The 72089-nt window shown below is 31.3% G+C and overlaps 1 protein-coding gene and 1 long non-coding RNA gene across 2 annotated transcripts; both read left to right on the top strand.

The window, feature by feature from the left end:
- Window positions 1–7945: 7945 nt before the first annotated feature.
- Window positions 7946–8329, top strand: LOC129975479 (pupal cuticle protein 36-like). Its single transcript, XM_056088541.1, has one exon. The coding sequence runs from the start codon at window positions 7946–7948 to the stop codon at window positions 8327–8329; it is 384 nt and encodes a 127-aa protein (XP_055944516.1).
- A 30846-nt stretch (window positions 8330–39175) lies between these two features.
- LOC129976261 (uncharacterized) lies at window positions 39176–56297 on the top strand. The gene is made up of 4 exons (XR_008785110.1): window positions 39176–39302; window positions 43989–44220; window positions 52784–53120; window positions 54275–56297. It is a non-coding gene; the product is annotated as an uncharacterized LOC129976261 (long non-coding RNA).
- Window positions 56298–72089: the final 15792 nt, after the last annotated feature.

Here is a 72089-nt window from a genome sequence, read left to right as displayed (position 1 = left end):
TGTGGTCATATCTACATATATCATCATGGAAATTGTGCATTCTGCAATGGATGAAAAAAATCAATTTTTTCTTCGAACGATATATAATCCATCAAAGCTTAAAAATATTTTAGAAATGAAAGAAATGGAAACCGGAATTCAAGGTATAAAATAATAGGAGGATAGCATTTATAGATTGGACCAACAATTCTCGTGTTAGCACAAAAGAAAAGTGGTAAAAGTTCTATAATAAAATATTCTTCGATATTCTCCGTGGCATTTAAATTTAGTTGCAAAGCAAGATGAGAAGAGTATCTTTAGAAATTCAGAGTGGACATGGTCCAGCCTTAAAATTTCTAAAATATGCTCAAATCAGATTTTAGTGATTGAGCTCTTCAAATATTTTTCGTACATACCACCCATTATGGATTATTTTTGATTATTGTGAAGAGAGTAATGCATCAATGACCAGGAATTTGTTCGAATTTTCTTGTCATTTCCCTGTGATTGCTCAATATTTCATTTCCCCATTATTTTGGCGAAGAAATCGTATTATTTATATTTAGTATTATTTTTCGTATTTGAAGTATTAATTTCTTATTAATTCGTTTTGGCTATCATGTTTATTATTATGATACTTAACTCTTAATTTTTTAAACAAATGTGTAATTTTAAATAATTATAACTTTTTCTAATACTTGTAATTATTGTAAAAATGATCAGTTTTCCACATCGAGTAACAAAAAATGCCTAATACAGAAAACGAAAGTGTCAATGCTGGTGCTCCGATAGAATCGCAGTTGTCCCATCTTTCGGTGAAAATACCGCTGCTGTGGAGGAAGAATATAACATTGTGGTTCATCCAAGTAGAAAGCAATTTCGCTCTAGCAAAAATAACTAATGACCTTACAAAATACAATCATTTGATTGCGTCTGTTGATCCGGAAACTTTATCTGCGGTACCTGATATTTTACTCACACCCTCCGACACCAATAAATATGATGCGTTAAAGGCTGGACTTATAACCGAATTTTCCGCTTTGGAAAATGAACAGATCCGTCCGCTGCTTTCTGAACCACATTTAGGCGCCGATAAACCATCGCAGTAACTCCGAAAGATGCTCCAACTCGGTGATGGCACAGGCATAAAAGAAGATTTCCTCAAAACGTTATGGCTGCAAAGACTGCAGTCAGATATGCAGGCAATTTTATCCATAAGTTCAGAATCCCTGAACAATTTGGCCAACATGGCCGACAAAATTGGCGAGGTCCGTATTTCCTCAACAGTTAACAGCGTCTTTGCCGTTAGCCGAGGAGCGCAAAGCGTCCACTGTGGATGAGTTTACTGCACTCCCAAGCGAAATCGCCGATTTAAGAAAGCAGGTACAACGGCTTTCCCGAGACAGAAGCAAAAGTCCATTCCATCGGAAAAACAGACAGCGCAGTTTTTCTCTCTGGGTTTCCAGTGATGATGGGATAAAATTCTTTTATTATCATTCACTTTTCGGAGAGAAAGCACTGAAGTGCGTATCTCCAAGTTCGTACTCTATTAACTCGCAATAGCGGCTGTCGATCAACCTACATGGGCGGCAGCCGCGCAATCGTATCGTTTGCATGTTTTTCATAAGAGATCCCACTTCAAATTTTTGATAGATTCTGGATCTGATGTTTCGTGCATACTGCTCAACAATAAACCAAAACAAATCTAAAGCCTGATTCTCTGCAACTTTTGCAGCTAATAACTCCAAAATTTATACTTATGCATCAAAATTATTAAGGAAAAATTGAATTATTTGGAGAATGTGATATTTCAATTATGAAAAAAATATATACATTATGATATATTTCATGCAAGAGTCTTCTCCGAAATGACATACAATATTTCGGATGCACCACAGTTGTACAAGAATAAATTAGGAGGCTATTTAATTTTATATAAAAAGAAGTCACTTTTTACTCGAGAAGAACGTGAGCAGGAGGCAGAGTTGCAACCTTTTTAATCAAAGTCCTTTCAAAATTTGCGTAGCAAGAGTGCGCTTAATAGTGGCACTTTTTTTTTTTTGTTAGAGATACAGCAAACAATAAAGACAGTTCAATTAAATGATTGAACTGGGACGCAATCTTAAATTTGGAGTTGCGCCACTTAAGAACAAATTGAATTATTTGGAAGATGTGATATTTCCTATATGAAAAAAATATATGTTTTGATTAAATTTCATGCAAGAGTCTTCTCCGAAATGACAAAATCTTTCGGATGCACCACAGTTGTACACGAATAAATTAGGAGGCTATTTTATTTTATATAAAAAGAAGGCCCTTTTTACTAAAAAATGCATTTGCATTTGAGCAGAACGTGAGCAGGAGGCAGAGTTGCAACCTTTTTAACCAAATTCCTTTCAAAATTTACGTAGCAAGAATGCGCTTAACAGTGGCACTTTTTTTTTGAGAGAGAGATACCGCAAACCATAAAGACAGTTCAATTAAAGGATTGAACTGGGACGCAATCTTAAATTTGGAGTTGCGCCACTTAAGGACAAATTGAATTATTTGGAGGATGTGATATTTCCTATATGAAAAAAATATATGTTTTGATTAAATTTCATGCAAGAGTCTTCTCCGAAATGACACAATCTTTCGGATGCACCTCAGTTGTACAAGAATAAATTAGGAGGCTATTTAATTTTATATAAAAAGAAGTCCCTTTTTACTCGAGCAGAACGTGAGCAGGCGGCAGAGTTGCAACATTTTTAACCGAAGTCCTTTCAAAATTTGCGTAGCAAGAGTGCGCTTAATAGTGGCACTTTTTTGAGAGAGAGAGAGATACAGCAAACAATAAAGACAGTTCAATTAAACGATTGAACTGGGACGCAATCTTAAATTTGGAGTTGCGCCACTTAAGGAAAAATTGAATTATTTGGAGGATGTGATATTTCCAATATGAAAAAAATATATGTTTTGATTAAATTTCATGCAAGAGTCTTCTCCGAAAGGACACACAATTTTTCGGATGCACCACAGTTGTACAAGAATAAATGAGGAGGCTATTTAATTTTATATAAAAAGAAGTCACTTTTTACTCGAGCAGAACGTGAGCAGGAGGCAGAGTTGCAACCTTTTTAATCAAAGTCCTTTCAAAATTTGCGTAGCAAGAGTGCGTTTAATAGTGGCACTTTTTTTTTGAGAGAGAGAGATACAGCAAACAATAAAGACAGTTCAATTAAACGATTGAACTGGGACGCAATCTTAAATTTGGAGTTGCGCCACTTAAGGAAAAATTGAATTATTTGGAGGATGCGATATTTCCAATATGAAAATAATATATGTTTTGATTCAATTTCATGCAAGAGTCTTCGCCGAAATGACACACAATCTTTTGGATGCACCACAGTTGTACAAGAATAAATTAGGAGGCTATTTAATTTTATATAAGAAGAAGTCCCTTTTTACTCGAGCAGAACGTGAGCAGGAGGCAGAGTTGCCACATTTTTATCCAAAGTCCTTTCAAAATTTGCGTAGCAAGAGTGCGCTTAATAGTGGCCTATTTTTTTTTGAGAGAGAGAGAGATACCGCAAACAATAAAGACAGTTCAATTAAACGATTGAACTGGGACGCAATCTTAAATTTGGAGTTGCGCCACTTAAGGAAAAATTGAATTATTTGGAGGATGCGATATTTCAAATATGAAAAAAATATATGTTTTGATTAAATTTCATGCAAGAGTCTTTGCCGAAATGACACACAATCTTTTGGATGCACCACAGTTGTACAAGAATAAATTAGGAGGCTATTTAATTTTATATAAAAAGAAGTCCCTTTTTAATAAAGAATGCATATACATTCGAGCAGAACGGGAGCAGGAGGCAGAGTTGTAACCTTTTTAACCAAAGTCCTTTCAAAATTTGCGTAGCAAGAGTGCGCTTAATAGTGGCACTTTTTTTTTTTTTTTGTTAGAGATACAGCAAACAATAAAGACAGTTCAATTAAATGATTGAACTGGGACGCAATCTTAAATTTGGAGTTGCGCCACTTAAGGACAAATTGAATTATTTGGAAGATGTGATATTTCCTATATGAAAAAAATATATGTTTTGATTAAATTTCATGCAAGAGTCTTCTCCGAAATGACAAAATCTTTCGGATGCACCACAGTTGTACACGAATAAATTAGGAGGCTATTTTATTTTATATAAAAAGAAGGCCCTTTTTACTAAAAAATGCATTTGCATTTGAGCAGAACGTGAGCAGGAGGCAGAGTTGCAACCTTTTTAACCAAATTCCTTTCAAAATTTACGTAGCAAGAATGCGCTTAACAGTGGCACTTTTTTTTTGAGAGAGAGATACCGCAAACCATAAAGATAGTTCAATTAAAGGATTGAACTGGGACGCAATCTTAAATTTGGAGTTGCGCCACTTAAGGACAAATTGAATTATTTGGAGGATGTGATATTTCCTATATGAAAAAAATATATGTTTTGATTAAATTTCATGCAAGAGTCTTCGCCGAAATGACACACAATCTTTTGGATGCACCACAGTTGTACAAGAATAAATTAGGAGGCTTTTTAATTTTATATAAGAAGAAGTCCCTTTTTACTCGAGCAGAACGTGAGCAGGAGGCAGAGTTGCCACATTTTTATCCAAAGTCCTTTCAAAATTTGCGTAGCAAGAGTGCGCTTAATAGTGGCCTATTTTTTTTTGAGAGAGAGAGAGATACCGCAAACAATAAAGACAGTTCAATTAAACGATTGAACTGGGACGCAATCTTAAATTTGGAGTTGCGCCACTTAAGGAAAAATTGAATTATTTGGAGGATGCGATATTTCCAATATGAAAAAAATATATGTTTTGATTAAATTTCATGCAAGAGTCTTTGCCGAAATGACACACAATCTTTCGGATGCACCACAGTTGTACAAGAATAAATTAGGAGGCTATTTAATTTTATATAAAAAGAAGTCCCTTTTTAATAAAGAATGCATATACATTCGAGCAGAACGGGAGCAGGAGGCAGAGTTGTAACCTTTTTAACCAAAGTCCTTTCAAAATTTGCGTAGCAAGAGTGCGTTTAATAGTGGCCCTTTTTTTTTGAGAGAGAGATACCGCAAACCATAAAGACAGTTCAATTAAACGATTGAACTGGGACGCAATCTTAAATTTGGAGTTGCGCCACTTAAGAAAAAAATGAATTTTTTTAGGATGTGATATTTCTAATATAAAAAAAAATATATGTTTTGATTAAATTTCATGCAAGAGTCTTCGCCGAAATGACACACAATCTTTCGGATGCACCACAGTTGTACAAGAATAAATGAGGAGGCTATTTAATTTTATATAAAAAGAAGTCAATTTTTACTCGAGCAGAACGTGAGCAGGAGGCAGAGTTACAACCTTTTTAATCAAAGTCCTTTCAAAATTTGCGTAGCAAGAGTGCGTTTAATAGTGACACTTTTTTTTTTGTTAGTTATACAGCAAACAATAAAGACAGTTCAATTAAACGATTGAACTGGGACGCAATCTTAAATTTGGAGTTGCGCCACTTAAGGACAAATTGAATTATTTGGAGGATGTGATATTTCCAATATGAAAAAAATATATGTTTTGATTAAATTTCATGCAAGAGTCTTTGCCGAAATGACACACAATCTTTCGGATGCACCACAGTTGTACAAGAATAAATTAGGAGGCTATTTAATTTTATATAAAAAGAAGTCCCTTTTTAATAAAGAATGCATATACATTCGAGCAGAACGGGAGCAGGAGGCAGAGTTGCAACCTTTTTAATCAAAGTCCTTTCAAAATTTGCGTAGCAAGAGTGCGCTTAATAGTGGCACTTTTTTTTTTTGTTAGAAATACAGCAAACAATAAAGATAGTTCAATTAAATAATTTAACTGGGACGCAAACTTAAATTTGGAGTTGCGTCACTTAAGGACAAATTGAATTATTTGGAGGATGTGATATTTCCAATCTGAAAAAAATATACGTTTTGATTAAATTTCATGCAAGAGTCTTCTCCGAAATGACACAATCTTTCGGATGCACCACAGTTGTACAAGAATAAATTAGGAGGCTATTTAATTTTATATAAAAAGAAGTCCCTTTTTACTAAAGAATGCATTTACATTCGAACAGAACGTGAGCAGGAGGCAGAGTTGCAACCTTTTTAACCAAAGTCCTTTCAAAATTTGCGGAGCAAGAGTGCGCTTAAAGGCACTATTTTTTTTTTTGAGGGAGAGATACAGCAAACAATAAAGACAGTTCAATTAATAGATTGAACTTTGACGCAATCTTAAAATTGGAGTTGCGTCACATAAGGAAAAATTGAATTATTTGGAGGAGGTGGAAGGATGGATTCTTCCAATATGGAAGAATAAATTTTTCGGCAAATTTTCTCGAAAATGAGTTCTTTGAAATGAAAATATATTTCAGATGCACCACATTTGTACAAGAATTAATTTGGAGCGTATTTAATTTTATGTAAAAAGTAGCATCTTTACATGAGAAGGCATTTGAATTATTCTTTTGAATCTTACTAGAATATGAGCCGGTTGTCCAGTTGCAACTATTATACAAAAGTCTTCAAGATTTGCGTATCAAGAGTTCTTTTAAATAAGGCATTTTTAAAGAAAAAATTCATTGAGGATATTTTTTGTTCTGAATATAGGAATAGGAAAATACAGACTTGAGTCTCTGTCAAAAGATGAATATGCAAATATCTCCTCCTTTAAATGCATGATTTCAGTTCGGTTTGAAAGACCACTGCTAATGTCTAGGCAAGATATTCATGTACAGTGCAGGAAGAGTGTTGGTAAGAATGCCTAATTTTTTTTTTAATAAAAACATTGGACCTTAAATGTTTCTTCAGTTTTCTTCGTGAGTATGTTGAGGACAAATCGACAAATGCGAAAAACCTTTAGAGGTGATAACAAAAGATGCGATGGTTGGTTGATTTTAATTTAATGGCGTAAGTGCCATAAGTATGTTATACTGCGCCAATTACAAACAAAAGAGGCGAATAATATACAATATTTTTTATGTATTTGCTTTCTACGTCACAGAAGATAAACTGCATTTTCCAGTGTGATATTTTTATATTTTCGCACCCATATTTCTCGATTGCGCTCATCTTACAGCATTCTAAGGGAGACCACAGGACGAAAAAATATTCATTGAACTGGCATGAAAAAAATCATAGAAGTTCTAAAGATAGATTTCATATTGCTTTATTTTGTAAAGAAAATGAGGACTTTTCACTTCACTGTAAAATATAATAAATGAATATTTAACATCGCAGAATGTTTTTTTTTCTGTAACTTCGACATAAGAAATGAGATGAAAATTTTTTTTTATTACTTTTGAAAATGTTTCTTTCCAGTTCAACGGAATTATAGCTCTCTTCGAATGTCTATAATTTTGGAATAGCATTTTGAAGTAGCACCAATTTTGCCAGAGCTCTTGAGGCCCGATTTTTTTATTTGATTAAATAGTATGAATATCTTCTAAATTTATCTTCTAAATATTTTAAATATAATATATTCTAAATTTAAAAACATATTTCGAGATTCATTTCGAATTGCTCCAATTCCGTGATTTGTGTGTCGAAATTTTTTAGCAGCAGATATCAATACAATTCTCAAAACTTAGGAGAGAGCACCACATTCATTTCAATTGTTTCCTTAATTTATTAACATTTGCACCATGAACTCGATATCTTTATCCATAACAGTTTTACGTCGTTCGAATGCCGCCAGTTCTTGAGCCTGTCTGAAAATGTTCCGTATTAATATTCTATTATCGTTACTGAGCTCTGGCCAATCAAATATATCTAAGTTTCTCTCGATCTCAAAGCGCGGATAATCTCTCTCTCCTAAAAACTGCCCCACAACGCGTTTGTATAAAGCCTCCGATATTCGTGGTGCCACCCGATTTCTGCTGCTAACGTCAAGCCACAGAGTATTGAGATCGCTAATGATATCGTTAAAAATATTCATATCCAGTTCTTCGAGTGGCAGTGGCCAATTTCGTCGCCTCCGGTTTTTGAAATGTTTGATTGGCCCGGGAACCTGTGGTCTCCTTACGAGTGGGTTTACAAATTGTGCTGGTGGCTGGGCCTGTGGTGCTTGGGCCGGTGGTGCTGGGGCCTGTGGTGCTGGGGCCGGTGGTGCTGGGGCCTGTGGTGCTGGGGCCGGTGGTGCTGGGGCCGGTGGTGCTGGGGCCGGTGGTGCTGGGGCCGGTGGTGCTGGGGCCGGTGGTGCTGGGGCCGGTGGTGCTGGGGCCGGTGGTGCTGGGGCCGGTGGTGCTGGGGCCTGTGGTGCTGGGGCCTGTGGTGCTGGGGCCTGTGGGGCTGGCTGATCCTGTGGCACATCAGCTATGTCGACAATATCGGCGGGCCCCTGATTATCAATTTGTTCCTCTTGTATTTCGGCGTCATTTCTAATATCACACTGGAGAGATTTGTCCTCCTAAAAATAAACGTATTTTAAATTACAGCATTCGAATAATACGCAATTACATTGTATATCTATCGATGGTACAAACTGCAAAAAATTAGAAATTATTAAAAGAATTTTCATTTAAGCCAAGTTATTACTACGTTTTCTTTAACTTTTACATTTAAAATAAGTTATTAGGAATTTCCAAGGGATTCATGTAATGTATAAGATTGATATGAGGCGTGATGGTCAATGAATCGAACTTTAATCTCTGTTATACCAGTTTTTTTATTTTCTGCTTATCCCAACCTCATGTGCAGCCAAACGCTTTGGTATTACAACCTAACATGAAAGAAAACATTAATGCTCTAACATCCAAGCATTAGTATTTCTTCCTTTGAAGAGAAATATTACTTCATTATCAACCATTTTTCAGATCTCGGTCGTCAGCACACAAATCATGGAATTGGTGCCATTTCAAATGAATCTCGAACTGTGCATTTAAATTTTATAGCATAAATTCCAGTTTCTACGGTTTGTTTATTGAATTGACGCCAGAAAAGAAAATATATTTTTATAAACTAAGCATTATTTGTTGTTCAACATGCATGTCAAATTTTATAAGATCGCCACTGCTGTTTGCTATTTATCATTTCTATTGAATTTTAGAAAATATTGACAATGTTCTGTTATTTTGTTACTAACTGTCAGAATTCTGCTTTCTTCGAGGAACGAGAAGTTACAATAGCATGAATAATGCTGATTTATTATGACTGGTTGACTATTGCGGTTTATTGGCGCAAGTGACATTTGTTTATGCTTCGAAAAGCAAATGGTTAAACAAATCCGTTATGTAAAATTTGCATTAATTTGAAAACTATTGTATATTACCACACTTTCCCACCTATAAATTCTTCAAGGAAATGAAAATGACTAAACTAAAAAGGAGCCACAAAACCTACTGGTAGCGAGCAATACTAGCATTTAATAAGCAAAATTTCAATAAACAATATGACAATCTGAAGTCCTTTGTCTATTAGTCGATTTGAAAAGGGTTTCTTTTTGATCAATTGTTGGAATGTTACGTTTTTTTTATGCTTAAATCAATTAATCTGTTAATTTTAATAATCCTCGTTTTTGTCGCTGCAAAAATTTATTCTTTCAGTGAGGCATGAAAAATAAAAATATTAAATCTCAGCAAAGATGTATTTTACAAATTTTATTTTCTAACGACAATTTCCTTTAATTTGTTGTTTCTTTAAATTAGATTTAGCGAAACAAAGTGCGCTTTTCAGTAGTATAAGCACGAACCGAGAGAAAATAATAGTTTGACCAAGAATAATAACTTGTGGAACCTTAAACATGACCTTTATTCAGCCATAACAGAAATGCCGGATTTTTGAATAATATTCTCGACTATAAAAATGGCATTCACTATTCAGTGATTCATCAAAGCCAATATGAAAGAAATGATATTCGTATCCTGTACTTAAATTTATAGGTTACTCATTCTTTAAAATTTATTATGGTATCTTAAAAACAATATTGAAAGAAAATGTATAATTTAAAAATAAATACCTTTGGCGCCTCCTTTTCCCGCAGAGTTCTCAATAAAGTTTCTTTTTCCTATTAAATATAAAGAAAATAAAATATTTAAAAAATGTTCTATAAATATAATTTGACGAATTTAAGAGAAAGGCATTTTTAAATATTGATCAATTGACAAATAGTTTGAATTATATGCAACAGATAATTAAAACCGAATTAATGTAAAAATAATCACATTTAGGAATATAATTTACCCATTTTTTTGAAAAATTGGATTATGCACGACGAGATGCTTTTGTCACAGAACCGCCAACGACTTGCTACACGTTGTCAGGTAATTATCAGAGAAGCAAAATTGATAACGAAATTTTGTGAATTTATTGTTAACTAAAATTTTGTTTAGAATATAATATCTACGTAAATTTCACAAGAAATTCGGCATATTATATGAAACATTTTTACAGACATCTTATATTGCTGTTAAGTTTTCGAGAGACTTTGCGTGTTTCGAACTTATGTCCACAGTTCACTCCTTACATTTTCCATTGGAAGAACAGAAGCAGCACCAGAACCTGCATCTCGGAATTTAATCGACACAACACTGGTAGTTAGCTTACTTAGTTGTCACTTTAATTTATAGAAATACTTCAATGATAAATGAAAAGTTAGCTACAATAAACGAATATTTGAAACAATTCTTTCCCATTTTGAAACAACTACACCTTCAGAATGTTGAAAGGAGATTGGAACTTCTAAGCTGAGACAACTTAGTTTGCTGTTTTGTGTTTGATTCATTCGCCAATATTTTATATTTAAAACTAGCATTTGCAGTCGCAACTCGTCCAAAACTCGCCATTTGCATTTGTTTTTTCAGCAGGTGTGAAAAAGCAAAATGTAGTTTCACATCTTGAAATTTTCAAATCCTTGCATTTAACATCAAGAGATAAAGACAATAAAAAAATTCGTTAGGGTAGATCCTATTTTGATTAATTTTAATTCTAAATCTTTCATATAAACAGAATTCTTGGTCTCGCTACTTGTTTAGACTTCTATAAACAGGTTTCCGCTTGCACCTGACAACGTATTTTGTCGTGCGAGAAATAAGAAGTTTCAGTTTACAAGATATTAAATGTTAACCCATTAGCAATTTTAAAAGAAGAAATCTTAAAAATAAGTTTATTTAGTCCGAAGAACCTACTTAACATTTATTCGATTAAATTCTTAATCAACAGTACACATAGTCGCGTGAATATCATTTTTTTATTAAAGAAAATTGAAATACAACAGATGCCGCTTAATGTGATCGTTTCGGGACTTACAAATTTTGACTCACCAATAGATAACGGAATTGGTTAAAAATCAGCTACACTTATGATCCATGAATTTTTTTTTTCGAAAAAAGGGAATAAAAATAGTCAGACCTCGTTTAATGAGCACTTCTCATAAGGAGCAAGTGAAAATGTGACTAGCTTCATGATTGAGTCATTAAGCGAGATTTTCGCAGATTGAGAGGCACTGTGACGTCACATGTTTGCTTGTTATTAATCTGTGTTGAGCACTTGCTTGTAATGAACATTACATTTATATGGCCATATAAATAAAGTTGTTAAATATAACTCCGGCAGCTTCGTGGTGCCTTCATGGACGATATGGTTTTTAACCAAGAATACAGTGTTAGAGGTGGATAGCAAAGACATAGACAAGCTGGAAGAATATAGCCAGAACTACCTAAGAACTTACTCATGGAGTTGCAGTCTATGTCACAGCACAAACGTGCGAAGAAGATTTGGTAAGGAGAGGGAGGAATAATGAACTCATCAGCGCAACAACCTATACCAGTGAATCAAGAAAAATGCTGAAAGCATTGAGATTTATTGTATCTAATCTTGAGATGCTTCGCTCTCATAAGGCAGCAGTTATGCGGGCTGCGAATTACATTTTAATATACTATTTTCGTCAAATTTTGAAGCATGATAGAAAAAAAAGTCTTTAGGCAAATTTTTTAAAAAGCCTTTATTATAAATAATGAATTACATTATTATTAATTTCAGTATTTTTTGGGATTTAAAGCACTCTACTATTTTATAGAGATTCCTGTAGAAAAAATTATTTTTCTAACCGAGTGTTTCGCATTTCTAGCAAGATTTAGCAACAAATTATGTTCGGTACGCAAGGTTCCTCCCTATTCTATAATTGGTTTTTATCGATAATTATTCCCTAACAATTCATTCATTTATTTATTATTCCTTCTCATTACATAAAAACCGTTGAACGATGCGGCATGACAACTTTCGAAACATCAAGTGTTTCAGTCACTCCACTGTTCCTTGGAGTGTTTGATTCAATATATCCTCCTCTTTCGGAATCTAAATTTATTTGATTTTACGCATAAAGATTCACGATTTTTCTAAAATTTGAAATGAACCGATAAAATTTTCAATAGACTCCACCGTTGTTTTGACACATTTTTAGTAAACTTTTACTCTTGTTAGAAACTTACATTTTCTCTAAAAATTTTAATCACTTCATTTTTTCATCACTTGGGTTGTAATTCAGTGGCAGGTGAAAATGATTCATAGTTATACAAAAGATGTCAAAACGCCTCTCTGGTTCAGAGAACAGAATGAACTGTATCGCATGGAAAAGAATTAGATGTTCCTTGATTAGATGTTCCCTTGTAAGGGAAAGAAGAAATTCTATGATGGATTCCGCTGACTGAAAATGAAGGATCATGTAACTATTTAAAAACTCATGTTAAACGATATAGTAATTGGACTAAATGAATACTTAGGGACCAGAGGATTATGATAATATAAAGCAAATGATATCCACAATCACATTAAAGGGCTTCCACAGTAGTGACAAAATTTGCACAAGGCTCATGAAAATCTCCATGTAGCAAATTGCAATGAGCACTCAATATAAATTACATAAATTTAATATATCCAAAAATATTAGTATTATATTTTTTCCAGTAGTTTTTTAAAATCCTTATTGACATTCATAATATTTTATAAGCCGTCATATTCACAATTTCTAGACAATAAAATGTAAAACTTCAAAATCTGACATTTATATTTTGAGTCCCCCGTTGAAAAAAAGGACTGAATTCAAAATAATGCAGAGTTAAAAATTCAAAAAACTTCAAACTTCAAACTGTTATGAAATGCAAAGTTTGAAACAAAGCATCCGCTGATAGGCCATTAAAAGTACGACTATGAGACTGGGAAGGTAAAGTAAACAAGAATTGAATAATCAGAGTGAGTGGTCTTCCTACAAACTTTACCCACTCATAAAGATGTTATACCATAGAAGCCTTGTATAACATTTGCGAAGTTAGAAATGCTAACCTTTGGCGTTCATTTAGCATTTTTACTGAATCTATCGTATGACGCTTGTTGACTTTTTTTTGAGATTAACCCTTGACATGCGGTTAATAGAAGATGAAAACTGAATTTTTGTTCCAGAAGAGTCATTCTCACCCGATTGAAGCAAAATTTCACGCGCGGAGTTATATTGCGTTTTTGAGTTACTGCGTTTATATATTTCTGAAAGTACAGACAGACGGATGATGAACCTTTTTTCCCATATGGCTCCAACTGGCTGACTACAACATAGATATTAAATCGGTGTGCTGAATTTTATTCATATAACTCTTTTCACTTTGCAGTTATCGTATTAGCTTATATTCGAACAGCCGAATAGACTTCCACAGAACAGATTTTGTTCAAAATTTTAAAGGAATTTACAAGTTTGGTGTAAAGACTATATTAACTTTCAACCGTCTAGCTCAAAGCATTTGAGTTATCTTTGCCAGACAGACAGACAAACTTTTTCGAAAAATGTGTTTTTTGAACGCCGGAAGGTAAAAAATAAAAATTCGCCAAAATCTTGATTTTGAATTTTTTTGACGATAACTATGCTGTCTCTTTGCTTCATATACGAGAAAGTAAAAACTGATAAACCGATCGCCAAAATAAAATCTTCAATGAGCCCAAATTAAAAAGAAAATTATTGAAGAGATAATTGCTAATTATTACAAAATTTAAAGCATTTATATGACAGATAAAATGAAACCAAATGAAACCACAATTATTCTTTAAGAAGTGAAAGATTTTGTAGGCATGTTAAAAAGGCCTAATGCCATGAAATAAAAGCGAAACCGAAAATGATTGAACAATATAACACTGACGAGATTTGTTGAGTAACAGATGTAGTTAAACAGTAAAACTGGTTTATTACTGCAACATAAGCAGGATTTCTTTAAATTTTGTTTAATTTTTTGAAACTCCGGTTAAAATTAGTTTTAAGGCAATGGAATTAGGCGCAATGTAATACTGATTTTTGATATTTAATAAGAGGCAAGAATAAGGTTTCCAAGATTAACATATTCCGATTTTTTAGCGGGAAAAATGATATCCTTTTACTTCCTTTCATCACCTTTAATGGGACGTGGCAGCACTTTAAAAGAGCAGTTAATCATTCTAGTTTCCACAAAAGATACGCTTCAATTGTCACTTGAACTCAGGAAGACACCCATTGAAAAAAAAGTCTTAAAATAAATGATAAAACAAAAAATCATATCCTCGGAAGTTATAAGAAGTGACGGACCATTACATCAGCAGCCGCTTCGAAAATTGCGCTACGACACTTGTCGAATTTTCATGCTAAAACACGCCGGTCGAGGAAAAATAAGGGCATGCCAGTTTCGAAGATCAAATTTCGATCAATTGCGTCAGAACAATCATCATCGTCTAGTTTCTATACTCGCAACCGGAGGTATTTTAAAATACCTACTTGCGTATCACCGTTTTATTGGAGCAAAAAAATCCACTCCCAAGATCCCGAAGTGAATAACCGTTCATTTAAGTGCCGAATTATGTGTTTCATGTTCATTGCAGCAATTGCCGATTACGTCGACGACAGTAACAAAATTTAACAAATTTCATATTGCTAATAAAACAAAAAATTAATTTCTAACGACAATTTAAAATTTATATTTTATTCATCTTATTTTAAACTGCACATTTAAACTGGGATACAAAAGAAAATGATTTGAAAATATCTTTAGAATCGAAATCTTTTATAACAAATCCATAATTCAATTTTTATTCGAATGTAAAATTTTAAAAGGAGCTCCTATCGAAGTTTAGATTCCTCAGATCAGGATAAATGACTGACGCTCTAAAACAGAACCTGAATCACTACGCTAAATTTCAGAAGAAAATAAAACTGATGATTTGAAAGATAAAGAATGAAAGTTGCAGTGTAGCTGAAAAATAACCTAAGCTTCTAATTTTGACTTGCTAATGTATTTGTTCTCAATAACACCTTTTGATTCAGAAAATAGGAAGATGAAGTTAGGGTTGGAATACTGTAACATTAATAATACTGCCTATCGAAAAATTAAAAATAATTGGTATCCTTTAGGAAATTCGGTAACAAACCATTACATAAATTGCTGTTTGAACGTTACTAATTTTGATGATTTCTGCTCTGTACTAAATGAACATTCTATTCTGGCCAATATAGTAAATTTTGCTTCCTTTCCCGACATTAATTCAAATGATAACTTAGTTGATTATTTTCATAAAAGAATAAATTTTGGCAGGCATTTCGTTTTTAATAAATGACTTATACTTTAGGATGGGTTGCCAACTCGTAAGGCAATTAATAGCCATAAACCGCCCTTCTAGTCCTGTAGAATAGCTCATAAAGATCCAAAAACCTTTTGAACCAGTCCTGGTCAAAACTACTGAAGTGTAACGAGGACAAGACCGCTATCATTTTTTTTTGGAAAAATAATAGATTGCAAACTCCTTTTGTGCTTCCAGCAGAAAATTATTTCAAATAATTTATCTTATCCTCATCCAAACAATTTTGGTATTTCAAGTTTTAACAAACAGCATAACCTGAGTATCTCAGCAGGAATTAACACCTTCATGTAGAATTTGTACACAACAAGCATTCTAAATGCCTATCATACGGAACAAATCTGTCTTTTACAACCATCTTGGACCAATTTCCTCATAAAAGTTAATTCTATTTCATGGTGCACTGAGTTTTTTTCCCTCTGCACAAAATAAAAAATAAGTCAAAATCCTTCTTCTTAATTCCATGGACCATTACATACATTTTTCAAGTCTAGCTAAGTTCAACTATGCATCTAATACATATACATTACTTCATAATGCTAACATTGTTACTGACACCAGATCCACTATCATATCAGCAAATACTGGGGAAAATTTAATTTACCAAGAAAAATATAAACCCGAGGCAAAGAAGCTTATGGAACCTCTAAATTAACTCAAATTTGTGACATTTTTTTTAAAAAATTGAATTAAAAAAACAAAGGTATATCAATATAAATTCTTTATATAATCTTAGTTCTACCAGAATAGTTATATAAATTGGTAAAATATTAAAAGTCACTTGATTTTTTTTAAACTGAAAGGATGTAACACTTAACGGAGTTTGTGCCTCATAATATCCTGTACTAAAGATTTCATTAAACATTTTATTCCAAAAATACAGTTATATATACGAGTCCATTTGATATCAAAGGCACTTATCCATGCACATATATTGTAGGGCAATAATCGGATATTTTCAAACTAATCTTTACCAAACACTGGAAGTTTAAAAAATGAATAGTTACAGAAATCACATAGAACAAATGTTTCGAATATATAAAGCTTTCACCCATTGATAATTCTCTATATCCTTAATTACAATATGATCATTAACTTGAATTACCTCCTGATACTGCTCCAACAGAGCATCTTTTTCAGCAATTGTGCTCCTAAGGGATCGTATCTCCCTCTCCATCTCCTCCATTCTGCGGACCAAACGCAGGTGTTCCTTAAAGAAAAAAGTAAATACTATATCAACATCTCTTGATTTAATACTAAGCACAGATTAAAATATTTTTTTCAAAACTTTCTAAAATGGTAGGTTATTTCTTCTGTTTAAAAAAAATTAAAATGAGTTTTAAATCTCCAATTCTTCAAAAAAAATTGAACTTTGATGAGGGTATATTTTAATCAGTAATACAGCTGCCTCAAAATCGATTTCATTTAGTTATTTTTTTAGCCTAAAATTACATGTTGACTAATCCGGATATATTGATATCAATATTTATTAAACGCATGATTTAAATACTTCCGAAACATTTGTCAAATAGTATCAGTGGCAATTTTGAGTCATCAAAGAGACTTTAATGACTAAGTATTTTTTTACTTTTTCTCTGTAAATCTATAATAGTCCCAACTAAAATATCCCAGAATATATAGTAAACGGTAAAGACATGAAACGAGGAAGAGCAATAATTTTCAGTTTATCCAAATTAAAATAATGAAGAAATCATCTAGTATTATTTAAAGTCGCATTTTAGATTTTAAATTCCATTTAAATGACTTATTTTGACAAACTAAAAATGACTGAGAAACTAAAAGAACAAACTTTCACATGAAAAATATGAAACGAATTGGAGTCTCTCTAGTGTGTGTGTTAATTTAAATGATAATTCAATGCATCACGTAACCTCAGTTTTAAAATTTAATTCATAAAATTATTTTAGTGTTTTATTTAATGATTTTTCGTCCGTAGTTTCATTACTAGTGCCTGTTGAAGTACAAATGCACTATCAAATGGAGCATATTGTCATCTAAAAGAAATTTGTTTTGCTTCTGACTTTGTTTAATGGAGGTTCAAAAATTTAAATATTGGTCTTTTTCCAAGAAAAATTTCGAAAATGCAAAATTCTTGGTTCGGTCTTTCTAATATAATCCATCCATGTATTTCAAGCTTTTTCAGGTCATTATTTAAACAAATAGATCAAATTTAGAACAAACGTGCTAAAAATTCCTGAAGTTATTTATAAATGCAGTTCAAATTGGCTCAAAGATTTTTCGCTGATTCAGTCATTTAAGCTATAAAACATCACCCAGAAGAAATTTTGTTCACTGATTTCGCAGAAGTCAAATTAGAAAACTAAGAATCGTGAAAACTTTTACAGATAAAACAGTTAAGTGGAAACAAAAATATGCCGAATTTATTGATCATCATTTTAAATCTCACAATTGTTTACAGATCTTAAAGGGTGGAATGTTTGCGATGGAAAATTACTTTTATTTTACGTACTTTGAGAAAAATGATTTTAAAATGCAGAATTTAATTAATTTAAAATGCACACTAAACTAGCTTTAAAACAGAGGAACATTACTGCGAAATTTAGCTCGATCAAAGTACCTGTGCAATGGTGTAAATAGCAATCGAATTACAACATATCGTTATACAGTGAAACCACTTTTCGTCTGCCAATTACGACATTTTATGCCATGAATATGCTATGCTCTAAAACAACATGCAGTGTAAACTTAAATATAGTAGCAAAGCAGAAAGTATTTTTAGTCGGCCTATAATTATACAATAAAATACAGAAATAAGCGTAAATTAAAATTGTTTCTCACTTTTATAATGCACGATTCACACCAGTAAGATATTTTGGCTGACAATGGTAGCTTTTAAAGTAGTGAAATAATTAGTTGAATATAATAATATCCAATTGAAGTAAGTAATCAATTTTTAGACATTTCAAAACAGTATGTTAGTTTTCCATTTCTTACTAAAACATATCTGATAAAAATACACATCTGAACTAAGCATCACTTTTCAATCATTGATTAAAAATTAATAACAGTTCACACAATTTCATATCATTTAAATTTACTTTCGTAATTAATATATTTGAGATTTTCTTTTTCTTACTAGAAATACATAGGCGTTGAATCGTGAACGGTACGAGCTGTAATTTCTTATCAATCTTAAAAGAATCAAACGAGATTTTTGGGGGTTGGTGAATGAATGTAGCGATATTTTTAATTTTAATGGCACAAACGCCAGTCTGACATCTGAACGCAATAGAAGGTATTCTGACCAGGCTTTTACATAATCAAAAATTACAGATAATAAAAAAGAGAACTACGAAAGAATTTGAAGGGAAAGAAGAATGAATCAAATTAGTCTGATTGAACCGATTTCAATTAGAAAAATTAAATACCGAGGATTGCGCAATAAATATTTCAAGTTGAGATATTAATTGTTAAAATACTTCATTGAGTTAAAATTATTCCAATATGCTAAAATAGGTCTAACGGATAATAAATACTGTCGCCTGACAAGCTCATGGGTGGTAGTTTGCCTTTTAATAAATGATTATATGCAAAATCTCTGTGGAAAAATCTTTGTATTTTCAGTTTTACAAATAAATGTCAATAAGGAAAGGCCGCAACTGCCCTTGCAACGAAGCTGCAGAAACTGCTCAAGTAACCTAGATACCATAGACATATTTTCCTCTTTATTTACGAGTGATTGAATACTCGTGGTGTAAGCTATATTCATTCGAGATGCTCCCCTAAATGAGTTTGCCGAAAAAAGGAGGGGCAGGGTTCTAAGAACATTCAAAGGGTGTACGAGCGCAGGCAGTAGTTATCAGTTAAATGGCGACCTCTTGTATATCAGTCCCTTAAGAAGCTGTGCTGTCATTACGGTTTTTGATTGGTGGTATTTTTTTAAATCTATGAAAAAGAAACTCCGATATTCCGACATTCAGATACTTTGGGAATGACAGTGTATGCTTGTTGGAAACCTGCGATACATGGCTGAATAATGTGTTATTTATTATAAATCTGATCGTCTCGAATTACATTTTCTTCTGGATACTGAAATATAGAATACTTTTAGTATCCAGAAGAGTTAAATATAGTAGATTTTCTATATGTCATATAGGAATGGAGCCATTTTCAACAGACAGTACTGATCCTTTGTTTCCGAAAAATATTGTTCACCGTTGTGTTTTAAAGAATGAAATTTCATTCCAACATTTCAGAACTCATGAATTGCTGTATCTAGATATGCATAAAAAGGATGCATATCTAGATATGCATACTCTACAGAGTTTTCGAATCTGTATAAATAATTCATTTTTTATAAAGCTTAGAAAAAGCGAAATATTTTAATGAAAGGTATCTACCGACTGTAAGAGTGAGCAATATCTATTCAATGATTAAAAACCGCAGCAAAGCCAACACGATTTCCGTTTTAAAGTCATCCGTAAACGATTAATTCGTAAGTACCATATGCTTTGTATGGCAAGAAAATAGCTTAAAATAAATCAAATCGGATGTTAATTTAGAAATATTATTAAAAATAATCGATATCCTTTTCTCAGCAAATAGCCTCTTTCTTTTTGTAAAGTATTCACATTTTCCATCACAAGTTGTTGTATTATACTTATTGCATTCTATGTCCAATAATGGATTCATTCGAGTGTACTCGAAATGTTCCGGATAAAGGAATTAGAACTCTACCATGGATAAGATGCTCGTACTTGCTTTTTATTACAAAATATTTCAGAGAAAATTTCTGTCATGTAAATTCTAAAATGGTATTTTGCAAATGATATTTAAATTATTTATTTTTTACTTTCGCGATGGAAATCCGAGTCGTTAAATGACGTATAGGATCCAATATATGCAAGTGATTTAAAAGGGAATCCTATATATTCAGTATATGTAGATTTAGATACTGAAACTATAGTCGATTTGATAAAATAAGACTCGTAGGAAAGACTATTGAAAAGCTGCACTCCAAGCAGCATTAGCAATTATTTTCAGATGATTCGATGTTTTGGCACATTTTCATTTCTGATTTAAAGATGGATTTAAATATCAATCGTTCTTCAAAACAAAGATAATACCAAAAAATTCATTCTGACACCATTGGTACATTAGCATCTCTATAATTAATTTCAAGTTGCGAATGGGACCCACGTATTTTTCGGAAATGCCGAAGCTGTTTTTGTTTAACAAGGTAAATTCGTTGCAATCATTCAATTGGTAATATTTTTAGCTTCTGTATGCAGCAAGCGTTCGATAAAATTCATTGATTCCAATTCATAGTCTATATGAAAGTAACGTATGTATATAATAAACCGTCAGCATATTGCTGTAGTTGCAGAATAATGCCTTTTAATTTGATTACGTTACACATCAAATGCTTCCCTGAAACTCCTCCATACTGTGGAAAGCACGATAAAAAAATCTAAGCGTAATTTAAATTCTCTTATCTGGAGAAAGTCGTACATTCATAAAATTTGGCAAGTTTCCCAGAAAACCAATGTTACAAACTCTAAAAGGCTGCATCGTCCTGCCCTGTCTTAAACGTTTTCCTTGTTGAAAAAATTGGAAAGGTTATTTTGCCAAAAAAGAGTGCTTGAAGCTGTTTCTAGCATTAAAGCTTTATCATTGGTACCTCTTCCATATCGAAATCCATTTTGAAAATTTGATAAGAAGCCAGATTTTTCCATGCAATGTATAAAATGGAAGTTGGCCTTTGTCATCATTAGTTCACACAAACAACTTGTGAAGGCAAACAGTCTATAAGCAAGCGTGTACGGTGTCCTTTCCATGATTGGGAAGTCGAATTACACTGCTCTGCGCCATACAACTCGTAAATATTTTTCAGTCAAATTATATAGAACTTAAAAAGAAGGCATTTAGAATCTTGAACAAATTATAATTTTTTTTTTTTTTTTTATCGGGGAACTGGAGATGATAGGTGGAGTTTGTTCATAGATATTTTAAATTCATGTAAAACGAAGAAGCCGTTATTTATTTCCGAGTTTGAAGACCGAAAATCCAGCAATTCTTTGCACACTTCTTTTGCACATTATAAATTTTTGGGAAAGTATTCTATATTTCACATTCTTTTAAAAAGGATTCATCTATGCGTTTCTACAGTGCGCTTTGTTTTGAACATAATTTTTTTCATTTAATAGGAGAATCGATACTAAATGACGTATTTTATATTTTCCGAATATCTTGTGAACATTTCCCTCATACTACTTTAGATACTCTTATTTTGAATTGTATTAACGCAATTTTCAAAAACGCTGAATTAATTTGACGTTTTATTCTATTTACTGCTTAATATTGCTTTAAGGTCTGTACAATCAGTTACTGGATAATGATTCTAAGTTTTAACTTGCTAGCTTTCACTTAAACGTCGACCCATCATGGTTTCCGAAATTTAGGGAGTTTACCCAATGTTTTGGGAATGGAATTTTCAGCAGTTGTTAGAGTGTGACAATTTTAGTAGCTATGTCAATTTTATTTTTCCAAAATCATGCCTAGAATCAATTCTGAATTAATTCTCTTGACGTAAGTTGGAAATTCAGAAGTTGCCCAACAATCCAGCACCATTACCTTATTTCCAATAAAATACACCACCTGCCAACAGAGGTTAAAAAAACGGCCTCGCCCTTACCAACCGATTTAAGGAGCAGCAAGGGCAAAAGGAACAAATAAACCGGGATCCTACTTTGCCTGTAAAGCTTCGCCATCGACACTCATATTAGAAAGAAGTTAAACAACAACAAAAAAGCATATGTATGATATGCCAACTTAATTTATAAAGTAAGAAAACGTTTAAGATAGAAAAGGTGAATCACTAGGGCAACCCTAGGACTTGGCACCAGTGCTTGCCAAAGAACAACAAACCTCTCGTGATGTAAGGAAATGTATCCGAGAATAGCAATGTGTTATATACAAATTAAATTTTAATATCTTAGAGAAATTTCATTCTCCCCTGTCCCCACCCGTAACGTCTTCATTTTTGTTCATTTTTTCCTTCAATTTTTATAGTCGAAGCCCTGTAGTGATACCATTATCAAGAAGGAAAGAGTAAAATCCTTTTTTATTTCTCTTTTATAGCTTTATTATAATTTTTTCTGAATTTGATTTCGGTAAAATTGAAGCCGTTCGAGTTGGTTTTCTCTAAAATAACCGAAAAAGGGAACTATGATTTTTTTAGATTCCATTAAATAGATTAGCTAAATATTGCTTTCGAGGAGAATAAATACATAACCGAACTCTAAACTGAAGACTTGATTCTGGAATAAACAAGAAAAGCAGACAGTTCACGATTTATTAGTGGAAATAGCAACAGGCTTACTTTATAGAAAGGGCAGAAAAGTCTTTCCGTAATTCTGCTGATGAAAAACTAACCTGATATCTACACCTACATTCTCCACCGTTTGGGTAAAAAATGAATAAAACCTGGTGTTTAAAAACACCAAGCTTATGAAACTTTTAGGATTTTTAGAGATTGCTTAACAAAGCTACACCATCTTGGATTAGTAATAACCACTAGAGTGTATTCTAGATTTCCCTTTTGTTTACATGAAAAATTTTAAAATTATTCCATTCTTTGGTATCCAGTTGCTCTAAAGTGAAGAGAGGAAATGTAATACCAATTTGTACATGTTTGTGTCGAAGACTAATTTAGCTTTCCTTTAGAGCTTATACCATCTACATCAGTTTAACAGAAGATAAAACATTGGGAAAGCAAACTGTCTTGTCTAAATGTCTGCGTAAACAATGCAATAGACAATATTAAGAATTAAGGAAAGAGCCAATAAAATTATCAATTTTGATACAAATGATGTTATGCCAATTAATCTCCAAATAAAAATTCTTATATGGTGTAAGTCGTGATGTTGACAAAACTATCCTTCTGCCGTAGGTCGAACGTAAAAGCTCAGAATTGTTTTATGTTTACTTCCTATAAAAATTTAAATCGATTCTAAACTCAATCTTTTCTAAAAGTTAGATTACTGAAGCCTTAGATCTAATAAAATGAACAAAAATCATTTGCAATAGATTCTGTATTACAACATTTGAGATTCAGCAAGCTCTAAACATTTCAAAAGGTGTTGCCAATTAATGTGATAATCTAGAATAAAAATACTCACAAAGATCTTGTAACAATACGACAATTCACACTAATTATTTTTCTAAGAAATGGGCCAGGAAATTAATATATCGTAAATGAGCAGATGTCCAAAAAAACACATCTATTTATATATATAAAAGAAAAAGAAAGTTCTCATATACCGAAGTTTAACTATTCTTAAAATTTTAACGTTCATTTATCATCCTCGACAGTGCCAAAAATTTCTAATGCACACACAGAAGATTTCGTCTAGAATCTTATTATGAAATGAATGTGTACCTTAATCATAGCCATTGATGTTAAACCATTCGCTCGAAACGCAAACAATTATTGACTTAACGCATCAATTAACCTTTCTAGAAAAAAAATCTTAAAAACGCGAGAAACTGCTGACATTTATTAATGTGAGATTCCAATTTAATGATTCAAACCATCCTCTATATTTCTATCTCAAATAAAAGACTTCTGTGATTGATGAAAACATCTTTGCTACAACCGAATTTCTAAAAGTTCTTCAAGCGATTAAAATAACGTTTGAGTAGGGTTCTATAAAGTTTCTCCAAATTAGAATTGAATCTTTCAACCTTTGTATTCACACAGTTCAATTTCTGCAATTCCTCTAGAAGTAAAAAATGTTTACCGCATCTCAATAATAAATATGAAAAGAATGCCATAGAAGGCAAATCAGAATGCTGACCAGACTTCCAAAGATCCTTAAAGCGAAATCAAATTCCCAGCTTTTGCATTCCACCTGAAAACAGAATGGACTGCAAAATGGTAGTTCCATCCCCCCACTTGAGCAATCTTGCTATGCTTCCTTTTGTAAATATTCCGAATTCGTTTAAATTAAAACCCTTTTTCATGTTTTTTTTTTACACCTTTCAGTTTGCTTCTTTCAAAATGATTCTTTTCAATTGCATATATTAGTGATCCATTGTATATTTGAAGGTCCCCAATCATTTGCATATGCTTCTAGGGAAAACCCGTTTGAGCAAAATATTGATGATCAGATAAAAGATGGTCGCTAATTGTTGTCGCGAAAGTTTCCCATATGAGATTCGATTTCATTATTCGTAAAATTCTAATTTTTCACAAGCTGCAACATTTTAAAATTTCTATTCTTCAAAAGAAGTTTTTCGGAAATTTGCCATACTATTTTTTCAGAAGTTTAAAACTAATTTCAGAAAAATCATCCAGATTGTCTCCCTTTGATAAGTGGGTTATCCTTCCATAAGCAAGGAGATTTGACGCTCATTATTCCAAAGAAAGTGAAAAATTCATGAAAAGCTTTGATTGCATGAGATTTCAAGTAGACCCTTCCAAGACAATTACTCTAACAAATCAACGATATGATGTTTAGAAATTCATCGTTTCGTGATTTATAGGGTAGATGGAAGTGGAGAATAAGCATAATTAGAAAATAATCGAGTATTGAAACTATCACAACGTAATTTTTCATCTCGTTTTAATTAAGAATAGCAGATGCGAGAGTTCCAACCGTAGCTTTTACTTTCCCATATGAACCTACATCATTGCGATTATCTTACATCTGATTGAGTCAACCCTTTCACTTCTAACCCGGCCGTGAAGTTCATATTAATGAGCTAGTTACTTTTTCAAAAAAGGGGTGCATGATGTAAAGCACGTTATCGGTAAAGATAACTTCGCTTTACATTCCGAATTCCTCATTCGAAAAAGAAACCAGGAAACGATGCATTAGCATAAAGCTTGCACTGCTGGGTAAATGAGTGTTAAAGCATTATTTATGTGCTTCTACTACTAATTATATGAAATGAGCTCCAACACTTTTATTGTCATTACATTTGTACAGCATTAAAAATGGTTTTAATGTTGTACAAATTACGTGCATGCAAAAATAATGCGCATACTAAAAAGAATGAAGTATTCCCGTTTTTGAGTCGACATGGTTTATTTTTAGTTATAATTTTATTTAATGCAACGAATTAAAACCCGCTGGTTATATTCAAATTACCTGCAAATATAATTAAGTTAATTCACAAATGTAATATTTTAATATAATGCGTCCAATGATTTTTTAAAAAGAACAAGGTAAAGTAATCTAGTGGGTAAGCTTGTAAAAATATCAATCGTCAGAAGCGACAGTTTGGTTTGGTTATATTAATGTCCAGTTTGAAGCAACACTAGGACTATTTTGGGACGGAACTCGTAATTTTGAACGACGGTCAGATGACGAGGACAGCACCTGAGCTGGCACACCCCTCTCCACACCACACTACACTACACTACACCAGCGGTAGGACGTTTGGTCATGATGGATTTAACGTTCAACAGAACCCCTTAAACGACGGTTCTTTGGTGGAATCGGATCACGAACCTGAAACCCTCCAGTTCCGAAGCCGAGACCTTATCACCAGGCCACCGCGGCCCACAGAAGTGGCAGTAGTGTAACTTAAAAAGGAAATTATTCTAGATAAATTCAACACAAGTTTCATTCAGCATTATCAAATATTCTGAAGCTGCAGAAGGTTTAGCTAATTTTTGAAGGTTTAAAACTGTTCAGTTGAATAAATATAAGCCACTTCAATTCAAAGTAATTAAAATTCAGTCCGCCCTTTCAATATATTGAACACATTTACAGAGATAAAAATCAAAATATATTTAATAAAAGTAGACTAAATAAAGTTCAAGATTTGTTTAAATATTGAAGGATCTTTGTTTCAGTTTAAATTTACATTTATACATAAGAATTTTAAGATGCATTACTAATTACAGAAACAAAAGTTCGTAGTATATAGCCTACACAATCTTACGGCAAAATTGTGTTTTTATTCTCAAGATGAACAAAGAGAAAACAATTACATCCAGACCATTTCTTTATTGTTTTATGATATTTTTTACAAGTGTACGAAGAAAAAAATTGCATCAAACATTTATATTTCTAAACAAAAAGTTCACGAAAATTTTATGGCAAACTAATATAATGACGAACAATTCACACATACCGGTCCATGAATAGACTCATCTGCGAAGTGAATTCTCTTCCCTCCTGCCCCATCTAAAAAGAAAATAAAAGCAAAATTTTATTTCTCAGCTTGGAATATTAGAATAAAATAAATACAAGCATATTGCCAAGCGTGTTCTAATATGAAACCGATCAAAACTGCATATACAAATATACATATACTCTTATTCGTATATTACGTTACTTACTTCATAAGCAAAACATTCATAAACAAATCTTTTTTAGTTTGAATTTCGTCAATATTATATATCGATACCAGAATTTTTAACAATATTAAAACATTCGGAGTTCGGGATGAACTATATAATCTTTTGCTTCAAACCTTGTTGTGTCTTCAATATAATGAGTATGAGGACTCATGAAAATGAACTCGGTTAATAATGAATATTTTCCTTTCGCACAACACGATTGATATCGCTTGTGTAAAGAGCATATGCAAATATAACCCATTTTATGAGATCCCTAAATTGAAGCTAAAACCATTTAAATGAGAGTGTTTTAAAAGCACCTCTTTGAACTAACTCTCTAAAGGAACTAAAACGTTCTCCATTTAAAAAAAAAAAAAAATGAGAAATTCGACTTTCCTACAAAGAGATTTCTTACAAGTAAAAATTTTAAGTTGTAAAATCAAATATTAATCTACTGTTCGATGTTCAATATTAGAATGCATTAAAAAGAATATTTCTTCAGGTAATCATTTTTAATTTCAAATAGAAAGTTATTGTGCAACTGCATATCATAAACACAAATATATGTATATGTACCAAGTTAATAAATCTCTAATTAGAACAAAAGTGAGTAAAGGTACAATGAAGATGAATTCTTTTTAAGTATTACTGGAACAAACAAAAAAAAAAAAAAATGGTACGAAAAAATCTGAATGAAACATTCGGAAGAAAATTCATTCCGTTATTTTTTTTATTATGTTTTCATTTCATCCACTTTTAATTGCAACGCCAATTATTCGCGTACAAAAGGCATTTAATGTCTTTACAAAAATAAGGTTATATATGTGCTTCAGAATATGTTAATTCATCTATTTATAGGATAGGATTGTGTATGAAAATAAATTCTTTTAATAAAGAACATTAATCTTGCATTCAAAATGAATAGAAGTGTTCATATAAAAAGCATTTGCAAATATATATCCCATCTTAAGCAGTTTCACAGCATAATGAAAACCAATTGAGGAGATATATTTATAAAGCACTTCTTTCAATTCAAGATACTGGAACATTTTCCATGTTGTAAATCTCCGAAATTAAAATTGTAAAGAAATAGACTTTCTTGATATACAGTGGGAGGTTTTACTGGAATTGGGCAAGAGGCTCATTATACGTGGTAAAAATTGGAAAATCATTTTATTGTTGGTACAAAATATACTATAATCCTATATTAATAAAATTCCATCCTTAAGACAAGAATCAAATGCAAATTAGATCCATTTTTTGGATTCTTTGCTAAATTTCGCTTGTTTGATACAAACTAATGGACAATTGATTTAACTTGCCAAAATAATTTTTCGGACTCGCAAAGTTAATCGTGTAAAAAAATTCTTCGAAATATTCAATTCTGATTCTTTCGGCGATTAGAGTATTTACTTAATTACAAAGTGTAAGTAAATATAAAGTAGCAATGAATGAGGTTTAGAAATAGATTAAGAAGTCGAATTAAGACTTGTTTTCATCCGCAAGACACTAAGAGCATAATTATTTGGTTTCATATTTGATGATTCTACTATACTTAGTTTAGCTTATATCGCCTTTACAAAGCTATTAGAGTTACTTTAGAACAAATACTATTAAACAGAAACAAGACCTTTTAATCTAGAATGCATTCACAATCCTTACAGCCGGATTCGAATTTGGGGCCTTTTTCCCCAAACTGAGACATTAGCATCAGAATTATTATCTCAGCCTCTATAGGAACGCAGGCTGGTCAAATGCTATCTTTAAGTGCAGCAACATGCTGCACTAAGTTTTTGAGTCCAAAGAGATTGCACTTAACTACTCCCAACTTATTTTACTCCTCTGTGAACCTCTGCTCTTTTCAGAGTCGGTGAAAGGGCAACAAATGCTCTAGAAGTTATCGTTATTCATAGTCGATATATCTGCGAAATTCCAGCAGTTTCCGAAAATTTTATTTTCGTCGCCAAATCACCAAGTGACCACCAGAGGAATAACTTGGTATCCATTCAGCACCCATTACTATCTAACACTAACTACTTCATTTATCAGAAGACTTGCAAAGCACTGAAGCAGTATTAAAAAATGATAATATCATTGTCTGTTTTGGTAAAAATATTAACATTAAAATAAAAATTTAGATAAGCCGTTCACTGCAGCGTAAAAGGTTTGATCCGTTCCGCGCAGTAAAAATATACAAATTTTAATTCCGATTTTTTAAGAATAAAACCGAAACTTCCGAAATTGTTACGTCTTAAATGGATCCTTTTAGATAAGCCACTAGAGTTCGTTTATTACGTATTAGAAAATATAACTAAATCTTACCTTCATGCTCTCCACCTGGTCTCTTACTCATCTAGAAAAGAAAAAAAAAAAATAAAGACATCAGTTTCAATAAATTATATATGAATATATTGCTTGCTATCCACTTAATAAACAACAACCGAAATAGAAATGTTACCAGTGAAGATTACCATTCGGATATTTTATAGAAAATTATGTAATGAAGTAACAAAATTGGTGAGGTCAATAGATACAGTATTTTTTTTTTTTTTTTGATTTATTGGGATATTTTAATTTCCAAGGGCGTGCAATTGAAAGATTGTTCTTAATGTTGACACAAAATTTGCATCCCTTTTCCAAAACTTTTCAATTTTATTACGTAAAAAGAATTCGTAAAATAATATTGCTAATCGCTTCTAAATGTTAAGCAGAGTATAAAGTTCCGAAAATCCCGAGTAATATGAAATATGCAGATTCTTCTAAAATAACTTCGTTGTGAAAGTTTCAGCTTTCAAATGTTTAACACCAGTTTGTATTTGAATAAGGAGATGCTTCGTTTCTTTATTATTTGGTTTAATTTCGCTATCTTTGTACACACAGGACCTATTCAGTCATGGAAATAAAATTATATAATTAAACAAAAGAATCTAGAATAACGTTTCTGTCTGAAAGCAATACGAGCTGTATTTTGTAAAGGATAGTCTTACTTTTGAATCTTGGACATATGACAAGGACGATACCCTGGCCGGAATTCCCCTTCACCAAACTTTGTCTTCAGATTAAAATATTATATAGATTAGATCCTCAAGACATTCGAAAGCTGATAAAAACACTAGTTATCAATTGTTCTTATTAATATGGAAATACGGGCCTGTTATTTAGACACGTAAAAAGATCTGGTAAAATTTCTTTTTGAAGCAGTAAGGAAAAATTATATTGGATTTTATTATTCTGCAGGTAGTTCAGATGTCGTCTGAACTATCCTCTTTAGATTTCCAAATCCCCGAAACTAAGGACCACCACTCTCGCGCAAATGCAGATGTATTTTGCCATATGATATCCATCCCAGATACTTCTAGTTCCGATGCAAATGATTACATTTAAAGGCATTATCCTTATATACAAGGAAATTAATTTTACACAATTATTTATAATTATTTTACAATTAAAGATTCTTTCTAGTTTTTTTAAACTTGTTTTTACGTCGGTTCAAAATTTTACTTAAATATTTCAAATGGCTTTAATTCACACCGATATAAAAATTAGACATCTTCACTTCTAAAATCTTGTAACAAATGATTTAGAAAGTTAAAAATTTCTAATGATGTAAAAGTGTTTTGCAGAGCGGCGAACTAATCTATTTGAATTTCTGGACCATAAATTTTGTTAAAAGTATCCCCGGGGAAAATTTTACATGTAGCGTCCTACAAAATGTCTTGTAATCACTTGAAATGGAAAGACGTACCATGCACGTCGAGGTGCTTTTGCCACAGAATCACTAAAGTCGTGCTAGTAGCAATTGTCTCAGAAGGAAAAATGTTTGCGGCCTGTAGACTAACACTATTTCCCGGAACTGAGTTTATAAGAGCACAATTTTAGGTAGAAACAATTCATCTAGCAGATTTAAATCTTTCGATTTCTGTAAGGAATCTGATACTTTGTCGGACATCGCTTCGATCTTTAGTGGACCGTTTCAACAAATGCCTGAATTTCTTGCCATCACAAGTGGTTAAAATAACGTAACATTAAAATATCAGTTTTATTAATTTTATAATCGGTGTACAATCTATGGATTTTAAAGTTAATTACAATACCTTATTTTAATAAATTTTTAATATTGAAAATCCTCAGCATCAGAATTAAAGAAAATACGAATTATATTCTCTTAGTAGAATTGATTTGGGTATCACCTCGTAATAAATTGATATAACATACAGTGAATCAAAATTATGAAGCTAGTTACTTTAACTCTGACAAAAATTATAAATTGAGAAGGAAAAAATACATTTGATATTCAACATTGAAAATTATAACTGTTTAGTTTCATTTTTAAAGACTGGGTTTAACCGCTTTGGGACGAATGTGCGCTGAAAAAATGCAGATACAAGACTGGATCAGGCAAATGACGACAGTCCGCATAGGCTGGCGCATTTTCACCAGCTAAGTAACGAGCACTTTGTGAAAATGTACATAATAGTAAGTAAAAATTACTCTTTGCATGGAAATAAAACAATTTTTAAATATGTAATGTGTTTTCAATCATGATTCAATACTAAACACTTATTTTTTTTAATTTAAAAAAATATATTGAATTTTAATATAATCAATACACAATATACCAGGTAATGATATAAAATATGAAAGTAGAAAATAAATTCTTCACAATCATACCAATAATACTTCAAAGCCATATAAAAAAGTCTTAAAAATCAGATCTGTGCAGACATTGACGTTCACAATTTATATTTATATGCAATGTCTCTTATTTTAATCCCGCTTCTTGCTAACTGTGCATCGTATTTTGCTGGTCTATTTTACCATAAATAATTGTCCATGGGGGCACCTCGCAATTGAGGATGAAAAGCTTCCGACATGGCAGCTAGTTCTCACCATCCTTGAGGGCATACCTCCCATCGATGACGGGTTGTACTTTTTAAGGACAGAGTTGTACCCTGACTGGTGATGGCCTTTAGGACTGAACAATTCCCGACAGGGTTGTTTTCGCGGCGGTCAAGTCATTCAAATTTTTCCGTGTTATTTTGGGTGGGTCTGAGTAGACAGTATGATTACTAAAAATACATTACATATTTTCTGACTGACATCGGGAAACTCCCGATAGATTTTTAAAAAATTTCATACACCTCTCACAGAAAAAAAATAATCAGACTTATAGCCAAAGCTGCACAAGTGAAATTGAGAAGAATAAAATGCTTGCTAAAATCCGATACGTAATGGTAGTATAAATTACAACTATCACTTTGAAATAAGCTCGTATTCCTCTTTACATAAGTGTTACTCCCAGACATTTGCTCAGCCTCAATCTGACCTAAAAGAAATGTCAATGTATGGGATCAGTCTTGTAAAATCACGAATTAGAAACGCTGTCTAATAGAAATCATTTCGTTCCAAAGGCCGGACGAAAGGATGTGGATTTCATCCATCCCTTTAAAGACCCCGTTTCTCAATATATGTCATTTTTAGTCCCGATTCTATTATTAACAATACTTAAGATGTGAAATGTGCGATTAGAAAAATTCGGTTAATATTTCCGCAGCATATTCGACACCAAATTTATTTATACCAAATCGAACTCATTCCGTTACATTTGCAATCAAACAAAAACCAGAAGCTATGTAATAAAAGATTTTTTAACAAGTTTAAATTACATTTTCCATACATTTAAAATGTATTGATCTTTCATTGAGTCGGAATGATTTGAATAGATTATGAAAACGATTTCATTAAAAAGCGCTTAAATTACAAAACATATGTGCATGAACTGAATATATATTTATTATTTTGGGTAATTTTGAGGATAAAAAGAGGATAAGTAATTTTTGGATCAATTAAGACTAAATTAATAGCCGATTTTTAGCTTCGATATAGTTTAATTATGAGATGAAGACACAAAGGCTGAGAAGAAATTTCTCACCGATTTATTTGAATTCCATAGATTTCTAAACAAAATTCTCACTAATCACACAACAGTTCTTTAGTATAGTACCAGAACATAAATGAATATTCTTATCAAGTTGAGAATAACTGGCACATGCTGTCACGGCAATGTTTCAAAGGTGTTTAATATTCTTCAATTACCCGATTTTTACAGAAATCTGAAAAATTCTTAATAAAGAATCGAAATCTTTACAAAGTTAAAAAATATGAATCGAATATGTGTTAAAACATTTTTCTTAAATATAAATTTTTGAAAAATTAAATGAATACAGAAATAGGTGAAAATGCTCCATTCTATTTTTAAGAAAAATCAAAGTTATAACGATATATTTCAATTTATAAAAACTTGAAATACTTCGATATTTATGTGCAAGATTTTTATATATAATAACCTTGCAAGTATTTATCAAAATATTGAGTATTCTCAAAACACCTTAAGTGAAACTCTCCTAGTTGATTGCAAAAATCACAAAATGAATTCCTTTGTTAAACAGATTGGCATCCATTTCATCAAAAAATGTGAAAGTGGTCTCACAGAAACTTCCACGGATAAGATCTTATCCATTTCTTATAATTAATATTGTGGACTTAGTTTCAGATCTCAATGAAGGTCGCTATTGGCAAACAATTACGAAATATAGATCTTTGACATGAATTAAGCATTTTTACTGAAAATATCGTGAGAATCATTTTTGGAACATATTGAAACCGAAATTTAATAAGCAGCTAAAATTGCAGTCATATCACAATTGCGTTTACATGCAAACGAAACGAAAAAGAACCATTTCCATCAATGTTGAACAGCATTTAAAAAGAACCTCAATTTAGATACAAAATCGGTAAAAATTCTCATCTAGCCTTTCACGCGTTGTGGTTATGGAATTCAATTGTACTCCATTCGCGAGACAGACACATTTTCTGCCATGTATTTCGTCTAAACTTTTATAAAGAATCTACAAAATTGATCCAAGGTCAGTATGCACACTTTCATCCATCTAGCTCAAAGCATTTTATTTATCGTCTTCACATAGTGTCAAAATATTTTTCGATCTCAAAGTGGTTTAAAAATTAGATATTCGTTAAAATCTCGAATAAATATTTTTGTTCCTTACAACATTTTCTCTCTACTGGAGTAAAAATGAATGCGTTTTCAAATAATTATGTAAATTGCAACTTTGTTTCCTCAATGTTTGAAAAAATTTAATTTCTGTGGAGGCTTATTAATTCATCTCCATCCGACTTGCATTTGTGTACAGTACGGTAACCAATATTAACGGGAAGGTATGAATCGTTTATCAATATTCTTTAGACATTGGATTATTTTAATTAAAACGCTGCATACGGATTTTACGCCTTAAATCGATTATTTACTCTTGAAACAAAGATTCTACAAATTAATTCTGATATACTCAAAACAGGCATTAAGCTGGCTTCTGAACAGAATAAGCATTTTAGAATTAAATTTGAAACAATTCAAAAAATTTAAATTATCTTGAATCGTCGAAATTGTCAATCGTAATTAAATAGTGAGAGTGAAATCCACGGATGAAATACTGTTTGAGAGAAAAGTGAATTGGTACCAATCATTAGAGCATTTTCATAATTATAATACAAAAACATTTACAAGAAGATTTCAGTAAAATGCTTTTGGAAACATTTAGACAAGCACGACGTCAGAAGTTTAAATGATATTCCTACAGAAAAACATATATACATAAGCCTCAGAATTTGATATTTAATGATTTTTTAAGAATTGATTTTTTAAGAATTTTGTACAAAAGTCATAATTTCAATGCAAAATTCTATTTCCAAATATTAAGGAAAAGTACGATCTCCACATTTAAAATAATACAAGGAAGATTTGAATATATAAAAATTATCTCAGACACATCTTGGTCTCGTTTATATAATATTAATAACAATTTCTATGCAATAAAAAACATAAAAAAATTGAAATACAAAGCAGTGGTAAATATCACATTTCGAATATTCTATTGTTGTATGTTGAAAGAATGAACACACACGCATTATGTATTCGATTATAATAAACATTTACCAATTGAAAAAGTTGAGATTCTTATAAATAAAAAAAAAATATCTGTCTGAAATTCAATCTATGTTGAATCTTAATGATCCACCATATATTAAGTTTTATACTAAATAAACAGTAAATTCGATGCACTGTTAAGTGATTGATTGCAGGGAACGATCAGACAATGTATAATAAAGTGCAATGTTTCATTCTGTTGTATAACAGCTCTTTCACAGACTTAATACAATAATAGAGCATTTATAAATTTAAAAATAGTTATTAGCCAAAAAAGGAAAGAGTATCTTAGAAAAAAAATGCAGTAAAAAAATTTTAAGCCTGCTATATAACATTCAAAATTCTTTTTTATTTGGTTAATTCGACTGTCAAACATATTCTTTCAAGTTTTATATTCGCAATGTTATCACTTTCAACAACTTTGATATATGCATTATCTATATATATATATACACGTATAATATTAAAAGATTTTGAAATTCATTTACTTACATTTAATGGTAAACTTTTTTTGAAAGATCTCAAATAATTATACAAATAGAAACTTTTTAATACTAGATTTCTAACGCTTTAATAATTAATTACTTATAAGCAAATCACAAGATAAGGTTATAAGTCAGAAACGAAAAATTGAAGAAATTTCTTTTATATACTAGAATGTCACGTGATTCAAAAAAGAGTTTGACAGCAAATACCAGTAAATGGAAGTAAAAGTTCCAGTTTTCAGATGGTAAAATAATAAAAATGTTCCTGTAATTGAATAAGAAAATGTTTGCCTCAGATTTAGATGAATCAGAATAACTAGCAAAAATACCACCAAAATAAACATTTATTTGCCACCTATAAAAATTACTTCAAATATCCCTTCAAAGTAGAACTATTTCCACTTGTATGTTTTTGATCTTGGTATCTGATAATAAAGTCTACGATTCGCGATAAAAATAACCCATTTAGCAATATAGAAAGATGACGGATTAAAATTAAACATTTGAAAGGAAAAATAATTCTTCTGTTTGTGAGGCATAGAAAATGCCGTGAAAAATGCATCTCCAACAACTCTAACAAGGTTCAAATTTACTGATGCTCAATCCACTCTGACAAGTAAAATTTGATTTTGAGAGAGCCGAATCTAATATCCAAAACAATGAAATCTGACCATACATTTTAAGTCAAAATATTTTTTTAAAACATTTTGTTATTCGGTACTCTTAAGAAAAAACTTAAGAGTGATAATCTGTTCGATATTTTGTAAATAGAACAAATTATGTACATTAAATGTAACTAAATTTCCCGTTGGAAATTGGAATCATATATGGATAGTTAATGCATAATAACTAACATTTAAAATGATAAAATTTCATCTTCGCTGAAGTAGAATTACAGGTGCGATTCAGTTTATGATCCTAATAAAGCTTGTCCTTCCTGAGTTAAGCGTCTTCAGCTTGTTTTGGATTCAGTTTCGGCTAAAAGAATGCGTGGAGTCCGTTCCCGGCCACTGAACAGTATTCATGAGTATGAGGTCGAAACAAAAATGTTCACGTCTTCAAACTGGAACCTACATTCATTTCTATCAAGTCTGGTATCAACTTAAGAGTAAGTATTTTTCTTGTGTATTGAAATTTTGAAATAATTTTAATAAATGTAAATTCTCAAGAATAAAAAAAAAATATTTGAAGCAGAATACATTTTCAACACATTTTTTTTTAAATTTATAATAATCACTGAGGCGGGGATGTTAGATATTAATTGTATTGATACCTATCAATATTTATAAGAACCCATTTCAGATAGTTAAATTTATAGTCTAATTATTATCTATTATAGTTTATCGTTCAAGCAAAGTTGTCAATTAATGTTAATTACTGTCTTATTTTGTATGTAATATTGAGTTTAGTTTAGTTTGTTTATATTAATTCCCCGTTTTAAAGCAACACTAGGGACACTTTGAAACTGTATTCGTAATTTTGAACCGTCAGATGACGAGGATGACGCCTGAACTGTCACATCCCTCTCCAAACTTCCCCACCACACAAGCTATGCATACAATATTTAATTCACGGTGAAATCATTATTTATCTTGAAATAATAGAAGATCACTCTAAAAAAGAGAAAACTCCTTAATAAATAAACGTTTCTTTAAAAAGTGCGTGCAAATAAAATTTAAAATTTAGTTTCAGGAACCTAATGATTTATATTGAAATTAGACATAATTATAGAAAATTAAATCACTGAAATATTTACGTGTATTCAGCTATAATTGAAGAGTGATTTTATTATTAGCATTATATGTATTAAATTTCTTACAGTTTACACTTGCATGTATTTTACAATCTACTTTATGGAATATATTTCACTACAGAATTGTACTTTAAAGCTAATGAATGCTAATGCGCAAAATAAGTACCGATAATACTATTAGCAAACATATATATTTTAAAGGGCAATTTCATAATCCTAAAGAAGTTAACAGATTCGTTGGATTTATATATCAGATTAAAGTTAAGAAAAATTAGCATATATCAGAACAATTAATAATAATGTGACATTGTCCATATTTGTCCTTCTGGCTTTAAGAAGTATATTCCAGACCTTATTAGAAGGATACAATTTCGTTAAAGCATAGACAATGTATCGAAAACGGGGAATTTTTATGATTCAAAAGAAATTTTGCAATTGCCAGAAACTTGTATGTATGACGAATTCATGACTCGCATTAACAGATTTGATGTTTTAAGTCAATATTCATAACAATGTTACAGCAGCAACAACATCATTTATATTAAATGAAATGGAAGCAATTCAGTACTGATTGCTAAATACTTCACGAATCTTAATATAACCAAGGCATAAAAGAAATACGAAGATTGTAAATGGGCCATAACATCGTACTGAGTTCGTTCAAACCAAGATATTCCCCCTAGAATCGTCCTTTGGAGATTCAGAGATGCAGACAAACATTTTTTGAGCCCAGCAAGTGTTATACTTTGAACTGTTTTGTCTGTATGTATAATGATAGTTTCTACAAAACGGATAAGAAAAAATATAGAATAAATAGTAAATTACTTTATTGGATATTGTATTGTAACATAGAAATTGCATGAGAATCCTGATAATATATTCCAGAGTTTTCAGGATTATAAGTGATATTCAAAATTATTTTCTAATTGATAAATTCGTATCATATGGATGAGCATATCTCATCTATTAGAAAATTTGTGAACAATTTATTCTCTATTAGATCTATAAAAATTCTAAATGTAATTTTGGACAAATAATTTTATTAACATTATGTGAAAAATGGTTTTTGCACAATCTAAGGAAAATAACACGCACACCTCATTCTTCGAGATCATTTGAAAAGGGGGTTAAGAGTTTACATCTTTAATTTACCTTTTAACATATCTACCAAGCTTTACATTTTTTTGAATAAATATTCAATTTACAATCCTTTGATCTTGAAAAACGGATTTCATTCCTGGATATCCATTTTGAATACGTGAAAAAGAAGACGAAAAAAATCTAAGCTAAGAGGAAGACATACATAGAATTGGAGCATCTAAAACATTGTGCAAAAATATTTCAGAGAGGATGAATTAGGATTTGGAGCCAAAAAATATCATGGTATACTTTCATTGACTTCAATGCCACAAGGCTGTCACTTTGATGTTCTTTGCTTGAAAAATCCATTTATAGCATATAAAATAATGACCTATGCTTGCTGATAAATTGGCAGATCACCTTTGTTTCACCTTTCCCTAATTTTCTATGAAAACGGACAAATTTCTTTTTAAAATTTATTGCAATTGTTGTTGCTTATTTAATAACATTTATATTTACCACGTATGCTTCTTTCGGGTTCGAATTTGAATAACTATTTTTGTAAAGTCGATATTAAAATATGGACTTGCTGAATAGCCACCCAGTATTAATCTTTAGCATGGAAAGATTTAAAAGAAATTTCTAGATTCTTATAAATTGATAACACTCAGAAGTTTTATTGGCTTTCATTTTGTTTCTCTATGTATAATTTGGAAGATTTTTTTTTCAAATTACATAAAAGTCTGAATAATATTTTATATCTCTATAAATCCTTAATACCATATCGCTTGCGGTTTGCAAAAAACTTAAAATTGAAAAATCGGACATCTCATTCGCCTTACTTCTGTCTGAAACTCTCTCAAACACGATTTATCCTTTTTTATTCAAGTCCTCGAATATGATATAACTGTAACCTCTCAGCAGCCAGGGGATAACAGTCTTCGTCGCTATACCCCACACAGTTTATGTTCAAGTAAAGATAACATATTGTGTTTTCAAAAACTGCTCAGGATTCATAATGAAATGAGTAATATGGGTAAGTTGCTTTGCTCTTTCGTATTCACATAAATATAGTAATGAATTGTGAGTAGTTATTTTTTCTTATCTATCGAAGATTAGGAGACTTTCCTCATTAATTTATCCGTTACAATTAATTTTTATGTTCATAAAAATTTTATAAATGTTAATGTTTTTAACCGATATTCTCTTTTAAAGTCGAATGTATAGCACAATTTAAACAGTTATTATCAAGCCATTACTATATAAATGCCACTGTCTTTTACTAGACGAATGAATGAACGAATATGAAATGTGAAAGTCTTTCACCATACTTTTGAAATCGCTTGTTATAATACATACTATTAATATTATATCATTTAAATTTTGTAAAATTAGTTTCTGGAAGCAGGCATGTCAACTGAAAATTCGACACTACTATTCTGCTATGGTAAAATCACTGTTTTAATTCTTCTAAGCAATATTTCATTCAAAATGTCTCCAAAAATGAATGTTCTCGATACATTTTATGAATGCACTTAATTAAGCTAAATAGAATAGAAATATTTAGAACTTTCTTTCTATAAAAAAAAAAATCTGATTTCTTAGTTTTCATAAAAATGAAGAAATCTTGGGGAAAGTAAATAAAATATAAAAATATATTCGAGTCATGCATATAATTTCTATTAAAATTATTACAGTTCTCTAATTTTTTCCAAATGCCCGTTTTCTATTAAAAAATGATTTATTTTCATGACTTCGAATACTTCTAGATCGGAAATGCGCTTAGTTCTGTTCATTTCAATAAGGTCCTAGTAATTGCACTACTTACTTAATTTGTGAATATTTCTTATTCATTTAAAAATTAAAAGGGGAAAAACTGTAGTGTCATACATAGCGATAGTTTGATTTCTCTTCTAAATTTATTTGCTTTACCTAATCATTTGTATGCATGCACCTACACATCTCTCAATTTAAGTGTAAAACGGTGCATTGTAAAATCCTCTGGAATTTCGGTAAAGAGCATTTTTCAGTCTTTTGAGCTTCGAATGCATCAGTTTTTTGAGCAAAATAAAAAAGAAATTGTCTTCCGCATTATAATACCAGCACTAATGACGGATTCTTGTATGAGGGATTTGATAACCACCAACATCCAAATGAATTTGCTTGTGGCAGTCTAGAATCAAAATAATAAGAAATTAGCAAGGTAACGTTTCTCTTGTATGAATATAAATTTGGAGGCAGTTATCTGCATTTCTTCATATAATAATAGAGATGTGTGTGTGTGTATTGGTACCCCACAAAATGGTTCATTTGACCTACAGCTACCTAATTCGGCACATATATACTTTAGAGGATAGAAAGGTGCATCTCAGAAAGGTTTTTAGGAGTTTTAATTAGAATCTTTAATAAGCAGAATTTGGGGACTATCCAAATTACTATTGCATAAAAATGTATTATAAAGTTTCAAAATTTAAAAAAAAAATCCAATGATTCTTTCTTTTTTTTTTTTTTTTTTTTTTTTTGCTCAACAGAATTTTGCCAAAGTTGTTTTAATTTTTAAATAATATTTGTTTTACCACCCAACAATAGATTACAATGCAGCCTAGGAATTTAAATCGCTCTCATTGCTTTACCAAGTACTTAATCATGTTAATTTCTTGCAATGCTGAAAACTAAAGAATTCTCGTTTAATATCTAGATAGTCAACTACAAAAAATAAAGGTAAAGTTACAGTTACATCAAAAGTCAGGAGATTATCCGGGCATCTCCAATCTATTAAGACGCTATATAGATTACAATGACCAAATAAATTTAAGATTATTATAATTACACGACTGCTATATTTGTCACAATTTGATGGCGAGAAATAAGTTCTTGTAGGATTCCAGCACATTAAGTTATTTGTAACAAATTTGAAGTAAACACAACCAATATGACCTGGAAATTAGCTGATCACCAAAGGCGGGTATTATTTTAAGAAACTGGGCTTAACTATAACAGTATACCCAATAATAATCGAATGTTCTGTGGAAATGTTCTGTGGAAAAAATGTAATTGGGGCATGTATCGAAAAGGAAACTGCTATAAAAAGTTCTGAAATAATTAATCAGTATTGTTAAATTACTTATTAAAATTAACGTGCATATAAGTATATACTGTTGAAAAATATTTAAGTCTTTATATGGCACAGTTAAAGATTTAGTTTTTGTATAATTTATTATTTACTGCAATGGTTATGGTTGCTTCTTTATTTAAACTAAAATTTTTTAAAGCTGTTGGAAGATGTGAAAGGGTTACACTGAATGTTTTCAGTAATTATAAAATGATTTTAAATCGCACTTTTTCGTCTTTTAGGTGTTTGTGTCAGATTCATGTACCTCTAAATTGGATTTGTTTTTCAAATATTCTCGTTCACATGGAAACACAAAAAGAATCGTACCAAATGCTTTAAAATTAAAATTTAAGAAATTTCAGAAATGTTCTTTGGTATTACATTTACAAACCAAAATAACATCTGTTCAAATAAAATTAGTCATCAGTCAGATTTGAACGCATCTAATATTCAAAACAATATACAATGTTCAGTGAATGAGCAAAAACACATTTCTTGAGTGCTTTATTTATCATACTCAAAGTAATTGCTATGTAAACAGAAAACTTCTGAAATTTTCCAACTCAGGAATCTAATACTGTCGATTCATTGTTGTTAGAAAGTAAAATGTAATAATCCATGGAAATTTATTTTCTCTCGAAATTTATTTTCGTAATATTAAAGTCTTTTATTGTTTAAAAATTCTATTTAGATTTCACAATTTAATGTTATATTCGAATAAATATTGTTTTCAAATATTTATAGAATTATTTTAATGCTTTTTCTATTTGCATTGGAAATGTTCTTGTCTTTTAACTGAAATTTACAATATAGGTTATAATCTTCGAAATTCAATAGTTTAAAAGTGATTAAACCTTTTAATTTGCTACTACCAACATTAAATTTAGAAAAAAATATCCTCGTTTAATTTCGAATTTCCATTTCTTAGCAGCATGCTATTTTATGTTTCAATCAACTTCATTTATTTTATTTACTTTGTTAATGTGTTCTATACGAAGCAGTTTTACAATAATTTGATTTACATGAAAAAATAATTGTTTAAAATGTCTAAATCCTTATTGTTAGAAATGAAAGTTGCACTTCAGGATTAATTCATAAATTTGCTTTCATAAATTATTGCTTTAGCATTGTTTTAAACACGTGATTGAAATACGTAACTAAATTTTTAAAAAGACACACGAAATTATAGAATCGAAACATTGTTACTAATTTTTTTTTATTAAATTTAAAAAAATAAATATACGGAAAAAAATTAGTATCGCAGAAAAGATCTTTAAATTAGTATAGAAAATAAGTTTTTGTCATATGCTATGTTCCAGAATGGTTGAAAAAATTTCTTACTAGAAATAAATTTTAGAATGAATCTATTTCTTAGTTAAAAATTTTTTCGGGTAAATTAATCTTTCTCTATGAATGCCTTTTCTCAAGAAGTCACTATTGGAAAATTTGATATTTTTAGGTCAAAATGTCTGCCCGAAGAGCGTAATATTCTGTTCGTGATGAGCGTCTTTAAAACTCGCAATTTACGGAAATTTGTCTAGTTTAATTGGTAAATTTCTTACTGGAACAACGTAGATATAATTTCCGATAGTCCATGCTTGTAATTACTCGGAACTAATAACCACGTTGAATGTCGTGGAGGATACACCTGATAGATGCTCGACTTGGCTATTACGCCACTGGGGAGCCAGAATTTTCAGAAATGCATAATTTGAACAAACTTCAATATTTATGAATTTATTACTAACGTTATTACTAGGGTGTGCAAAAAATTAAAGCATATAAAAGAAGTTTTGTTTATACTTAAAATATAGGCTCACAATCTTTTGCATTTGAACTTTCCTGTTGCTTTGAGTTTTTTGTGGTACATTTTGTAAACCGGTTGTACAGTTTCAGTTTCCTATAGTAGCTTTCTTAAAGAGTTTAGATTTGAAGAAATGGAAATCTCAATTTCATTACCAAAACATTTTGTAAACACGTCCAAAGCCAAACACGATTCTATACTTATGTATTGTAGATAATATTTCAAAAAATTAACACATTTATCGCATAGAAAAGAAACTCATTGCGGTTCCTCGGGAAAACTTCGTAAAACCATCACTGCTTTCAGCCTTCTTAGAAGGAAAAATTTTTAACGAATTTATACGAATATTCTCTTCATATATTTTATATATTCTAATAAATATATTTATAAATATATCTTCATATATTTTATATATTCATATATTTTAATATTCTGTTACGATTTTAACGTAGATACTATATAATGTGGTGCAAATTAATCGGTTCTAGCCCTTCGGTTATAAACTATTCATTCTTTTACGTTTTCTATGCTATTGTAAAATAAAGTGACTCAAGGATAGTATTTTTATTGTTGTAAACCCCCATTTACAGTAGTTTCGTTTAATATATTAATGAGATACAATTCATTCTCGTTCTGACGAGCATAATTCGCAATGCAATTTTTTTTCCAAATATATACAAAAGATGGCAATAAATTAAAATTCTAAAAAAAGTGAAAGAAAAAATATATATAATTCTTAATATTCTGCATTTATAATTCTTTATTTATAATTTGCCCATATATATTAATATCAATTTCTCTTACAGCTGATCATTCCACAAAAAAGTAATTGAAACTATGATGCGGAAGCGATACCTTCATCCTTATACTCGACACTCCGTATGTGATGGATTACATATATTGAAGCAGTACAGATTCAAGGTTGATTTTAAGAAGAATCACCAACTGACTCGCATCACACCGGACCATGCCGTTTTCGAATGAAAGAGGGAGATATTTTCTTTTGGATTTACTACTCTGTCACATTAGAATAACCAGGTATTTCGATATAATTGTGACCTCTTAACCGCTTAGAGATTACATGCATAGAATATTCAGAAATGGCAAATGTTTCTTCCTCATTCTTTCAATATATTAGAGGTTGATGCCTTCCAAGAATTTACAAATCGAACATATTTAATCCCAAACGAATTTATTTTCTAGGAATACGAAAGACAAATTTTAATACGAAGCAATCGAATTCACTTTCGGAAAGGAATGATCCCCAAAGCTTAAAGTAACTTGGCAGGAATTACAATCTCTTGGAGTTAAGAACAAAAATTGAATATTTTTCTGATACAATAATTATTAAAATCTTTGAAGAGAATTTTCCAGAATCATACAAAATTCTTTTCAGTTTTATTGCAATAATTTTCACGACTTTTATTATTTGGAGATCAAGTATCCTCTAAATATGGATTCTTCAAAAAGGTATTTCATTTAAATCCTGGTATAGTTTCATGTCGGTAGATTTCTAATGAATACCGAAAGTTTTATCGGACATGTATGCAATTCCTGGAGTTTCCTCTTAATACCGCTTTTACTTACTTCAGGTAAAATATTATAATGTGATATAATTTTGCTGATTATATGCTGTTACTCAAATTTTTGCTTATGAATTGTGAAATGGAAAATCGCGGATTGAGTAGTAAAAATTAAATTTTTCAACTGGAGAAGTTAATTGTCAAAATAAGTTTGAATACTTAATCGAAATGTGAATTTGAGTGTTGTTACGTCTAAAAAAATTAATTTTATAGTCGATACTCTGTTAGGATCAATGAAGAATTTTTATCAAATGCAAGATGAACTGTTTTGTAATAAGAGGAATAAAATATCAGTTCAGATTTTAAAAATACAGGGGTTAAGGTTATTAATTTACTGCACCATAAAACTGAAGAATTTCAATTTTTTTATATTTAGAGAAATGATTTAGTATTAAGTGCTTAAGAACGTTTGGAGAGATCGAGGTTAAAACACTCAGGATAAAAAAAAATGTAAAAGAAAGTTTGAATTTTTTTTAAACTTTGGAAAACGTGTTGCCGATTTTTTTTAGAAATGATTGATTCCTTATGAGTGAAGTCGATTTTCCATTTCTTTTGTAAATATGGGAAGCCTAATTTAAGAAAAAGTACTGAAGTTCCAACTAATTTCATTTGAATTTCGCAGGATATTAAATGGAATTATTTTATAACTAGAGTAAGAATGAAGAGCCTTTCTTTAATTTGTATGTCAAATTCATAGTGCATCTTGAAAATGGTCGTTACTTTTAACATTTTCTTCCTGTCTGAACTAGTTCTTTGTTTCTTTTTAAATTTTCATTAATGGCACACTCCTGTTTCAAATAAAAAATAATTTCCTTGTTATCAGTAATAGAGGTTTCCCTATTTTGAAATCATTCGTCTAGGCTTATATTAATGGAAAAAGTCGAATTCTCAATTTAGTTCTGAATTTTTGAACACTTTACGTAGCTCTATTTAATTACTACTATTCATTTTCATTTTTTAGCGTTTCTCTTTATTCACTCACATCCTGAATTCTCGTACATGTTATTATATAAAATTAGTTCGTATAATATTTCAGTGGAGGTGTTTTAATCGTTTTCTTCTTGAAACTAACTTTTTTAAATTAATGTTAAAATTCAAAATGTTATTAGCTGCTATTTTGAGGAATGCATCTTGTCTTGTATCCATGCGAGTGCTACAATATTTGAAACGTTTTGAGATCGCTTTTTTGAAACAGTAACTTTTAGAAACGCCAAAGAAAATATTTCTACTATACAAACAGCGCCTCAGCTGAAATTTGATTTATTCATAATGTATTTTCACTGCAGTTAATCAAACTGTCCAGCGTTCGGGAATTACTACAAATCATATTTGGACAATCTTATATTGTACTTTGAAAGAAATCTAATATTAAAATCCATGAATTATCAAAGAAAGCAGTTAAAGAATATAGGGAATATTCTTGTAGAACTTCGAATGTGAATGCCTTCAAACAAATCGCATATATGGTTTTATATATATCGCATATACTATTTCCCTGCATTAACTCAGTGTATCGGTCATCAAAACCAGCATAAAAATCACCGGCTTCAACATTTTTTTAATTCCGTTTTTGTGTTTCATTCAATGCAAAATATTTGGTCTTAACCCAATGGGTGTACTGACATGCATTTTATCCTCAGTTTGAAATGCATAATGCGAATGAGAAAATTGTCCAATGATGTAAATTTTTCTCTTGTCATGTTACGTATAGATATAATGTACGGAAGAAAATTAATGTACTTTATTTGGGAATTGTGCGAAGCCTAATCTGTGCAATGGCGCATTATGCGGTGAAAGCATAGCAGAAATGGTCAATGGGTGATCTATAAGTGAGGTACGTTATTTTGCATGGGTTATGGAATAGTAAAGATCAACTCGTCTAATTATCAGATATTTATATAAAGTTGGGAATTAGGAGTGCATGGAGTTAACGGAATGAGTAATAATGTGCGTACGAGTATGAGACTTGCGGGCTGGGGTTAGTAGAGCGCGTGATACTTTGGGAGAATCATGGACTGGAGGTGTAGATGTTGGCTTGGATAATGTGCGAATCCTAGCTTCTGAGTAGTGGTAGCGACGGCTTAGTTGTGTGAGTGGATTGTTTCGAGTATGGTTTTTGCAGCGGCATGGGTCATGTTTGTGTGAATTGTGATTTTCGATGGTGGTGTTGGTGGCGACGTGGGTAATGCGTATATGAATGGTGGTTTCGGATTAGTGGTAGTGGTGGCGTGGGTAATGAATGTATGAAGGGTGGTTTCGGATTAGTGGTAGTGGCGGCGTGGGCAATGAATGTATGAATGGTGGTTTCGGATTAGTGGTAGTGGCGGCGTGGGTAATGAATGTATGAATGGTGGTTTCGGATTAGTGGTGGTGGCGGCGTGGGTAATGAATGTATGAATGGTGGTTTCGGATTAGTGGTGGTGGCGGCGTGGGTAATGAATGTATGAATGGTGGTTTCGGATTAGTGGTGGTGGTGTGGGTAATGAATGTATGAATGGTGGTTTCGGATTAGTGGTGGTGGTGTGGGTAATGAATGTATGAATGGTGGTTTCGGATTAGTGGTGGTGGTGCGGGTAATGAATGTATGAATGGTGGTTTCGGATTAGTGGTGGTGGTGTGGGTAATGAATGTATGAATGGTGGTTTCGGATTAGTGGTGGTGGTGTGGGTAATGAATGTATGAATGGTGGTTTCGGATTAGTGGTGGTGGTGTGGGTAATGAATGTATGAATGGTGGTTTCGGATTAGTGGTGGTGGTGCGGGTAATGAATGTATGAATGGTGGTTTCGGATTAGTGGTGGTGGTGTGGGTAATGAATGTATGAATGGTGGTTTCGGATTAGTGGTGGTGGTGTGGGTAATGAATGTATGAATGGTGGTTTCGGATTAGTGGTGGTGGTGTGGGTAATGAATGTATGAATGGTGGTTTCGGATTAGTGGTGGTGGTGCGGGTAATGAATGTATGAATGGTGGTTTCGGATTAGTGGTGGTGGTGCGGGTAATGAATGTATGAATGGTGGTTTCGGATTAGTGGTGGTGGTGTGGGTAATGAATGTATGAATGGTGGTTTTGGATTAGTGGTGGTGGTGTGGGTAATGAATGTATGAATGGTGGTTTCGGATTAGTGGTGGTGGTGTGGGTAATGAATGTATGAATGGTGGTTTCGGATTAGTGGTGGTGTGGGTAATGAATGAATGTGGGAATGGTGGGTTCGGATTAGTGGTGGCGGAGGTGTGGGTTATGAATGAATTGTGGTCTCGTTGAGGGGTAGATGTTGAGGCGGCGGTGTGAGTAATGAATAAATTGTGTTCTCTTGAGGATGAATGTTGACAGCGGCGTCGGTGTGTGTAATGATCTCGGGGGGCGTGGGTAATAAACGAATTATGGCTTCATATTAGTGATGACGGCGGTGAAGTGGGCAATTATGAATGGTGGGTTCGGATTAGTGGTGACGGTAGTATGGGTAATCAGTGTATGAATGGGCATTTCGGATTAGTGGTGCTGTCGAGTTTATGAATGTTTGTTTCGGATTAGGGGTTTTGGTGGTGTGGGTAATGAATGAATTGTGGTCTCGTGCGGGTGGATGTTGATGGCGGCAGCGTGGGTAATGAATGAATTGTGGTCTCGTGGAATGGATGTTGATGGCTGCAGCGTGTGTAATGAATGAATGAATTGTGGTCTCGTGGGGGTGGATGTTGATGGCGGCGGCGTGGGTAATGAATGAATTGTGGTCTCGTGGGGGTGGATGTTGACGGCGGCGGCGTGTGCTCTCATGGGTTGGATGTTGATGGCGGTGGCGTGGGTAATGAATGTGTTGTGGTCTCGTGGGGTTGGATGTTGACGGCGGTGGCGTGGGTAATGAATGTATTGTGGTCTCGTGGGGTTGGATGTTGACGGCGGCGGCGTGGGTAATGAATGTGTTGTGGTCTCGTGGGGTTGGATGTTGACGGCGGTGGCGTGGGTAATGAATGTATTGTGGTCTCGTGGGGTTGGATGTTGACGGCGGCGGCGTGGGTAATGAATGAATTGTGGTCTCGTGGGGGTGGATGTTGACACGGCGGCGGCGTGGGTAATGAATGAATTGTGGTCTCGTGGGGGTGGATGTTGACACGGCGGCGGCGTGGGTAATGAATGAATTGTGGTCTCGTGAGGAAGAATGTTGACGGCGGCGTCGGTGTGTAATGAATTGAGATCTCGGGAAGCGTGGGTAATGAACGAATTATGGCTTCATATTAGTGATGACGGCGGTGAAGTGGGCAATTATGATTTCGAATGTTGTGCTAATGGCGAGGGTAATGTATGTATGAATTGTGATTACGATGGTGGTGCAGATGGCGTGGGTAATGTGTTTGTGAATTGTGATTACAAGGGTGGTGCAGATGGCGCGGGTAATGTGTGTATGAAGAATGGCATTTATGAAATGTATTATTGTGCATGTGTATTAGGATTTATAAAATGTTAAATGAATAAACAGTGCTACAATTGCGTACTATCCAAGATTAAGCTACCTCTTGCCATTCAGCGTAGTTCAGCTTCACATCGCGGACAATGTTTCGAAAGTAGGGTTTTAAGAACCGAAGAGTGTGAAAGGAAAGTAGAAAAATGGAAAAAATTCGTAGCAAATGCTTAGGCAATTCGGAAATGAACTCAATTGAACATTTATGACGGGTTTTGATTATTTTTTAAAAAATTGTATTTGAATACTATCTAACCAGCAACTATGTATTTTTTTTTCTCCTGGTGGACTCATAACTGAATAATTGTACCTAGTTGCTTGACTTTGTAAGAATATTCTCAAATCAGAAAAAAGGACTAAACAATAAATTAATAGATAAATCTACTGTGTTAATATAATTTGTTTCGTTACATTATTTCAGAATCACTCTCGTAAGGAGAACTCTCTGCTCAAATCAACAATTGTAATTCATGACTGTAAGAAATAACTGAAGTAAGCTATTGATGTTGTGAAACGACGATGCATAGCATTTTATGTACATTTTTTGAAAAGCAGAATCGATTCAAATTCATATTTTACTTAAATCAAGAATTGGCTGACAGGTGTCCTTGAAATCGAAAGCTTATCCGTAATGGAGTATGATAAAATATACCATGTTTTGTAATTAAATTTAATTAAAATATTTTTAATGAACAGTTTTTTAGAATGTCTAATTTCTTCGAAAAATCACTTATTCTCACGTAGGAGGACATTTATACTAGTAAACGTTTAGCTGGAATTAAGCCTAGATTAATTTAAAAATTTCTACAACTTTAACTAAAAGTTGCCTTTCAACAATCTTTAAAATGTCGGTGAGCAGGTCTCGTCATTTAGAACTGCTATGGTTCCATTTCCATAATATTTAATTATGAAGCATTTCGGTTTTCTTTCTCGGTCTCGGAATTAAAATCCATATCTTATGATAGGAAAAGCAATCTTGTGTGCCTCGGTCTTTTTTCAATATTCTATGTATTAACTGTTCCTCTAGTTGATGTAACAAATCGGAGTCCCTTGGAAAGAACCTGTTCTTGATTCGATCTTGCATATCGGTCAGTTCTGAAGTAATGATATATTTTCTTGATGGAAGGCATGCAATTTCAACTGAATAACGTAGCTAAGCCTATTTCAAACTCTCTACTTCCAGAATTTAGAAATAATTTAGTTTGTTCCATATCACATTTAAAAGGAAGTTTGAATAACTTCATATATCGAATAAGGAGGGATTTTATTTACCTTTTGAATCCAGTGAAAGGCAGTAATTGGCTAGAAAAGGGACAGGAAAAACTTAGGTAATTGCATTGATTTATAAGGCATTCGAGTTAAAAAAAAAGGGGGGGGGCGACGTCTGAAATTGAAGCTATTATGAATTTATTTAGACAAATCTCATAGCACTTCCCTATACATAGAAATATAAGTAAATTGCTCTTTTCATAAAGCTTCAAAAAAAGTATGAAATGTTGCTTCAAGACAAAGATTCTCGTTCTATTTGCTTATTTCAATAGAAAAAGCACGATATTGTCTTATGTATGTCGTTCTTTACCTTCGAAAATTTTAAAAACGGAATTCTTCACTTTCTGAATAGAATAACAATTATGTTCTGAACCCCACATATCGGATCAGTTTATATTACAAAAGGATCATGCGCCAGAATAATACCACATCTATCTAAAAAATGGTAATCCCTAACAGTTAGTTGTTCTTTGAAATATTTTTAACCCTCTTGAAAGTTTATAAGATGAAATAAAATCTACGCATTTGATGCCTAGCGTGAAAGCGGATTAAACATTAATAATCTCTGAATATTCCATGCATGTGACATCTAAACGACGCGAGTGCCACAACTATATGGATTTTACGTGGTACAGTCTAATACGACAAAGCAAGGAGTCATGACGATTGTTTTCCTGCGCTATTTTCTACAACTGTTTTCTTCTGCTATTTTCTACTGAAGAATGAATGAATATGAATTTGGGATATCTTTCTGTATAAATAACAGGAACGTTACAGGTCTCAAATTTAAATTGTTTCACTAACGCAAGAGTTCTTCTTGGATTTATTAGCTTTTTCCCTCATTTAAATTAAATGCAAGGTCACAGAAATCATCTAAGCAAACTCAATCGCAGTTATTAAAGCAGTTCAACGTAGACCTTTGTGTTTCCTGAAACAACGGTACAATGTCGTTCCCCATCAGTAGAGTGACTGCCTTTTAATTTTGACAAATAGTAAAGATAACAGTTATCAGGATGGCCAGAAAATATTTTTTTTCAATTTTGCGCAGAAGTAATAACGGTAAGTTATGCTCTTTATGCTAATAGTCATATCGAAATGAAAAATATATTCATTTTATTTCTCAAAGGAAAATTAGAACTATAAAAATGTATTCATTTTATTTCTTTAGTTATTCATAGGTTGGATAACTGACACTTCATCGGAACCATTTTGCTCAATAAAGTCACGCCATCAAGCACCAGTATTACTTTCTCAATTCCATTTACAAGCCATCTTTGGATGTCAGTTATTCTGGATGCGAATAAATATTGCCTTAAGGTAACATGAAGTACCCAAGGGCATAGTAAGTTCTCGAATTTTATTAATTAAAACATGTCATTTGGGAACCATTTCAATTGTTCCTTCTATAAGGCAAATTTCTGGAGGCTACAAAAACGATGCGAAAGATAATCATCTGGAAGCATTTATCAAAATAATTCTTTCAGGTACTTCCCAACACAAGATCTACAGAAATTGAAATACGTATCGTATCATAAGATTACTTCGAAACCCATGTATAGAAATTAATGTCCCACCTAAGAATAGTCGGTTTGTGTCGGTCATCTGCATGTCATCGTCGCTAATGAAATACAGCTGTTCAAGAACCTATTAAGATCTATTCCAACATATATGATGGGGCAAAACCATTTCTTTTATGTTTGTTGCTTTGTCTTTGTATGGTTTGAAGAAATTTGCTTTCTGGAATAACCTCAAATGTATTATTATTATTTGGAAAATCAATATTCTTTTTTTCGACCCTTCATTTATTGTAAGTTAATGTGTTTCATGGTACGGCCACAAAAGTCTTTTTTTTCAAGCATCTAAATAAGATATTGTGAAAAATTTGAAATGAAACCAGATGAGACTAAAATGGATATGGTTTTTAAATGAAATAACGTATTTTAGGACTAGGCGTGATATGGATCCTTTTCGAAAAGCATTCTAATTGTTGGGAATTAAACATATCATTATATCATTTATAATGAATAATTGTGTTTAAAGAAAATTTAATAAATTTCGTGTACCATTTACTTCTTAAAAGGAAAAATTAAAATCCGATCTTCAAAAGATTTTTCTAATTAAAACCCAAATTCATTTCCTGTGATTTCATTGACAAGAACATTCCTTTCAAGATTTTGAATTACCGATATTGATTGAAGGAACAAAACTAAATCGCATATACTCCCCTGCATTTTGAGGTATTCTTGGCAGATGGTTTCATATCTATGTTAATCTAAACTGATTAATTTTTTTCAGATATTGATATGCTCTGACATTAATGCCCACCAGCCAGAACTTTGGAGTCATACATACTAGCAAGAACTAGTGAGATAACATCCGTTTGCATCACTTTACTTACAAATACTACTGGGGTGAAACAGAATGTCATATAAATGGGCAGCGAGGTCAACTCATCTGCATTTGATACTACAGCAGTGCACTGAACAAAGAATACATCCGATGGCGTTGATTTGAGCAACAGCACAACAATGCTCCCAACTGTGGAAAGAATGGCACTTTCAGTTCCAGCTACAAATTCTACACACAGAGGATGTCTAGATTCCCAGGAAAGAACGGTACAGAAGTAATTTCGGTAAGTTTTTCAAATTATGATAATTATCATACTAAAATGAAGATTACTTATTATTTGATAGTCAAATCAAATTATAACTGAAAATGTACTTTTTATTTTGTTTATATTAATTGGTTAGGCAACATATAGATTCTATTTTTCAGAGGGAAAAACCCTCAGAACTTGGTATCATCCCTGCTTTTTCGATTCCATACTCAAGTAATCAAAACACGTTAATTGTGATTAATAGGGGGAAAATATCTCTTAGGATGACATTAAGGACATGCAAGAAGGGTCCTGAATTATTATAAAGATCTGAAAGATTTGACATTCTAGAATCATTTTATTTGGAAACTTCAAAAATGTCTTGAAGCAACTAAGAAACCTAAACAATAATTTCCTAGAAATTGAAAGCCTCATACATGGTGTATTTAAGAGATATGTTGCATGGTCAGACACCTTTTCATACCTGCGCCTTCGAGAAATAAGTAAAAGGTGTTTTCGTGTAATTTTGTTTCGTGTCTTCTTTCTTCTCCAGTTAACTTATTTTTAAGAATCAAACTGGTTACGGTTAAAATGTTGTCTTCATTAATCGTAATAATCGGTACATACTGATATCAGTTAGGTTATTTACAAGTATTTAAATAATCCAGGAAATTTCATCTACAACCTTAGAAATATTTTTCAAGCAAAACTTTGTACCATGTTTCATGCACGAATGCATCTGTTATGAGAACCTAAGACGGATAAACGAACGTTTTGAGGACCCGGCAAAATAACCTATTTATTGTATTCAGAAGTGGAACCAATAATTGCGATTGTTAAGATGGATATTTGAGCATTCATTAATCGCGCCACTTCTGATCCTCGGAGAATAAAGGGAGATACTGGAATAATATCCTTTTTTTATTTGGATAATGAATTAAATGTGATTTTAAAATGAATCTAAATTTCACCTTCAAAAGGCGAAAGGTAAGTAAGGCGAGGTATTAGTAAATTTTCATTTTAAAATGATTTTTATTTTCACTTTTATGAATAACGAAATTGTAAAAACATCCTTTTATCAAACTATTGAATTATTGATTTAAAGAGTAATATTAAGTCACTTCTACACCAGCATTTAAAAGTATTAATATTTCCAGATCTATATTAATTCAAATATTTAATCTTTTCAGATATTGACAAATTTTGACCGAAATGATAACGGTGCAACGGATGACATCTGGAATCTTCAGCAAGCGAATATTAGAATTCGATGTCTTTTGAATGAAATATTGGATGAAATTCCAACAGATGCAGTGTGTAAAATTACATTAGACCAAACACAAAATGCATATACTGTACTAAATAATTATCAATGATCTGCTTAGTGGAAATGTGAATACATATGGAGTTAACATTATTTGAGTATATCAATACATCTGTGAAATGCTTTATTCTTCTATTTTTAATGTGTTGTATATTTATATATTTTCGGAGAATTCTTTCAATCAATGCAGTAATTCTTTTTGAACTTGGAAAAGAGCATGGAATGTAGTTGAAGCGCATGGAATGTAACTCATTTAAAATATGTGTTTGCATATGAATCAATATTTGATCTTAAAAATGTTTTCAAAATTGTTACTCGTATATCAATTTGAAGGAAATATAATGTTCCAAAAGCTAATAACGTTGAGGTTTGTTTTCTGCAGCTTTAGAAACGAGAAATTTTTGAAACAATCTGGACCTAATGAAACATTTTTTATGGATAAATTAAAATTTTACAGTGTGCTTTCTTTTTGTTATCTACCTAAAGCCAATTTCCAACAAGACGGAAAGAATTTTTCTTTCAAGATTTATAAAATTCACTTTAAATTTTCTTTTGTAACAATCTTTTATCAAAACCCGACAGGTACAAATGTCACTGACCCGCAATAGTGACAGGGATCTCAACGATTGCCACAGAATTGTAATTAGTTGATATTAAGTCCTAATATGTATGGTACAATTCTCAATACAATATGGTAAATAGTGAATGAATCATTACTATATTAGATGATTTGTTAAAATTAATCTTTATCATCGATTGAATTATCATAGTTCTAAATTTTAATTGTTCTTATTGTCAATCGATTAGCTACGATTTCTTCTCATCAACATAATTGTTTGCACTTAGTTTTCAATTTATTAACAGTTTTTATAAAATAGTTATGATTTGTTTTTATTTATTACTGAATGTCAAAACTCGAGAAAGCAATTTCATTAATTTTCCCTGAATTGAAATTTCCTAACATGGTCAATGCTCATTAATTGAAATACAACTTCTTCAATCTGAGAACATTTTGCACAATTTTTGTAGTTATATTAAGTAAATATCTGTTCATTCCTCCATTTCAATTATATTTTAAATAAAGATTTTATTGTTATTAAATTAAAAATTAGTGATAATTCATTGTTAATGGAATTTCATTTTGCAATTATGAAATGAGTTACCACAAACTCAATATATTTACTATAACGGTGATGTGCGTATAATTATGATTTAGCGATAAAATTTGTTTTTTATAAGGGTCTTGGCATTTGCCTCTGAAATATTTTATGCGTTTTCACCGCTATGTTATCTAGATCTCTAATTGATAGGATATGAAATGCATTTGTAAGTTTTTATAAGAATCTTGGACTCAAGTAAATTTACAAAAATTAAATTCGATAAATGTATTTGTATGTTTGGCTAATTTAAAAGATGCCAATAATCACTGCTGTGAAGGCGGGGGAAATGCGTCTGTACTTTGTGTCAAAGAAATGGAGAAAATGAAATGTCACCATGACTATTTTGTCTTCTTAGATTATTTGAAATTTTAAAAAAAATATTTTCAGTGAATATTGTTCAGAATGATTGCTTACAGGAAAAATTGTTGTGCATTGAAAATATCTTTTAAATTTATGTATTGAATTTGATATTAATTATTGGAACTGTAATTGTTCCAAAATTATGTAATGCAATAGTACTTTATACTCTTTTCATTAACTTTCACATTTGATTAAACATAAAATGTATAGAATTTTTCTTGAGCCGAAATTTTAAAAACATAGCATCAATGATCATTAATTGTAATTTAATTACAATAATTCCAGAAAAAATTTAACTTGTGTAGCTATATTAAATAAGCCTCTGTTCTTTGTATCCATTTGCAGTTATTTTTTTAAATCAAGATTTTATTATTGTTAAATTTATTTGAAAAATTAATTTATTAAAAAAAATAAATGAATAATAGTTATAAGATTAATGGTGAACTTGAAGTATTACGTAATGATTTCTAAAATTCACCGCTTCGCCTGTTAATTTTACGTAAATGTGTGCATCCGCGGATAGAGGATACTTTGATTGACTCGGCCGGCCAGCCAATCAAAATATCCTTCAATTCTTCAAAAGCATTTGATCGTTGTGTCTGATCACCACAATGATCTATATGCCTTCGAAGAAAATATGACGCTCTGGCATGACTAGAATCAATCTTAATTCTAAAAGAAATCTACCAGATTATAATAAAATATTTGTTGAGGAAACAAGTAAATGGATGCGATGAATATTGAATAATGTAGTGTTGATTGCTTTTCATTTCCTTCTATTAATAAAATATGAGAAAATAAGATTCAGATTTATCAACTTTTCAGAAGAAATTTCAGTTTGTATTCTAAATTATTTAATTCCTAAATTCTGACATTGAGACTTTAATTATGCATTTATAAAATCTTATAACGAATTTTCAAACTATACTCTACCCTTATATAACAAATTATATAAATATGTTGCCTCTTTAGTTACATATTAAAAATCATTTTTAATTGTATTAAATTTCCGAATTCCAGTATATCAGTTTTATGTTAAATGAATACTTTACTGTTAAAATCTGTTTGAATTCTTGTTAAACTGATTGTATAAAATAGCAATGTGACATATGTTTAGTTTAATTCGATATTTGTCCTACTTAATTCATCGCAATAATGTTCTGTTTTTTATGTTGTAATAATCATGCAAAACAATCAGTTTTTGTATATTAAACTTGCAAATAAATATTGTGTATTTCGAATTCAATTTTGTATTTAATTGCCAAATATTCTTGTCCCTTTTTCGAATGATTATTTTATGGCACAAGTTTTAAATCTCCTAAAACCTACTCCTCAAAACAAATTTGTACACTAATTTTTAGATATATCCAAATGGTTTGAAGAATATTGAATTGATTCAAATTTTAAGTGGAAATGCCCAAAATTGATGTTTGTTTCTGTCCTTTAACTTTGATCATTTTATTAGTTTCAATTTGAAATGCATATTATTGGAATTCATTTTCAAGATCAATAACGGACTATAGATGTAAAATAGTCAAAACTGAATATTTTAATTTATTAAAAACTAATAAATAAATATAGTTGACAAGCTTATTATGTAAAAATGTGATATAAATTTCAAGTATGATATGCTTTACTACAATTGTGGTGTAAAGCAACTTCACAAACATTGCAGCGATAAATAGTTTGGCTGTGGCAATACTTGTAACGTAGTCTTCTACTGTCTGTAGACTTAACAATAAAATGCCGTTCTGATATTGGTTTTGTAAGGCTGAATTTGCTCCGACGTCCTGTAGCTATCTTTTCTTATTTATTTCACTATCCAAGGGCGTCTGTAACAGATGAAGCACAACCTCTCGTCTAAAATACAACAGTGACTTTTTACTTCCTTCTTCAAAAAATCTTGATATTCTCCAAGCATTTGTTAGTGCAACCTCGATGAAATTTGAAAATATCTGCCACCACTCTTTTTTGCCACTGACCCTAATTTTGTAATTGGAAACAAAATTGTCACACAAATCTACACCACCCATTTTCTTATTATATTGCTCAATGCAGTGAGGTTGGGATACTAATATTTTCTTCTGATTTTAAGATTATCGAGAAACATTTTTTAGTGGTTCAATTTTTCCAAACGTTGATCCTATTGTCACAACAGAGTTGTCGTTCCACCGAGCAACAAGTATTTTTTTGTTTTCTTCATACTGAAAATCATAATAACCCCTTTAATTTTTGTTAACGCTTTTTACGTCTTCCAGGGGACATTTATCGAGGCGATTTTCTCTAATAGTTCCTGTGGCATTAAAATTTAGAAATTTTAGCATGGAGAGTAGAGCAAACGAGGTAAAGAAATTGTCAAAGTAGATGGTATGATTTATGGGAGTTTCAATAAAATTGAACAAATTTTAAACTACGCTCCCACCAATGCCAAATTCTTCGTATTCTGATGAGTTGGATCCAACTGATTTACCTGTATAAATGTCAAATTTGAACACATAACCACCTGAAGAAGCTAAAGTCCAGGATTTATAACCAAACCTTATAGGTTTTCCTTTTAAAAACATTTTTGCCGAATGTTTACCTCTGTACGTAATCATCTGTTCATTTATACACAAATCATGGGAAAAAACACCAAATTGTTGAAATTTTCTATTTAATAAATTTAAATACGATCTTACTTTATACAATTTGTCGTTGATATCAATTGCAGTATTATCTGCCAAGTGCAAATTCTGTTTTATATTTCTGTATTGTAGCCACAACATTGCTTCTCGAACTACAGGAACAGAAATGTCTTCCTCAAGCGACCAATAAATTTCTTCTTGAGGCAAAGAATGGTATCAATTAAGAAGTATCCCTATGAATCTTCTTATATAGGCTTCGGTCACTGTAACATCCGGACGATTTTTCTGATGAGCATATAAATTGGTCTGTTCCACAAGAAGTGACAAAACATCTGAATCCAAAAAAAAAAGGCAATTTTTTCACGGATTTGTTAGTAGTGCTATTCTTTAACACAAAACTGTAATTTATTCAAAAATTTGTTTCATCGTTATTTTTTTATATTTATTTATATTGACCGTTGAGTCAACGCAACACCAGCGGTTAATGGGTTAACATAGTATTTGTAGTTATATTAAATAAGCATCTGTTCGTTGCATCCATTTTCAGTTAGGTTTGTAAAAGAATTTATTCTTGTTACATTTATTCAGACTAAATTAATGATTAATTTATTAAAAATAAAAAAGTTAGTGATACTTAGTATTCTAAGTTCACCATTAATCTTTTAATAAGTAATAATTTCTAAATCTCGCCATTTTGGCCTTCAATTTTACTTAAATGTGTACATCCGCCGATAGAGGATACTTTGATTGACTCGGCCGGCCAGCCAATCAAAATGCCCTCAGATTCTTCGAAGACATTTGATCATTGTGCTTGATCACCATATTTATCTATGTTCCTTCGCAGAAAATGATACTCGCGCATGGTTAGCATGAATCAAAATTTCTAAAAATCTTCTCGAGTATAATAAAATATTAGTTGAGGAAAAAAGTGAATGGATGCGATGAATGTTGAATAATGTAGGTTAGATTGCTTTCTTTTATTAATACGAGTAAATTAAGTTTTATCAGCTTTTCAGTTCTTAATTTTTATTCTATGCTATTTAATAAAATATTAAATTCTCACTTATTCTAAATCGAATTATGTATTGGAAAAATCTTAGAATGAATGTTCAAATTATGTACTATCCTTAAATAATAATTTATATAAATGTGTTGTTTCTTTAATTACATTTTAATAATCAATGCTTGTATTAAATTTTCCATTTCAAGTATATCAATTCTATGTTAACTGAGTACTTTTATTTTCAAAATTGTTTGAATTCCTGTTTAGCTCATTGCATAAGACAGCAGTTTGATACCTGTTTAATTTAATTTGATATCTGTACTGAATTCTTAATTCAATGCGTTTATGTTCTACTTTTTATGTTGTAATAATTTTGTAAACGATCAATTTTTGTATATTAAACTTGCAAATAAAGTTTGTGTAATTAGAATTCATTTTGTATTTAATTACCAAATATTCTTGTTTAATTTCGAATAATTGTTTCGACAGATGTATTAAATTTCTTGAAAGCCACTGCTATAACAAATCCGTACACTGAATATAAGACGTACATACATCCAAGTCCTTTGAAGAATATTGAGTTGATTTTAAATTAAAAGTAGGAAAGCACAAGATGAATTAATAGATTTGTTTCTATCCTTTACCTTAAATGATTTTATTATTTTCAAACGTAATTGGAATTCATTCGCTAGTTTAATGAAAGAGTACAGATAAAAGAAATATGCCATGCTCTAGAAATGCATTAGTAGAATTTGACGAATTGGAACTTTTGTCTGCTTTTTAACAACGTGTTCATAGAAATTTCATTGTTTAAGTCGTATTCATCTGCTTTCGAATTTAAAACTAAAGACTATTGGTATGTTCGTTCCTGATAGTCAATAGGTAAATTTAAGATCTTTATCTTGGTGGAGAATGCATTTTTAGAAACTTTGGACTGGTTAGATGTGAATTTTAAAGTTGGTTTTGAAGTTTCGTTGTTATTTTTCATATTAAAATTTACCTGAAAATGAATTAAAATGTTCTTTTATTACTTTCTTAAAATCGGTTATTAAATATTACATATATATACTATCTCATTTAAATATTATTTTTAATTTGATATCCTGATTTCTACTCTTTTCCGATTTGTAAATTGTGACAGATAGCTATTTTTATTGTAGTGAAAATTCTTTCTTTTTGTCAGTTACAGAATTGTAATATTTTATATTATAAATATCTTCTGGTCTTCGTTTCTAGATTAAATGACTAACTATTAAAAGAAGATCCTAAGAGTGTAAAATTTCACATAAATGAAAATTGCATTATTATAAACTGAAATATTTTATCAAAGTATTAACAGAAAAATAATTTCATTAAATCTGGAAGTCAAAACAAAAATCGTAAATGTATGAGGTATAGGTAGAAGATCTTTCAATGAATTGAAATCGTATTTCTATTTATAATTAATCTAAATTTTATTAAAAAATATTTGCAATTTTGGAGGAAAAAATACCATTAAAGGTCTCACCGGGAATAGAACAGCTTTCTCCAAATGTACTATTCTAAACAGCCATAAAATATCATAGGTGGAAAATAATTCGGCTTTACATTTATACGAATGGAAGGGAGAATACACACACGGAGACATTATAGTAAATTAATGAAAAAGAACACTGAAGAAGGTTAGGAATAATTCTCAATAAAGAAGCATCCATGACGCAAAGGTCTAGTATCTGACGCATATGCGACTTGGACAGCTTACATAATGACAGATTTTATTTTAGGAGACAAGGAAAATAGGAGGTTCATTTCTAATAGTATTAAAATTCTATTTTGTATGCAGAATATACACTTAAGAGCAAGAGGAAATATTTTAATTCGCGAAAAAAATGATTCCATTCTAAAAATAAATGTTTTAATAATAATTTCTTAAGATATTTTCTTGTTTTGTTTTAAAAATATGGACAAAAAAGTAGTACCATAAAAATGTGAGATACCGAAGGGGATATTTTAGATAATTTGGAATTTTAATTGCATTCATAATATATTTGACACTGCGTTTTGCAAGTCTTCAGTTCAAATCTCGAAATCAAGGAATGTTTTTATATATTTATCTTTTCTTCTTCTTATTTTAAAATTTATTTTAGATATTTTTCTCCATTATTCCCACACTTACTACGAATTATTCCAATTCATATACCTCAGAAATAAAATTTAATTTCTAAATATTTCTATATTTAATCGAAATTTTAAGAGTGAAGTTCACGAAAATACACAGGATTCATACCTATACAAAGCATTGTGTTTTTAGACGAGATTGACACCATCTTAAAAATTAAATTGGCTAATCACAATTAGAATCTTAAATCGTTCAGAAGCTCTCGGGATGGGAGGCTTGGTGGCTAGATCAGCAAGGTGCGTCACTTCGCTTTACATGCCTGCAGTTCGAGTGTCAAATTATGAAAAGTTTATATATATATATATATATATATATATATATATATATATATATATATATATATATATATATATATATATATATTCTTATTTTTAAAAAATCTAATTTAGCTATTTATCTAAATTATACCCACAGCTAATATCAATTATTCCAAATTATATACTTCAAAAAGAAAATCTAATTTCAAAATATTTCTATATTTAATCGAAATTTTAAGAGTCAAGTTCACGTACATGCGAGGATTCACTCCTATACCAAACATTGTGCTTTTAGACCGGATTTACACCGTCTCAAAACTTTTTGTGGATAATCATAATGGGAGTCTTAGACCATTTAGACGCTCTTCGGGTACGAAGCTTCGTGGCCAGATCGGCAGAACGAGCCACTTAGTTTATCTGGTCTTCAGTTCAAGTCTCCAAAATGAAATCTTTTTTTAATATATAAATTTTTTTAATTTTTTCAAATTTCTTTTAGATATTTTTATCCACTTTCCTCACACCTACTATGAACTTTTCAAAATGTTATACTTCTAAAATAAAATTTAATGTCAGAATATTTCTATATGCAAGAGAAATTTAGGAGTTAATTTCACGTACATCCGCAAAATTAATTCATATTCAAAGCATTGTGCTTTTAGACCAGACACCTTTAGATTGACACCGTATTAATCTTTTAGTGGATAATCATAATGAGAGTCTTAGACCATTCAGACACTCCGCGGGTACGAAGCTTCGTGGCCAGAGTGGCTGAACGAGCCAATTAACTTTGCTGATCTTCTGTTCGAGTCTGAAAAGTAAGAATTTTTTAAATATATTTTTCTTTTCTTTTTTGTCTTTTATTTTTTTTTTAAGTATACATTATTCCAACACTTACTAAAAACTATTCCAAATCTAATACCTCTAAAACAAAATTTAATGCTAAAATATTTCTATATTCAAGACAAATTTTAGGAGTCAATTTCCCGCACATCCGCAGAATTCATTCCTATTTTAGCATTGTGCTTTTAGACCAGATTGACACTGTGTTAAAACTTTTAGTGGATAATCATAATGGGAGTCTTAGACCATTCAGACGCTCCAAGAGTACGAAGCTTCGTGGTCAGATCGGCTGATCGAGTCACTTAGTTTAGTTGATCTTCAGTTCGGGTCCGAAAATGATAATTTTTTAAATATATTTTTCTTTTCTTTTTTAAAAATTTATTTAAAATTTATGAACTATTCCAAATCGTATACTTCTAAAATAAAATTTAATTTCAAAATATTTCTCTATTAAAGAAGTGAAGTTCGATCACATGCGCAGAATTCATTCCTATACAAAGAGTTGTGCTTTTATACCAGATTGACACCGTCTCAAAACTTTTTGTGGATAATCATAATGAGAGTTTTAGACCATTCAGACGCTCTCTGGGTACGAAGATTCGTTGCCTAGTCGGCAGAACAAGCCGCTTAGTTTTCCATGTCTTCAGTTCGATTCTTGAAAATTTGAATTTTTTTAATATTTTTTTTCTTTTCTTTTTTTAAAATTTAATTTAGGTAATTTTATCCATTATTCCCACACTTACTATAAGCTATTCCAAATCTTATAATTCTAAAAGAAAATGTTTTGTCAAAATATTTCTATATTCAAGAGAAATTTGTGCAATGAAGTTCACTCACACGCGCAGAATTCATTCCTATTCAAAGCATTGTGCTTTTAGACTAGATTGACACCGTGTTAACACTTTTAGTGGATAATCCTAATGAGAGTCTTAGACCATTCAGACTCTTCCCTGGTACGAAGCTTTAAGGCTAGACTGGCAGAACGAGCCACTTAGTTTTGCTGGGCTTCAGTTCCAGTCTCGAAAATGAGAATTTTTTAAAAATATTTTTCTTTTTTTTTAAATTTATTTTATGTATTTTTATCCATTATTCCCGCACTTACTGTGAACTATTTAAAATCGTTTGCTTCTAAAATAAAATTTAATGTCAAAATATTTCTATATTCAAGATAAATTTTAGGAGTCAATTTCACGCACATCCGCAAAATTCATTCCTATTCAGAGCATTGTGCTTTTAGAACAGGCACCTTTATATTGACACCGTGCTAAATCTTTTAGTGGATAATCACAATTAGAGTCTTAGACCATTCAGACGCTCTCCGTGTACGAAGCTTTGTAGTCAGATCGGCAGAACGAGGCAGTTAGTTATGGTGGTCTTCAGTTCGAGTCTCGAAAATGAGAACTTTTTTAATATATTTTTCTTTTCTTTTTTTTAAAATTTATTTTAGGTATTTTTATCTATTATTCCCACACTTACAATGAACTATTCCAAAACTTATACTTCTAAAATAAAAATTAATGTCAAAATATTTTTATATTCAAGAGAAATTTTAGGAGTCATGTTCACGCACATGCGCAGAATTCATTCCTATTCAAAGCATTGTGATGTTAGACCAGACTGACACCATGTGAAAACTTTTAGTGGATGATCATAATGAGGTCTTAGACCATTCAGACGCTCTCCGGGTAAGAAGCGTCGTTTTCAGACCGGCAGAACGAGTCAGTTAAGGTGGTCTTCAGTTCGAGTCTCGAAAATGAGAACTTTTTTAATATATTTTTCTTTTTTTAAAAAAAAAAATTAATTTATTATTTCCACACTTACTATGAACTATTCCAGATGTTATAGTTCTAAAATAAAATTTAATGTCAAAATATTTCTATACTCAAGATAAATTTTAGGAGTCAATTTCACGCACATCCGTTGAATTCATTCCTCTTCAAAGCATTGTGCTTTTAGACCAGATTGACACCGTCTTAAATCTTTTAGTGGCTAATCAGAATAGAGTCTTAGACCATTCAGACGCTCCCCGGGTACGAAGTTTCGTGGCCAGAGAGGCAGAATGAGCCACTTAGTTTGATGGTCTTCAGTTCGATTCTCGAAATTTAGAATTTTTTAAATATATATATTAATATATTTTATGTATTTTTATCAATTATTCCCACACTTACTATAAACTATTCCAATTCTTGTAATTCTAAAATAAAATTTAATGTCAAAATATTTCTATACTCAAGAGAAACTTTAGGAGTCAAGTTCACGCACATGCGATGAATTAATTCCTATTCAAAGCATTGTGCTTTTAGACCAGATTGACACTGTCTTAAAACTTTTATTGGATAGTCATAATGAGAATCTCGGATCATTTAGACGCTTTCGGAATAGGAGGCTATTTGGCTAGATCAATCGCCGATCAGATTTGTTACAATCGCTGTTTCTACCCAATTTCAATGAAATTTGGTACGTCCGCTTTCCAAGAAGAAGATTACTTTCAATTTTGAATCAATTACCAACAATTTTGCAAGACCAATCAGTGCTTTGAGTAATTATAAACTTTTCAAAGCATTGACTGTTTTTAGATATATAATCCAAAAAAAAATCTCGTAAAAATAACTCTGCACTATTTTGAAACTGCTATATTACAGTAAATTTCTTCCTTGAATCGTGAAGCTTTTACGGCCGAAGTTTATTAAAGTTATTTACAAGAAAATTAAGATCTTACTAAACGAAGTACAACCACACCATACAACGTTAAAGTTAATCTGACCAACTGCACTGCCCACTTGCATGCGTTTCGAATAATTTCCTAAGCGATTGTCCGAGTATTCCTTGCTATTGTTTTAATATACCGTTTTTATCTCTGCACAACTCGACCCCACTTAATTAAAACGTCTTTTTAAATTCAGTTTGTTGGAAAAAAAATGGGTTTTTATTGTTACGATGAAATCAAAATTTCGTTTTTCCATCCAAACCCTTCCATTGCGACTTTTGCCGATTGTGAGGGTTTCAAAAATTGCTTTCTTCCACTATTCACTCCAAAAGAGGATTTGCTTTTTAACTCGTGCACGCAGCGATTTGCAGTAAACTGGTTCTACTGAATTATTTGTCTGATCAAACAACGTTAAATTTAAAATAAATGCACCCCCTGTTATAGCATTTAGAGAGGACAATATTCTATTAAAAGGTCGCTAAATGGGCTAGTATAATATTTAATTGAATTTTACTGGATATTATACGTTTAAAAAACTACAAATACGGCTAAAAAAGAATTTTGCATTTTTACTTTCGCATATACGAAACATGAAGTACTGTAATCGTTAAAAAAATTCGAACTTGAGATTTCGAGGAATCCGAACGTTTTCAAATATCCATAGTTCGAGGAACATGTTTTTGAGGCTGTTTTTCTCTGTGGCAAAGAACTCAAATAAGAGTAGAGCTAAACAGGTGAAATTTGGTATTCTTTACATCAAACTTCAAATTTTGAATAAAATCCGCCCAAAAGAAGTCTGTATATCTGGTTATTTGAATGTATTTTAACACGACCGAAAGTGAAGAGATCTAGATGAATGAAATTCGATACACAGTTTTAGACATCCATAGTACAGACATCGTAATTTTGTGCCAATTACAACAAAGGGTTGACCACCTATCAGTCTGTATTTTCAAAAATGCGTAAACCTGGTAACCCAAAAGCACAGTGAAATACATAAAATTTGTTAGATTTTGTGGCTACAATTGCAGTTCAGTGTCAAATATTGATTTCAATCGATCGGTGAAAACGCTTTTAAAATATAAATTCGATTTTCGGATCATTTAAGTGCGTGCCAAGGATTCATAGCCAAAAAACTGTCTAATCATGACATGATAGATTCAGTAAAAATGGTAAATTCACGCTAAAGATTAAAATTTTGTACGCCAATATCATGGAAAGCGTCCTCTGGGCCAATACATTTATTAGAGAGTTTTGCGGAGACCACCGGTTTGTCCATTTTCAAACAATTTCATAAGTATAATTAGTAGAAATATATAAAGGAAGAAAGTATGCTATTGATCTGATAAATTAGAAAAAAGGAAGATTGTGGACGAAATTCATAATCATATTAAATTTTATTCGAATAGCAAATTTTTAAAACTGTCTAAGAGACGGGAAAATTTTCCTAATCCATCATTTCATGCAGTCCCGAAAATTTGCGATAATGAATTTTTAAAATTCCTAATAATATCTAAAGATATATTATTATGAATATATTTAACTTAAATAATTATTTTCTACTTTTTACTGGTATATGCGATTTTAAACTAACGCCTAGGCATGGAGCCATCTTTCGATTCCGTAAGTGCTGAATCGATTGCAAACTTTGTACCGAACAAGCAAGAAAGCATATTAATATTGGATTGCCACCCAGTTCTGATTTATGTTTAAAGTCTCAAGCTTATCAGGAAGTTAGTCTCCGAGGCGTGGTGACTAAAAAATATGTTATTCGAGTTGTCTATTTGGAAACAATTGAAAATGCTTTGGGCATGGTTAATGAAATTTGGTAATAAACATCTGTGGAACCTAGGGGCTTCCCTCTTAAATTGAATACTATTTAGTTTTAAGCTGTGTTACTGAATTCCATGAGTGGCAAAACTAATTGCTGTTTCGCCTGTCAATTTGAAATTTTATAGAAGACAATTGTACGTCATAAGCGAAAAAAGCTTAGATAAACTGAAAATACTTGCGATTTACTAATAATTTTGCGTATTGCAGTTTCAAGAGTTATATGATAAACATTTTACCTGATACTGTTAACTTTATAAAATTCATATGTATGTATTAACTTTCGATTCAATACCGATTAAAACCTTACATTCAGGGAGTAACCCTAGATACAATGAGATCTTGTACCAAGGGCCATTTGTGGGATTTCCTAAATATTTTAGAGAATTTATTTTCTGTTAAGTTGATTCCAAGTTAAGTAACAGTATAACCATGTGTATGTGCCCGTTTTACAATTTCAAATCGGTCAATAATTCATCCAAATGTTGTTGTTGTTTGGTTTGCTGGCTATACTGCGCAATTCATCCGGAGGAAGTCTGTCTATCCGATAAAAGCTAACACGATTATTGCAATATAAAGAGAGTAACATCTGCAAAATTTTTTAAATGCTTATCATGCAAATTGTAAAAATGCATCAAATTTGGAATTAAGAGGTAATAATCTGCCGGTCAGTACTTTCACATGAATATAAGCTCTATTCCCAAAAATGCAACGACTTGAATATGCGAGAGTTAGTATGGGTTTTTGTAACCAACTTATAGACTGTCATTTTACTTCAAATTTTTATTTCAATCGAGCGGGGAAAAAAGCCCAAAATACAAATTAGATATTCTGATGATTATGTAATAACAGCAACTCGGCTATTAGGCTCTTGTGTATTTTTTTGTTCAGTAATGGCATGACATTATTACATTTTGTAGAATATGTCAGAAACTTTCTCAGATACTCTTATACACTGCATTAATTATATACCCCAAAATATTTTGGTTTAGTTAGATTTTTAAAGCGTTCAAAATGTACTTCTGAATAACTAATAATTGAAGTTCTATAAATATCGGAATATAATTTAGCACCCAGGAGAAAAAGCATTCCATTAGATAAATCGCACAACGGTGAATTTAAGTATTCGCAAGATTTGATCCATTCAACAAACATCATGATCTTTGCGTTTTTATTTTTATCATAGATTGCTACATAAATTAATTTTTTATTTTGGTTAGATTCGCCTTTTAGAAACTAAATTTATTATTTGCCTCTGTTTTGCAATTTCATTAAATGGTGCCCCAGACTGAAGCTATCAAGAAAAGACATTTTAATGTTTAATGTATTCAGGAATGATTTGTGTCCCGAAACATTAAGCTAAGAGGACATCCACGATTTATATAGGTGGCCCTAGTTTAGATTCGTATTTAAAAGAGTTTTTTAAGTTTTGTAAATTGAGATTCGCTGTTCACAATAACTACAAAAAAATAACTAATTTAATTTTAAAATAAGCAAAGTTCTTATGTGAAAACTGGGCAGTCAATTTCATTACACGAATGTTTCCTATTCGTTGTTCTTCAAAGGAAAAATAAGCCGAAATAATATCTAAGAAATATCGCCAAGTTTCTGGCTAAGTTTTTGTATGATCTGAATTTTCTCAGAAAACGACACTGAGTAATTCAATGTTGCACATTGCAATGATTCATTGAAGGAAGACACATTTTAATTTCCTTAAAATCATCGAATACGAAAAATAAATGCTAAACAGCAATTTTAACGATTTCAGCTGAGGGGTTTTATTCATTTAGCAGTTCGATTAGAGACAGTACACAATACGCTAATCGCTTTTGATGAACTGATTAATTCGGCTGAAAATGAAATTAAACATTATTCTAATGATTGATGATGTCGTCGCCGCATTACCACGGAAAGAGGTTGAAGTAGCTTCTGAGGGTAAAGACCCTGAGCACCCAAGGGCAGAAGTCTGACTTCTAGCTCATATGAAGATGAAACTCACACATTCACACACCTCAGAGATAGAACACAGATAAAGAACAACCATGCCTGAACCGGGATTCGAACGCGGGAAGCCTAGATCACGGGGAAGATGAACTACCCCTATTCAAGGGCGCCGGCTATTCTGATGATTTATTTTGGATTAATTGCTCAATAATTTTATGAAAGTGTAAAATGCTTTTGCATTACTATGACTTATATACTACCATTATAACCATACGCTATGTATTTATGCTTAAGATTTAAATTCTTAGAAAGAAACAGATGGCAACCTACTCAATTATACCTCTTTAAACTGCTCGATATTATTTATTTACAAATTTTTTCGCTAATAAACTTATGTTTTAAATCGACCTGCTTTGTGTCTCTAGGAAGCTACCTACTCGAAAATACGCCACTGGAGTTGGTTACAGGCCTATAAATGTGCAGATGGGGAGGGGATATTGAAATACTAGTTTCTCGTATTTAAATAATAAAAAATAATAAAGTTTAATATTTTCATTTTTTTTACATTTAAAAAATAGTAAAAGTTTAAAAAAAACTTTAAGATAGTTCGATTAGGCCGAGGAATTTTTAGAAAAACGCTTGTTTGACGGAAATATTCAATTTTTGAAATAATTCACCGAAATTCAATTTCATGTAAAAGTAATGCGCAGATCAGAAATATTCAATTTATTTTTTGAAAAAATCAGATTTTGTTGAAAGGGGACAAAGAAACCGAGTAGAGGCGCGTAAACCCGAAGTTGAATTTTTTTTTTTTTTTTTTTTTGCACTTATTCTGACAGAAAAATATCATTCGAAAACAAATGCTTGAGCGATTTTCTAAAGAAAATCTTCGAAAATTAAATTTGAACATTTTGTCTAAATTATTAAGGTGAATTTATTTTACGGCAATTTCTATTTAAAATTTTCCGAGAATCAATGACCAATGATAAAACTTTTATAATGCCAAATGAACTTGTCCTTTGAAAATATCTATAGACATTTTTGACCACATAAAATTCTTAAAAAATCAAATATTGATTGCAAACTTCATCAATTATTACTTAGAAATAATGTTATAAAATATCTTCAGAATTGAGATTACATTTCTAATCAAAAACGATTCTTTAAACTTATTAGATATAGTTAGCTTGATTCGGTTAATTAAAACATTTCATTTTGAGGCGAGGTACAGAAAGAAATCTAGGCCTTTTTTTTCCATTGAAAATTTTGATTACAACATAATAAAATCGACCTATTTGCATTCAAAAATCGATTAATATGTCAAGTACATTTGATAAAGTCTTACGAAATATTGACTAAAATCTCACATAAATTGAATGAATAAATATTTTTCAATTTTCCACTTGAAACTTTGAATGCTCGAAGCTCATTTTTATGCATTATTTTAAAACAAACACATTTTTAATATTTATTATTATTCCTCTCAAAAGTGATGTGTTATTTATAAGTATAAACCCAGTGGCTCAACCAACAAATTCGGGTGCAAACTAATTAAATCGATAAAATAGATACAATGAGCGTCACCCCCCCCCCACACACACATTGTGATGCTATTCAGAAATTAATACAGTTCAATTAGATTATTCATTAAATCATTTTAATTGCATGCAAATCATCACTGCGCTGTAATTTAGATTAGATGCGTCTGCAACTGATAAGGCCACAATGTTTTCTTATGATTGAAAACAGCTGAATTTTGTTTTCAACTAGTATTAAGATTTTAAGCTTCACTCATATATCCATGAATAAATCTAGCCTAACAATTTTTTTGTAATGGCTGTAATTAATAAATTTATTAATACACACATATGTTTTATATCATTCTTTCATCTTTATCATTCTTTCATCATTCAGTCCCATGTTTTATATCATTCTTTGTAACTTTGTTTAAATAAGTGGCATAGAACATAGGTATTTTGCAAGTTAACGGTGCGGTTATTTTTATCTGTGGGAAGACGATAGTGCAATGCAAATATAATAATTATTTTAAATTTTTATAAAATAATTTATTTACTAGTTAACTTTGTTTTGCTTAATGTATGCATTGTTAATAAATAGAAAAATGCTATAAATGACTCGTTTTATAATTTATATAATAATGCACTTCTTTCTAGATGACGCTTTTATGCTCCGTTAAACCGGCATCCAACAAATAAGGCTGAAAAAAATGTCTATCGGGTAATAATCTCGTGCATATCGAATGATTTTAAATAGATTCCAAATTCAGATAGTTAAAATTAAATGGATACTCGAATTGAATTGCTGCAAATTATTTCCGTCCTCGTTGAATTTGCTCGGCAACTTTATTAAGAAACTTTATTTTATCTTTTAGTAGCATCCCCTCAACTAATACAAAATACTGAGATAATAATACAACGAGGGCCATAACAGAGGTATCATTAGTCCTTTATTTTAACCCTTTGAACTATAATAATAAGATACACGCTATGTATGCGAGGATTTAAACCCAAAAATATAGGTTTGCTGTCATTCATAGATTTTAAATTAAGCAATTTTGCTATCTTTCGACATTTATAAAAATCTTTTTCAAATATAATTTTACAAACGATACATCTTTCAAAATGGCGAAACGCATTCGACCTAGGAATACAAAGGGCGTAGTTTCAAACTATAAACGCCGATTTAACATGGATTTTTTTTCCTATGGTAAATTTGAAATTTGATGTGAACTTTAACTATGAATTATAAATTTTAGGGACATCAAACGATTCTTTGGT

This window comes from Argiope bruennichi, chromosome 7 (assembly GCF_947563725.1).
Source record: "Argiope bruennichi chromosome 7, qqArgBrue1.1, whole genome shotgun sequence".
NCBI lineage: Eukaryota > Metazoa > Arthropoda > Arachnida > Araneae > Araneidae > Argiope > Argiope bruennichi.
The sequence above is the reverse complement of the archived record's forward strand: the minus strand, read 5'-3'. Positions and strand labels throughout refer to the sequence as shown.

What these genes read in the sequence shown, in the direction of transcription:
- LOC129975479 (XM_056088541.1), top strand. Translation starts at nt 7,946, where the DNA reads ATGATATCGTTAAAAATATTCATATCCAGTTCTTCGAGTGGCAGTGGC.